The 72,089-nt window shown below is 31.0% G+C and overlaps 1 protein-coding gene across 2 annotated transcripts; it reads right to left on the bottom strand.

The window, feature by feature from the left end:
• Positions 1-31,715: 31,715 nt before the first annotated feature.
• On the bottom strand, positions 31,716-68,745 carry LOC119615924 (tyrosine-protein kinase Dnt). Of its 2 annotated transcripts, none has more exons than XM_037971964.1 (9): positions 68,623-68,745; positions 67,701-67,938; positions 67,327-67,495; positions 66,724-66,884; positions 66,431-66,573; positions 37,499-37,887; positions 37,238-37,378; positions 35,944-36,243; positions 31,716-35,678 (listed from the first exon to the last, which is right to left on the bottom strand). In XM_037971964.1, exons 1-9 carry the CDS (start codon positions 68,695-68,697, stop codon positions 35,567-35,569), a joined length of 1,728 nt encoding a protein of 575 aa, XP_037827892.1. In that variant the 5' UTR covers positions 68,698-68,745; the 3' UTR covers positions 31,716-35,566. The 2 variants fall into 2 exon arrangements, with proteins under 2 accessions (XP_037827892.1, XP_037827893.1); XM_037971965.1 differs by having other exon boundaries at positions 67,327-67,483.
• Positions 68,746-72,089: the final 3,344 nt, after the last annotated feature.

Below are 72,089 nucleotides of genomic sequence, written 5' to 3'. Positions count from 1 at the left end.
TAAAATTTAGCATTTAAATTATTTGGGTTTTTGTGGTTTTAAAGCTGAAAAATTTGCACTTTTTAGAAACACTATTTTCCAGCAAGAAAACTTTGAAAAGGTCATATAGAGGGCAACTGAAACACGATAATATGTTTATTGAACTGTAAAAGCTCTGCCATCTTCGTAATACTAGTCGCTTTTTCAGAGGGTCTTCTTAAATCCCTGATAATCATGTTAATAACAGAATTTGGTCTATAGCTTAATTTTCAATCACTGCTGTGCCAATATGAAAAGAAGTGTTTTAAAAACTTCTTAACTTAACAGAAAAAGTTAATCTATTAATCTATTACCTCGTCTATTTAAAAAAACCTTCACCCTTTGTGAAGGTTTTGAAGGCCCGCAAGTCATTGTTACGGACTTTGTCTTGTGCCGTTTGAGATGTTCGTGGTTGTTGTGGTTGAAACCAACATCGCAGGATGAGAATGTCGGTTTAAAGATTGCTGCACAGTAAGAATGATATTTTGGGATAAGTTTGGTACTGGGTGTCTCGGTAGGCTCGTTGGTAGTGGACCAGCCTGTCAGTCTGGGGGTTATATGTTCGATTCTCACTAGAGTCTCTGGTCTGCTACACTACAACGGACATATGGTCGTCGTCACCTTGCTCGGTAAATTAGGTTGGAATATAATTTGTAATTTTATTGTAATGGAGAAATAAATAAAGTTTGGTACTGTTGGCGAGATATCACTCCTCTATGGGATAGACTTCGGCTGAGTTGTTATAACGGGTAAAATATGCACAAAGAATCAGGGGTATGCGGATCATGTGTCATTGTTAAACACCCCTTTTTGTCAGGTTATGTTCAGGGTTTACACACTTCATACCAAACTTACCGAAGTGTGTTCCCTGTGAGTAAGGAACGAAGTCTTGACATATTGAAGGATATCATACCTCTCTAAGTTTTGTTGCCGAATGAATTCTTCAGATACTATCTAAAACTTGGAGGACATTAAGAAACGGGACTGCAGAGATTAAATACATATGTATGTACATATGTTTAACTTATAGAAATCCAGTACTTATAGAAAACCAGATTTCGTGTACTTGGATCGGCGTCAGTCATGTACAAAATTAGGTCGTCTCAAGCTCACCCTGTAAATGAATAAGTAGCATTATCAGCTACACACCAGGTACTTCCTTAAAGCACTTGGACTTCTGTGCGCTTTTTAGTAATATATATCTCGAGCGTTGTACATTACCTTATGCAAAAAGTTGGGACTAACTTGCCAACGGAAAGCGCACTGAGCCATGATTGTGAAATTATCATGTTTGGTATTTACAGTATGTTGGATAAATTCTCGCAGATCATGACACCATGGATATCTGAGGACTGTATATGGTTATTATTTGGAATAGTCTTTGCAAATGATATGCTTTAAGTGAACACCTGCCGTGTTGGCCTATTTCACGGCGGTCAAGGCAAGTAATGCGGGCAACTGGTCACAAGCAGTACCAGATTATGTGGTTCTCTGGTTAGACCCCATGTCAGATTATTCCAAGGACTAGCCGAAGAATGAAATGGCATCACCAGTTTACAGTCCCGGCAGACTAGAGGCACTGGTAGCACGTCTTTACCCCGGGATTGTAATACACCAAGATGAGGGTCTTTCATCAAGAAAACGTGAGCGGGCATAGAAGCTATCGGGCATAGAGATGTCGTTTGGAAACGTAACGCAGTTCAACACCAAGAAACAACCTAGTTATAAGACATCACCAAAATCTCCTATCTCCAAAATAATAAACACAAATGACGTCAAACTATAAATAAAGTATTGTTGGAACTATAAGCAACAGCCAGAGTCTGTTGGAAGGTATCAGTGATACACGATGAATATGAGATCACCTACAGTATTTATATTCAAGATCGTGAGAAATCGCAAAGAATCACCTAGGTTGAGCTTTGCTCTTAATCTTAATCTTAAATGCATCGTATTCGTCTTTCCCAATATCCAAGAAGGAAATGTACAGCAAGTAATGATTATGATGCTGTCAGTACAAACACTGATAAGTTTAGCTAGTAAACATGTCTGAGGGCAAATATAAGATTAATAAATCATCGGTATTATCTTAAATAGCTCTATTCAAATTGGGGATACAATCAAGAGTAATTTATTATCCTCAGTAAAGAACTTAATAGATGAACTGATTCATTAAATCTTAAAGAAATAGTAGCTTTAGTAGCATCTGATCTATCAGATTAGAATAATATAAGACCGATTGAGACAGACAAGATATTATCGTCCTAATCTCTTCTACGGAATACATTTAATTTTCTTTCAACCAACAAAATAATGAATTTTATCGTGTACGAGATGTATATATTCCCCTTTAAATAATTAATAAGTGTGAGAAAAATTACAGAATTTTAAAGTTAATCGAAATAATGGTATTTGTCTATCAAATAATACGTTATGTTCTAGTTATGCTTTGAACAGCAGGTAAACTTCCCACGACGACTTTACCATTCAACCGTAACTTCTATTGTTTGAACTACTCCAAGAAAACAAAGACATAAAAAATGCTTGTTGTCTCTATATATCCCTAAGAAAGTCTCGTCAATAAATCATTTTTATACAACATCATTTATTAAGGCCATTTTTATGTTTTTCTAAATAAAACTACAAGAACGAACGAAAATAAAAAATGGAGAACTAAAATTGACGTCATTCCAAAACAAAGTACCTACATAATACGTATTGTGATTCTGACGGCAGAATCAACAAACCAATCGTCGGCTGACACAAGCGCAAAACCACTTGCTCGTTGGACAGCCAACATTGGACTAACTAAACTAAATGTTTAACGAACGTACTGTACTTTTATCGAACAGAGAGCGAACAAAATAAAAATCGAAAATAACGTACAAAACATGTTTGAAAAACAAGAACGACAAACACTCATTCACTCACTCACTTGTAGGCAGAGGCAGACACGTTCACTCACTCATACACACTCTCGGCGGTATAGTGTACGAAAGAAAACAACCCGTCAAGGTGGTGAAAAAGTTGTTTTCAGAAATTATACTCATTCCCTAATTGTGATTGGTTCTTTTGTTCGTTGCTTTAACGAAGTGAAACGAAGAGACACGATTGTTGTTTATTATGACCAATTAAAAACGATTGATTGTTAGTGCAAACGATTAAACGGTAAAAAGAAAACGAAAAAGGGGAAGGTTTTTGTTTGTCGTTATGATTTTTTTTGTATCTTATTGTTGTTCACATTCACTATTTTGGCTGGCAACAAGACGTATAATAAATTGGAAGAAGTTGTAAAAACTAGAGGAATATTGTGTGAAGTAGAGAGAAGAGAAGTTTTATGACTTTAATATTTGGTACAGAGTTAAAAATTTTATGAGTTTTGAAAGTTTTTAAATTAAGATGTTTTTAGATTTTATAGTTGAAAGGAAAGTTTTAGAACAATAATATTTTTTTATGTAGAAAATAAAACGGTTTTGTTTTTATAGGAATTGAAAAAGTAGAAGAATAGTAGTGTGACCTCAACCTGTTTATAAACGTTTCTTTGGGGTTGCATTAAATCACGGGTCTAATGTAACAATGCTAAAAGATGTTCAGGCCAATATCAAACGCTAAATTTGAAGTTCAGATGATTTAGTCCCGGGTATTCGCTCGTGTCAGCTCTTCCTGGCAGAAATTTGAACGATATTGTATTCCATAATAATATTGCGTCGTACTGTGATTGGCATCCGTCGGATTAGGAATCAAACGCGTAACCGTATTATATTTTTGTTAGCGATGGGTGAATTACTCCGCTCAAGCATCGACTTTTATTGTTTGACACACTGTAAACATGGAACATTCAAATGATTTCCTCCATACGGAGCTATGTATATCTGAAGTTAAATATACTCTGGCAATGCTTTTGGAGAAGTCAACAACTTTACCTACCTTTGCCGCAAAATAACACTTAACGGCGCCAATAACGACGATATCGACGTCAAAATCATCAAAGCGAAATTAGCATTTGCAAAGCTAAGTGAAGTAGGGCGGTGTCAACCGATATCAAATGCAAAAAATAAGAATTTTCAATTCCAGTCTTAGGTTAGGTTACGTGGGTTGCTCGCTAGCATGCTAGTTCACTCGGAGGCCTTGTGGCCCATTGTGATACTCTTAGAATTGTCATTCCCTAATATTGAGAGAATGGTTTCCCTCCCTAATTTCGTCGTTAACTACTTGGTTAGTTCGGTCTCCGTAAAAACCATCCGGTGCTTCTCATAAAACCGATCATGTTTACTAGTGACGCATCTCTGAGACAGTTCAGATCATGGAAAAGAGCTCTACCAAGATAAAGTAGTCTGTGCTCTTGTAAGGCTGGGTAGTCACATAGAAGGTGTTGTACCGATTCCACTTCTTCTTCGCCCAAGCAGTTTCTACAGTAGCTATAACGTGGGTAACCCATACGTACCGACATATGTCCAATCATACAATGCCCAGTAATTATACCAGTTAGAAGCCTAATCGAGTTCTTATTAAGAGACAAGAGAGTCCTAGTCCTATCTGTTGTCAGAGTGGGACAAAGCAGTCTCGATATTCTACAAGGGTGATATTTGACCAACTGAGTTCCGTCTCAATCAAACCCCTTCAATTTTGATAGGACTACATAGAAGGTGCAAAGAAATACCAATTGTGAGAGAGATTGCTTGCTACAAGTGGGAGTGTATTGGATACACGCTGCGGATACCTTCAAATAATATCGGCAGACAAATTCTACATTAGAACTGACAAGGATGGTGGTGAAGAGTAAGAGGCAGAGGATTGGTGTTGAAGTAATAAATAAGGTTTGTGAACTTTTGTCTCAGCTGTTCACAGATTAAAGCAATATCTAAAGATCGTAAAAAATTAATTGAATTTTGAACGGTATTATTTTAAATAATTTTATACCATAGTTCAGAGTTCTATCACAGAAAGTTTAAAAAATGCCATCATCCACAATATCGCCTTGTCAAAGTGACAGTTCCAGCTCATATATAATGTCACATTACCACTTAGTAGTAAGTTGATTTTTCTCTAGAATTGGCATATTTCTACTTACGAAAATAGTTGATACCGTTTAACGTTATTTGCCTTTACCGTGGTCAAACTAGTATTTTGCTGGAAGTAGTGGTGCATGCAGCATAGTGTTTCAAGAAACTAATCAAGAAAACCTTAACGCTTTGAAACAGTTTTGCTGTCCTTTATATCATGTTATTGTCCAAATATCCCTATTATTTTGTTAGGCTATTAAAGTCTTAGAGCTATCTAATTAATTTTCTCAAATTTTTCTATTACATATTTATTTTCTTTGTCATTAAAGAAAAAAATAACAGTAAGCACTCGAAGTGTGCGCAAGTCTTTGAATATTTTAGATTCTCTTTTCTTTCCCTTCTGCTTTTCAAACATTCTTCGTATAATAATGTTTTAAAGAATTCTCTACCAAAAATAGTCTAAGGCATATCATAAAATATTTGGAAATGTTTGAGGTAACATTCTAAATTATAAAATTTATGTAAATGTATTCTTCATCATCAAACCAGTAAAAATGGTCTGGGAAATGTTGAGATTTCACCATATGTTTGGTTCTAGGGTGTGAATGTTATGATTTCGAAAACTTGAAATTTGTATAATTTTCGGAAAATTTCCATACAGGCTCTGCGACAGTCACAAGCTCTTGGGTTATCGTAATAAAATTAATCTCAAGTAAAGTTAGATCATATCGCTGCAGCTCTGGTCCTAATATCTTGGTTAACTTGAATTAAATAGATTACTAGCGTATGGAGTTTTTACTCCGCGAGAAACGGAGTATAGAGGGAACTTCTACATAAGTCATGATATAAAATATTGAGTATTCTGGCGCAAAGCCTGAAGGGGTAATGATATGTGACCATTGATATATGTTCCCTAAATGTGTTCGCGGAATGTTAATAAAGGCTGATGATATAAGTGTGTCCCACACGTTTCAGTTCATTCTCAAGGTTAGCTATTGGGAGTGTTCGTAGAGTATACCATAAATCTGTCGCTTGCAACAACGAAGTAGTTAACCAACTACGTTTTCCGCGGCAATTGGTGAGGCGCCAGTTTTTGCCAGTAAAACCCCAATGATACCCAAACATTGGGTACATCGAAGGGAAGTAAATTTCGATGTAAATAAATATGAGAAAGGAATTGTAAGAAGTTTTACTCGAGGGACTAAAAAAGTAGTTTAAATTCGTTATAACCAAGTTCGTTAGAGATGATTTTTGTATAAAAATATGTAGTTACCTATCGGGACTTGAAAAATAGTTCGTAATAACAGAGAATTCGTTATAACCGAGATCGATAAAACTTGTTTTTAAATGTCGGGATTTGAAAAATAGTTCGTAATAACAGAGAATTCGAGTTGGGTAGAAACGTTTTTGACTGTATTATACATTTTTGATTTTAAGTGTGGAACTAAGGGGACAGATTTCGGCAAAATATAGGTTGAAGAAAAAACTTTTAACATAATTTTATATTCAGAAGCGTAAAGTTTATTTCTGGTTAAGTTAAAAAGCAAGAATTTTCTATTCGGCCGATCTAAATACGAATTTAGCCTAAATTCTGTAATTTTAACATTTTATAAGAGAGATCATATGAAAGCGTTTTCTTTTATTTGTCAACATATTGTGGAATTCCCTATTGCTACGGATATTATTTTGTAAATCTAAGTACGTACTATTGTTATAATACCAAACCACTATTAAAAATAAAAACCATAAATAATTATAACTATAATGTGATAAATGTGTTTAATATTTATTAGTTTTCAAACTTTTAGCATTTTTTTTATATAACCAGTCCTTTTTTCTGTCACTTCAAAAGAAAACCCTTTCAACTTATTACGCTGTTTCTATAATCAAAATCTCAACAAATTCATTAATCATAATTTTATACTCATACTCTCTCGAATACTTAGCTATTATGCAGCCACTTTAATGTTTAAGTCTAAGGAAAATCCCCCTGATATCCCTTCTATTGAAAGTCTCCCTTCATCATTTCACACTTTTAATTAGCGTTAAATTGTGTGTATCTGTTGTTGAATAATAATAAGACCGGTGGTACAAGCACTCGTCACATCGTTCGTTGTACTCGTACCTATTAATAGTACATTTTTCAAATTTCTCCCTGCTTTGTTTGTACATTCAGTTTTTAGTAGTATATAAGGGAACTTATTGGTATATATGTAACTGTAATATTATATACGAGAGCATATTATGATAGACTCACATGTTAAGCAGCACAATACCACTACTAATGCTGTTTGTCAAGGGTGTTTTTTTTTTTCTTCTGCCAAACAAAAATGAAAGTATATAGAATAGACATGTGTAGAGTAGAAAGGTATTTAAGGTCTTTTTTGCGTATTGTGGGATATTGTACTGTATATGCTTTAGTACCAATAGTATTTAATTTTAAAATCTGATTTTTTATTGAAAATTTAAATTTGTTTTTATTGCTAAATCTAAATTTAAGCGGGAACAATGGATTTTTAGTAAAAATTTAAAATTTAGAAAATATTTGTGGTGAAAAGTCATGTTTTGAAAAATGTTAAAATGTCTATTTTTGGTGAATAATAGGTTCTGTTTTTTATATAATTTGCTTTGGTTTGTTGAAAAATTTCTCTAGAATTGTTTCAAAAGTGAGTCTAAAAGTTTTACCAAATAAAAAATTAAAATTTTACTTGTAATTTTATTCCTGGTACTTTTCCCAGAAATAAAACCCAAGAAAACGGCCAAATATTTGTGTTAGCATTAGTACTTGCCTAAAATTGTAGTTCAAATTTGTTTACCAGGTTCCAGTCTTTACTACAATAACAAAATGGTTTGTGTTTTTGTTATGAATACAAAGAAATCTGCGGATATGGCAACTCTTGTACAAGATGTAGTGTCATTAAAGTCACAAACCGGATACTGTAGTATTTCCAGCTGGCATCACCTTCTATAACGGTATTTAATAACGAAGTGGTATTTCCGCTTTTTAAAGTTTAAGAAAATTTTTCATATTCAAAAACTAAACGGCAGACTTTGAAATATTAAAAATGAACTTTTTAAAGTTTAGAAAAGAATCGTTTTATAATATGAATTATGTTTCATTGTTCTTTGTTGATTTGCAAATGCATAAAATAGTTTTTTTTTATTTGCATTGCATCGTTGGAACATCAAAATGGGTTAACTTTTAGCAATGTACTAAAAGAATGAGAATAGAGGTCTTGGAACCTTCTACGATTCATCACGTAAATTATCAAGAGAAAAAGCTTAAAACATTTAATTGTTATGCAAAATAATAATTTATTTTATAAAATAAGGTGTAAAAACAAAGTCAGTAATCTCCATTTTTTCAACATCTTACCTAAAAATTTCGGATCGATTTTGCCTTGTGAATATGGTTTAAACTTGGTTGACATCTTATTAAACAAATTTTCATATACAATTTCCACCATAAATCTTTGATAAATATCGTTATTTATTAAAAACATTACAAAAATGTAGATTACTGCCTTTGCTTCTAATCCCCTTAATATTGTTCCCATGTTTTTGCATTTTACATAGAACAATTGATTCCCTTACTAAATCGGTTCACCTAAACTTATTTTAAATTGATAACATTTTAAGTATTAAACATTTTGTATAAAACTCCGGTGCTATTTATTTGTAACCAGCTATCCAGCATACAACTCACCATAATAAAATAATTCTTGTGCTTTTAGGAATCGATCATTTATTTATCTTTTCTGTTGGTGAAATATTTCAGTATCGTGACATAAATTTCTATTAAGTTTTTTCTTCCTTTTGTTTGAGAGGTTTTACCACAACATCTTTCAAAAGGAATATTTTCAGGTTAAATTTAAAATTTGTCGTTTTTTTGCTCTATTTACATTTTATCTGTTGTTGGTTGGTTTCAATTTTACTTTCGTATGTTTTGCGTTTTGTTTTCCTTTTATTATTGTTTTTTTTTTTTATATACCGGTAAGTGCCCTGTTTCCAATGTGTTGCCAAAGTATTAAATTTTATTAAACACACCAGCATATTGTTGAGTGCCAATGGCACTGGTTGGTTGGATGACTGGCTGGCTATTGATGTTCCATACCTTCTTGCCTGGCTTTAAGCCACATTTGCAACTACTGTTGCTACAATAACTGATATTTATACATACATATGTAAGTGGCACAAATACTACAATAACAGCAACAGACTTTAAGGTAAAAGAAGTATAAATTACATACCAGCAAATCAAATCTATACACATAAACACACACATACACTTATACGCACTTAAAAACATATATTTTAGCACAGAAACATGGTAGAAATATTAGCATGGTATGAATTTGAATGAAGCCAAAATGAAAGTTACATTAACTTTATCGTTTTGACTTTAGGTTGGATTAATGATTAAAATGGTGGTTTTTACTAGAGGTCTCCAAGACTTCAAATCGAACTGTCGAAGAGCTCTGATAGTGTAAATAGGCTGTTTTTAAAATTGTGTCTAAATATCAATTAATTCTGTTTTCTACGGCTTTTGATCTCTTTAGAGGTCCATAGGGTCCATCCTATTATGCTTGTGTTTTGAATGTTATTGTTGCGATAGTTGTCGTTGGTTTAAAATTTATACATATTTACTTTTGTTGGCGATGATATTGCTGCTGCTGTTGTTTTTTTAATACATACACACACACACACTAGCAATATGTGATGTAGCCAAGCAATATAGATTCTGTTGTTGTTGCTGTGGCCTACGTAACAATATGACCACTGGCTATTGCTGGAGAATTTTTAATAGGGAAATGGAGACCTACATACACATACACACAAGTATGTTTACATGTGTATTGATAAATATGTGTTCTGTTGTTAAACATGCCTGTAGTTCTGGATGACTGTGTTGAAATGAAGATTTAAAATGCCCGGGTTTGAAAGATCAGACCCGGAAAGAAGAAACAGATCAGAAGAAAAAACTCTAAATTTATAAAAAAATCCATATTAACTTCTCTTCACATTACTTAGGGGCGGTAAAGTGTCAATTAACTCTATGCTTGATTACCTGAGAAGGGTATTTACTTAAAAATTCAATATAAGTATAAATCAATTAAAGCAAAATTAATACCAAGTGAATGACATACCTATGTAAAACTGCTGGGTTGTCGTATAAATAAATGTATGTAATTTTATATTTTGCTTTTGGTCGGTTGAACGGTTGGTTGTTTGGTCGGCTGACTGTCGGCTGGCTAGTTATAATGTTTGGCTTGATTGAGAGTCTGGTGGTATGAGGATCCATGTGTTTGTGTGTTTATATCTTTGGCATATGTTTGATGTCAGGGTTATATTGGTGACATTTGTAGGTGATATTCTTACATTGAATTCATTTTCATGACGTTGTATTCTGTTCGTAACGAACTGAAGAGAGTCTTGTTAAAAAAATCGGAGAAACAAACAAATAAATATAAATATTGTGTGTCTTATATAATAAAAATAGGGGTATTCCTGAGCTTTTTTTCAGTACTTTTTGTTTTCGAAGTGACCGTAAAGCCACGTCATAGAATAGTCAATAGATTAGTTCACAAATTAGTAAATAGACTGATTCATAGAGTAACCAATATAGTCAATATAACAGTCCATGGAATTACTAATACATTTGTCCTTTAACTAGTCAATAGATTGGTCAAGCAAATAATCAATATAATATTCCATAGAGTACTTTATAGATGCCAGTCAAGGATGATCCGAAGGATACTACAAATTTTTTAAGTAATTGGACCCACAATTAATCGTAGTCTAATACAAGTCACGTGAGTAAGTCTCAAACTCACATACATATCTATATAATTGATCATACGTAGTTTCATATATGTAGTTCATGAATACCCTTGTTATTCAACATATGTTGAATTTTTTTACCAACTTTGTATGCTTGAAAGCCTACAAAAATTCAAACATTCATAAATACATTTAACCAACTAGGGAATTTTTGCGCTGTGTGCATCTGCAACGTGTATTAAATTGTAATTGAGGTTGTCAGCGTTTCTACTATAGTAGTGTTGTTATATCTGCTGTTGTTGTTCTTGCTGTTAAAACAAACAACACAATCATCATCATCATAGTCGTCATCGTGTTTTTGCCATAATATTGTATAAAATGTTAATAATTATTTTATGAAATTTTCTCGTTTTTTTTCTTTTGGTAATAGTAGTTGTTGCTATTTACCAATGTTTGTGTAACAGTAATAAAGACACACGTTTAAATGTGTCCCAGTTAAGAACTCAGTCAGTTTTACATACATGTGTAAGTATATGTTTGGTTAAAAAGTAACCAACTGTATGTGAATTTATTTATTAGCTGGGATTCAGAGTAATCATTATGGATTTGGTCATTCATGTTATGTGTCAATTGTTTGACTGACTGTTTTTTGACTTAATATATTATAATAAAGTTCTTATGAAAGTAAAACCTTGAGAGTTTGTTGCACTTTTTTATATGAGCTTTAGTCATATTTAGCTTTTTAAATTAAATAAAAACCTCGAAAACAAACTTTTTCTTAATTTAGCTGACTTTTAACACAAAAGTTTCTGATTATAATTGAATATTTTGTGCAAAATTGTGCAAAACGCAGGGACATATGTAGTTAGATCCTGTCATTTGGCAAGGCCATCAAAATAATACAACTAAAATATTTACATGTGTCACAACGGAATGAAATACTTTTTAATATATGGCAAAAAACAAAACAAATATATTCTAACTATACGTATAATTGATATTTATTACGGTAAATCAATTAATAATACGTATACGCCCAGTATGCATTGTTATTTAATTTCATAGTTGTTTTTGTTCCAGTTAGTGTTGTTATTTTTCTATTAATATTTCATCTCCTATTAATGTTTGTTAAGGACTTTATTATTTACTCTAAATGTTGTTGTTTGTTTAACAACTTTTTAACATTTTGAAGACCTATACAAATATTTGTTTATGATTTCTTTCTTTATATGCATCGTTTTTCTTCTTCATTATTTCATCTCTATGTCAATTTCTGTTTCTATTCCTTTTTCTATTTTTTGTTTTTATTTATTTTTCGTTTTTTGCAAAAATATGTTTGTTCTTCATCGTCATCGATGACAAATGTCTTCTCATCATCACCAGCATCATTTCAAGCATCAGCAGCAGCATCATCATCATCACCATCATGTGTTTGTCAATTTCTTGTTGTTTGTTAGTTGTAGTTGTTGGTTTTCTTCGATATAAAATACAAACATTGCTGTTGTAATTTACGAGTTAATTGAATAGGGAAAGTGAAATAAAATTAATTTTTGACTAGACTATAGACTTGACTATAGACTAGACTATAGACTAGACTATAGACTAGACTATAGACTAGACTATAGACTAGACTATAGACTAGACTATAGACTAGACTATAGACTAGACTATAGACTAGACTATAGACTAGACTATAGACTAGACTAGACTAGACTAGACTATAGACTAGACTAGACTAGACTAGACTATAGACTAGACTATAGACTAGACTATAGACTAGACTATAGACTAGACTATAGACTAGACTATAGACTAGACTATAGACTAGACTATAGACTAGACTATAGACTAGACTATAGACTAGACTATAGACTAGACTATAGACTAGACTATAGACTAGACTATAGACTAGACTATAGACTAGACTATAGACTAGACTATAGACTAGACTATAGACTAGACTATAGACTAGACTATAGACTAGACTATAGACTAGACTATAGACTAGACTATAGACTAGACTATAGACTAGACTATAGACTAGACTATAGACTAGACTATAGACTAGACTATAGACTAGACTATCTAGACTAATATAGACTGGACTATGGACTAGAATATATACTAGACTATAGACTAGATTATAGACTAGAAGGTTTCTAATTGTCTAATCTGACCTTAAAAACGTTTTCCTTATTCAATTCTTTTGGACTCGACCATAAAATGAGTTGGTACATTGATTCGCATGAAGAGGGACTGTTTTATAAATTGTTTGTTTATTCTATTAAAGCTTAAAAGTAGAAAAACTTAAACAACTTACAAGCAGGAAACCCCATTATAAATTAACAAAAAAAAAAAAATTAAAAGAAAATTCATCAATAATGTTGTGCCAAATTGGTTTTGGACAAGTTAACACACCGACAGGCAGGGGTGAAGAACAACGACGGTCACAGTGCTGCAATATGTTCCATTACGTAAAAGACTTCTTTAATAGTTAAGGCAGGGAAAAACAGAATATATAAAAATGGTAATGAGATAAAGATACAATTTGTTAAAAGGCTTCAGGGTCAACAGCATGGTCATGCCAACAACAACAACATCATTCATTCATTTATTCATCCATCCATTTATCCACTCAGTCATTCCTACAAACAAACAAATAAACAGACGGAATTGACGTACGTAAGATAAATAAACAGAAAAAACACACATATATCTATAGAAACATATGTATGTGTGTCTTTATATTTGACCGAAACAATTTGTTTCCATTTGAAAAATCAATTTAAGCCTGAGGAAAGGATATTAAAATTTTCTATATTAATAACAAAATTTATTATTGCCAAAAATATGTATGTATACGTAACTTTTATTAAGAAACCATTTTCATTTTATTTTTGGAGTTCGAAGTTAGAAGATTTTTTGTTGCTAACTTTAACTACATTTCCCTTTCTCTGTCTATGTATCTATGTGTGTGAGTGTTGATTTGTATTTAAAAATGTATCTCGTTACTAGTAGACTTTAATTTTCAAATTCAAAATTTTGTATTTAAATTCAAATTTGTTAATACCACCTTAGGGGAAGTTGACTTTCTTATTTATTCCTCTTAAACACAAAATAAGAAGATTTTATGCAAATTTTATTAAAGCAATTTCCGTTGGAGCCCCATTCATAACACAACACAACACAGCACAACAAATGTAAAGGGTGCAGGTTGTGCAAAATATTATTATACTCTGCTTTACTACAACAGTTTTTTTTTATTTTGTTCTTTGCTTAATTTTTATTTGGGTTCTAAAATTCCCTTAAAAGTAAATGGGTCGTATGACAGAAATTAGCCAAATTACAAATTGGGTTGTTTTCCTATACCCAATAAGTGTTATGTACAACTATAAGTACAAATAACTGTTACCACACTTTAAATGCATTTGTATGTTTGCAGCAGGGGGAGGGTGGTTGGCGTAGTTTACTGTTGGGAATTTTTTAAATCAAATAAAGCTGAGGAATGTGCATGCATGTTAAGTACTTGATAAGGTATTAAACTCACATTCGATATATGAAAATTTAGCAATTTTCAAATTTAAAAAGTAATAAGCAACTCGACAAATGATGTCGATGACGATGGTGATGTCGACACAGGAGTGTGCCAAATGTTAGATGGCACATTTTAACCTCTCTTCTCCCCCTTACAAATGTTACCAAAAGAAAAAACTCGTATACTGGTAGACACGATTGTACGATTTGGTTTTTACTAAGCAACATTTTCCAACCCCCAATTATTGCAAAAATATAGAAAAAGAAAAAAAAAAACCTAAGTGAATAGAAATAAAACCCCCAATAAAAACAACAACGAGTCCAATGTGTGTTTTTTTTTGCTTGTTTGCAATAATAGTGAAACAAACTACATACAGGCATTTTGCTTCGAAGTCCATGAAATGTTCATATGTCAAATACGGAATGTGCACTTTTTGACAGTTTTCTTTTAAACACCACTCCAAACGAACTACTTACTCACTCCCACATTTAAACATATCATTACATGTACAGTGGGTTTGGCAGCATTTAGATTTAAAAGATTGCTAGTTCTTTCTTCTTTTTAGGATACTATTTTAAGAATAAAAGTTTTGGAATGTCTTTGATTAATCTAACCACTATTGACTAGTCTAAGGCTAGTCTATGGATTAGTCTATCGATTAGTTAAAAAACTAGTCTATCCATTAATCAAAAAACTAATCCACAGACTACTCAATAGACTACTTCATATGCTAGTCCATAGACTAGTCAATAGACTAATTCATAGACCAGTTCATAGACTAGTTCATATACTAGTCCATACAGTAGTGTATGGACAAGTCTATTGACTAGACTTTGGACTAGTATATGGTTTAGTCTACGAACCAGTCTTTTGACTAGTCGATGGACTATTCTGTTGATTAGTCCATTTACTAGTCTATTAACTAGTTAGATTACTAGTCTATGGACTAGTCGATTGACTAGACAACAGACTATTGATTAGTCTGTTGACCAGACTATGGAATAGTCTATTGACTTGACTATGGACTAGTATAATAATTAGTTTATTGACAAGCCTATTGACTAGACTATGGACCAATCTATTGAATAGTCATTTGACTATTCTATTGACTAGTCTGTGGACTAGTCTATAGACTACTTTACGAACTAGACTGTTGACTACTCTATTTACTAGTTTATGGACTAGTCTATTGACTATACTATATACTAATCTATTGACTAGTTTGTTTGCTAGTCAATGAGCTAATCTGTTGACTAGTCTATGGATTAGTCTATTGACTAGACTATTGAGTAGTCAATTGAATGGTCTATGGGCTAGTCTATTGACTAGTCTATTTACTAGTTGATGGAATAAACTATTGATTACTCTCTTTACTAGACTATGGACTAGTCTATTGACTAAACTATAGACTAATATATTGACTAGTTTGTTGACTAGTCTATTGACTAGACTATTCAGTAGTCTAATGACAGTAGTCTATGGACTATTCTATTTACTAGTCAACAAACTAGCCTGTTTACTATGGACTAGACTATTGACTAATCTATTTACTAGATTACGGACTAGTCTATTGTATAGTCTAGTAACTAGACTAATCTATTGAGTAGTCTAAGGTATAACCTAAGTCTATTGAATAGCCTATTGACTAGCCTGTAAATATTGCACCACTGTAATTTGCTGTTTAAGTCTTCATTTCTCAACCCCCCCTTTGCTTAAATTTTACTAACTTTTTTTGCTAGATTGCTGTTGTTGTAAGTGTTATCAGTATTCCTTATAGACATGATGCACGTTTTTTCAATAAAATAAAAAATAAATAAAATTTTCGAAAAACGAAAACCAACTTTTAGGCTGGTTAAAGCCAAAAAAATAAAAATGGAAATTGAAATTCAAAAATTTGTATGTTACAAACAAAACTAGAAAAATAATTTTCTTTTTCTATTATTATTTCATTTTGCTACAACACTTTTTGCATGTGTTTTCTACTTTGTTTTTGTATCTTTAATTTGCCACCCGCCAGCAGCTGTTGATGACTGCTGTTGCTGCCGGTTGCTAGACTGAATGACTGACTGGCCATCTAGTTTGGGTGGCAAACTAGAAAAAGTAAAAAAAAAGAAAAAAAAGAAATAGATTATAAAAAGGTCTGGGTTCCAATTGTCGTGATTGACGGGTAGCACAGCGTTGGTATGTTAAAATGAAATCAAATGACAAGATGAAATGGATATTAAAAGTTTCAACTTCTATGTTCTTTTTTTTACTTTATTATTATTTTTTTCTGTGTGGAGTTGTTTGCTAGTCTATACTGAACACTGCATTGCTCAGTTATTTCCATTTCTTTGTTGTTTTTTTGTGTTTTTTGGAAGTTCATTGTCAGGGATTTTAGTTTTTGATGGCAAACAGTTTTTTTTGTTATTCTTCATTTTGTTGGTATGAAAGTGACATTAGATAATGACAAGTTTTTCCGTTCTAATTTCAACCATAAAACAATTTGCTTTAAAAAAAGGCAAAAAGAAGGAAATCTATTATTTGTGTTTTATTAAAATTTTATAAAACTAGAGCATGAAATGTGTATAAAATTCAAAATTTCATTTCATTTTAACTGCCAAATTAAAAGAGAATAATATGCATTTGCAAATAAAAAGGGTTTTATGTTGGTAATACATGTGATAAAGGAAATATCTAGATATTTAATAAAAAATGTATGTAAAATGTTTTGTATAATTATGTAAATCAAACTAGGGTAAAAACCTAGAAGATTCGGAAGTGGTATATGCTATGTACGATCCATGAGAGTTCGATCGTCATATTATATCCCTATTATAATACGTTTTTACCTATATTTATGTGCACCTGAGTGTATGTGATAAATCTGATTTACCTCAATCTCTGCCTCGGTTGTGTGATATCAATTTAATATTTTGTAAATTTGCCCAATTATTTAAAATGCTCAATTAATTTTTTACTTTAATCTGCACAAAGCATCAATTATTTGTACGTTATTTTTTACTTGTTAAAACTTTACACAATCAAATAAAAACCTTAAATGTAGTTTTTTTTAATGTTAAAAGTCAATAAGTCGTTGTTAATATTTTTAGTTTAAAACATTTTTTCCCTCATTTCCTAATGTTTTTATTTTTCCAACAGATACCAACTATTTTATATAATAAAATTAAATTACTTTATATAAAATTTTTTTTCGTATATAAACTCACATGTAATGGCGATAAAAATCATCACACATGTTTGTAATTTTATCGATAAGAGCCGAATATAAAAAAAAAGAAAAACACAAAAGAAAAACTTGTTAAATTTAAACATTTTATCGTAAAACTTTAATCAATTTTACACAGATGCACATATACGCAGGCACGTACATGTGTATGTGCCTGCACACTTATGTACACATTGTTACAAAATTTTTAATTGTTGCAATATACACAGATACATATACTTATGTATGTAGATAATCAATATATTTTCAATAAATACCAAGTAGTTGTCTAAGGCATCAATGTATCCTTTTTAGCCAGTATTTAGAATTACTTGATATTGACTAGGACTAGAACTAGATATTTTTGGATCATTTGACATGTTTGTACTCTATAGTATGTAATAGAAGGACAATGTTCCAGTTAGTATCCCCAATAAGTCACTTTAGTTTTGAAGTTAATGAGTCAATCGTACTTATTGCAGTCAATAGACATGGAAAACAGTACTTTTTGAAATCGGAAATATTGCAGTATTTTAAAGTACTTTTTTCTATAAATAGTTTGCAGACTAGTCAATACACTAGCCAATAGACTAGTTAACCGACTAATCAATAGACTAGCTAACAGTCTAGACAGTAGACAAGCGAATAGACTAATCAACCTATTAGTTAATCGATTAGTCAATAGGCTAGTCCGTATTCTAGTCAATAGAATTGTCAACAGCTTAGTCAATAAACTAGTCAATTGATTAGTCAATATACTAGTTAATTGACTAGTCAATAGACTAGTCCATCGACTTGTCATTAGATTAGTCCATCGGCTTTGACTAGTCAATTGACTTGTTGTTGTTTCAGTAGACTAGTTCGTAATATAGTCAATACCTGGACTGGTCATAAGATTAGTCAATGGACTAGTCAATAAACTAGTAAATAAATTAGTCTATAGACTAGTCTATAAATTGGCCAATAAACCAGTTGACCGACTAGGAAAGAAGCTAGTCACTAGTCAATGGGCTAATCCGTATCCTAGTCAATAAATTAGTAAATTATCTAGTCTAGTCTAGGAGCGCAGAACAGGACCGATAGCGGTCTAGGTGTATTTTTTCGGATTTGATGTAGTATACATCCTCCTATCAACCTAACCTAACCATCTAGTCAAAAGTCTTGTAAAGAGTTAATACAATATACTGGTCAATGAACTAGTTAATAGTCATGTTAAAAGGCTGGTCAATATGCAGTCAGTAGACTAGTCAATCCTCTAGACTAATAAATAATAGTCCGTAGTCTAGTGAATACTAGTCCTTAGACTAAGCAATAAACTATTCTGTAAATCAGTCAATATAATAAAATCTGAAAAATCATTAAATACTTAAGTTTAACTTTAAACAGGTTATGACTATTTACGAAGTAGTTATTTAATGCATCAAAAGTAATCTATTGTAGAGTTAATTGTTCAATAGTGATTGAAATGAGGGCCCTAGGTCTGTTAAGGCTCTATTGTGAATCTCCTAAAAGTCTTATACAATTCTGTTAAGGATTATTGAAATCACTAGATCGAGACAAATACCCCGAACTACAGGAATCTTTTCAATAAATATTCAATTGTATGTGAGAATTTATATGATGATGAATGAAGAGCAAAAGAAAGAAATAGAAAAAAAAACGCGTTTACTACTCTGATAATATTCACAATAGCATAAACTTTTAATTACTCAAACCAACCCCCTTCACCCCCAACCCCAGCAATGAAAATTCTCTATGATAAATAAATGTTAAAACAAGAAAAAGAAAATACAACTTGTTTGAATGGTGGCGGTGTAGAACGGCTGACAATAGCAGTTGGAGATTGCAGTTTAAGTAAAAAGAAATTAAAGAAAAAAATACAACATGAACTGTGGCCCTCATGCTGCGGAAAAAGCAATTGACCCATAGTTCGTTCATATTTTTTTCAATTTCACTTTTTTTTCTTCTTCTTATTTTGATGTTTTTCTTTGTTGGACGAATTTTAATTGTTTGGGACACCCTCTCCTATGCGCCTTTTGATGTTTGCGTTTAATCAAATGGAAAATTTGTACAATCCAAAAAAAATATTGTAAACTGTTATTTCAATTTCAATACATTCATCCATTCATTCATTTGTTCATTCGTTCATTGATTCATTCATTTATAGTGTGCGTATATTGTAACAAAAAACTGCAATGTTGGAGGAAAAGAAAAAACAACAACAAGAGAAAGAATATTAAAAAATTTTTATATAAAATTGAAACAGAAATATTTATGCTTCAATATAAAAGTCCACTTTTTTTGTAAAGGCAGTTGTTTAAATTAATTAAATCATTTTCCAATTATGAGCTATAAAGCAAATGGAAGGAAGCATTCTTCTTGACTTGAAAATATCGTTCAGAACACCCCTTTTAGGACTATTTAACAGTATATTCCAGTGCTTTAGTTATCGTTATAAAATTTAGAACAAATAGGTTGAAAGTATCCCGAAATCATATTGTATAAATCGGACAAATATTTTCCTTTACATAATGTTTTTTACAAAAAAGTTTCTATTGTATAGCTATGCGTGCTGTTAATGTATCTTTGTATGTATTTATACAATTTAAAAAAATACCAACCAAAAAAACAAACTGTCAGCACTGGGGGGCCAGGGCTGAAGCAGCGTGAAAACAGAAGATGGACGATTAAAACTGATGACGAAGCATTTAAAGGAATTAAAAAAAAAACATTACAAAGTTTTTCTGTAACAATTTGATATAAATATTAAACAAAACAAAGAAAAACCCACACACACACATAAACAACAATGAATTTGTTTTTGTTTTTTATATTACATACACACACACATATTTGGAAAATTATCAGAATTCACAAATACGAATAAACAAAACAATTACAATTATTTGTACAGTAATGGAATTTTATTTAAATTATTTTTAGTTTTACATGAATTTCCTGTTTTGTTTTCTATATTTAAGTGAAAATTAAAATTGATTATTTTTGATTGTTTCAAGTCTGACTATTATTTTCAATTTTGTGAAACTATATGGGTTTTTTTTGTTTGTTTTTAATGTAAAAACTTTTTATGTGAGTGGTTATGTGTGTGTGTGTGAGAAAATGTATTTAAATTAGAGTTTTGACCAAAAATTAATATTTGTCTGAAATCAAAACTTAAATACAAAAATATAAAATTCAATAATAAAATCTATACGCAGAAATATATACACGTACATGCATAAGTAAACACACACATACATTCATACATACAGTCGTCATTCAATGACATAACGGCAGACCACATATTGTTGATATTTACTTACACACACATACATACGTACACTTATTTTCACATATTCATGAATATGTATTTGACAATATTTTGTTGATTTAATATCAGTGATGAAATAGTTGCTACAATAGTACTTTTAGAAGCTTCTTTTGGGTCACCATGTTACCTTGGTGAAATCTCCATCTTGGTGTTATTGCAATATCCCGGGGAAAAGAGGTGTTGCCAATACCTCTGATAGCATGATAATCAAATGTATCCTCGGCCTTTCCTTGGAATGATTTGACATGGGGTCTAATAATCTGGCACTACGGGTTGCCAGTTGCCCGCAGGACTTGTTTCGGCTGGTCAGTTGATTGAGGTTCCTTCGGGATCCACGCAGTGGCTGTGGTTTAAACCCAAATTCGCGGGTATAGAATGTTGTCTGGATTCTCTCTCCGGTGCTGTTGCCATCTCAACAGATGTCACTGGGTGATATGACTGATCGTTCTTTATGATCTGAGAATGGAACTGATGTAAGTTGGTGAACGATCGTGAAAGACTCCTCTGCCCGACAGGAGACTAGTAATGATTTAGTAAGCTTTTTACTTCAGGGAAGTTCTCGGTACTGTTGCCATCTCAACAGGATTCATATTGTTTCATGCTACGCGACTTATGGTTGAGTTCCGTTCCCTCAACTTGTTGGGGCAATTATTGGGTTTGAATTGACTTTGTGAATTCCTACATCCTTTGTCACATCATCTGACATACAGAGGGATCCACATTTATTGGCTGCAATAGGGCCATCTCAGTAGTGTGGTTGCCCGGGCTTTATAAAGTTAAGGAATGCACTAGAATGGGTCATTAATTGATGGGGATTGCATTTTAAATAATGCGATCTATCATGACATCATAAGGGTGGTCACCTTCCAGTATACCAGAAGATTGATTTCACCTGACTTTATACCAGTGAATGCTTTTTCCTTGTCGGGGTTTGCATTGAGATTGATCCCATGATGCCTGTCATTCCGTAACGGAGCTAGAGATTAGTTAGCTCGAGTACTTCATCAAAGTGCTTGTACTTGGACAGACACAGCTATGTAGAAAAATTGCAAGCTGAGTTCTTCATAGAATGATTCAGGGGCGCGTGGTAGACCGTCCCAAGTCTACCCAGTGGGTGAAAAAGACCACCGTGAAAGAAGGACTCCAAGGCAGGTGTTCACGTTAAGCACTTAGACATCTTGCCTTCATATTCAAGAAATATGAGAAAATAACAAAAATCTTTAAAAAGATAATTTTTATCCTTATTGACAATGATTTCCAAATATTGAGGCAAAAACAAAAATATAAAGATCTCTACTAAGTGATTGAATAAAACTTTCATATTAATTAGTTGGGATCATCAGGTTTTGAGGTTAGTTGTTATTAATATTACTCATACGTTAACAAATATTTAAAGCAAAGAGAATGTCAATTAATTTTCATGCCCTACAGCTATGTTAGGTTCTTATTGATTAAAACAATTCAAATTGTACTACTTTTAAACTTTTTGTAAATATATATTGGTACTTTTTTTAAACCAGATATGAATTATTCCTAGATGCAAAAAGAAGAGTCAGAGAAGAAATATGAAAATTTTTATTGAAAATGTTCATACAATAAATGACAATCAAAATTCTACTAAATTGTTTTATGCACACAACTACTAGCTCATATATGTATAAACCCAAACACACACACGTATACATCTATTTCCATACATACCTAAGTATGTATTGAGGTAATATCAATTTGTGTATATTAAGTCTTATGAGTATGTGTATGTATGCATGTGAATTGGTGTATAGTTAAATATTATTGATGTTATACATGTGTTGTTGTCCACTTAATGTCCATCTATCTCTATGCCACACACTAACACACGCACACAACAACATATACAAATGTGTATGTAAATACATCTATTTAGGTATACATGGGTGCTAGTATCTGTGGTACATAGTTGGTGTCATTTTGTTTTTACAGTACAAGTATTGTTAACATTTTAACCAGAAATAAATGCAAAAACAAAATTGTTCAGATTCATAAAATGTTTAAATACTCGTACTACTATGGAGATACATACTTGCATACATATGCATAGGAAATGTATCCCTACGATACAATATTATTTTACTGTTGCTGTTTTTTTTTCTATTGATGAATGCGAAATATTATTTGGCCCTTACAATAATCTGTTAAGGCCTAGACATTTTTTAAAGCCTGATATTTGCACTCTCATATTAATATTCATATAAAACAATCAAATAAAAAGTTTATGTGTACGTACAACGGTTATACAAATATACATAAATACTAGGGTTTGTGAGTTTTAGACATTATCACTTCCCTAGAAACGGCAATAAAGAAAGCGTTTCCCGGAAATAATAATTTTTTAAACTACCATATAAAAACCTGTAACTAACTTTCAATTGTAACCACTTACCTATTAACATACTCTACAGGGACTACTACTTATCGTTCTGATTACATAGAAGCAGTATAATAAGGTCTTATTAATAAGGAAGAAGCTGTATAAGTTTTATTCATACGCTTTACATTAACAAATTTTTGTAATTACTTGTAAGCGATTATTTCAGAAACACAAATTTTTCTCATTTTCATGAATAATGACGTTTTATTGAAAATGGCCATAAGCTTCTCCACAATGGCCTTGGAAATTTTACTTTTCCAAAACCCTTATAAATACATAACTTTTTCAATTTTGTTCTTACCTTATTTCGGCCATTTTAGTTCCACTGCACATCAAGTGACCGTTCGAACCAGCCAACGAACCAACAACAATTACTGCTTTCTGCTGTTGTTGTCTGTCAGTAAAATTTCTACTACGATGACCAAGTTGCAAAAATTTCTGTTGTTGAACTGTTACTCTTAACAACCACTCACTACCCCATTTTAGTTATTGGGATTGTTAGTGTCATTCTTGCTGAAAATGTTGTTGCAATTGTGTGTCTATAGTTTGAGTATGTGCAGCAACAGCAACAATAACATAACGACACGTAATTAAAAGGCAACAATTCATGTGGTATTCAGGCTGTCACGACCAGTTAATATTGTTGAATTTTGAGCAAATAACATTGTATACACAGAAAGAACATAATATTGTTTAACACAATGCGACACACGCACTCAAACATACTATGTATACGTATTTAAATTAAACACACACACACACACACATACATATGTATCTACATATGTCCATATAAAATTATATAAACAAAATTGTACATAAATAGTTAGCAATATTATTAAATTTTATGTTCAACTTATAGATATGAATCAAATAAAGTTTTTCTTTTATATGGGCATTTGCATTTGATGCTTTTTTATAGGTTTTTATGTACATAATCGTACAGAGGCCCTGGGTGTAGTAATCGCTAATTATAAAGTTTCAAATACTTTAATTATTAAGCGGATTATTTGGGGGAATATTTCATTATTTCATTTGAGATTGAAATGAATTTTCTGAATTTTACTTCAATGATCAATATGGAAAGTGTGTTAATGTACAGAAGTAAGGAAATACTCCATGATTTTAAGCTTTGAAATGAAATATTTGTAAAAATAACGGTAATTGATTATTTTTTATGATAGGATTTTTTATGATTATAAATTTTTATTATTTTATTAATTTAAGGAAGCCGATTTTATGGAGTTTCATATAAAAATCAATTATAGGTGTGAAATTAAGTTGAAATTTGTCATTACAGTTATTTTACAGAAATTGGGGATGTTATATATCAAAAAACCTATAGCATCTTTTGATAATACCTGGATATTTGAGACAAATTTTATGTAAAAAGATCGAAAACGTCCTTAAACCTTTTTTGTTTAGTCAATCTAATTTTTTGTTTGATTGTCGATATCTATGTATAGAATAAAGAAATTGTTCTCCTAGGTAACATATAAGTCCTATGTATCGTTTGGCAAATAAATTTGCCAAGATCAGTTGACAGATTCTCTCTATATGTCACTTGAACAGATATATGTACTAAAAATTTTCTGGCAAGTATGTTTGCCTATGGTCGTCAAAGGGTTAAGTATCTTTTAAAGATGGAACTGTTAATGTGTAAAATATTCTTTAAACGAGTTCTACGAAATATTACATACATAATAGAATAAGCTTTCGTATTGAGAACATCCAAATAAATATCGAAATTTAGCTTAGAATTCTTGTTCAAAATCAAAAGCCATTATCTGAAAAAGGAAAATTACGATAAATTTTAAACGATCATGTAAAGTGTCATTTTACTCTCCTGTTTTTTTTCTGGTTTTAATTTTGTATCGTTATTACAAGCTTAAAGTTCTGAAATTGAGCTTAATCGGATTTATGGACTCTACCACATTATTGTCATATTTTAGTGATATTTTCGGTTTAATACCCACTTACCCTCATACTTACATACATACATACATACATACATACATACATACATACATACATACTTATTTATTTACACACAAGTGCAAATATTAAATAAAATACCCTGCAGTTAATTCATTGTCTGCAAAAATAGAAATTCTGTACTAAAAATAAAAGCAATGAATTCAAAGGAATATTTCTATATAAAAAAGAGTATCACAATGTTGCTAGTCCCAAATGAGGTGTTTGATTGAATACATGGATCTAATAAAAGTTTAATCGGCTTCAATCGTGGCTGTTAATTTTTTATATAAAAAACCATTTTGGCATTAATTAATAGAAAAACAAGCTCTGCGAAATAAAAATCTCAATTTTTTTCTCCAAAATTTTGACTGCCATGAAGGAAATTAAACAATTAAGAGGCGGAGCTGTTTATATTGAACCTTGATTTAACTCTCATACAAATCTTCCCAAAATACAAGTTGTAAGTAAGTCATAGAAAGCTGCTCCCATATAAGGACCCTTTCAGACAATGAATTTGCTGTTTATAAATAGCTTCAGTATAGCGTATAGCGAAAAAATCGATACAAACAAGTCTTATGAGAATCAAAATCTCTATAAAAATTTCAAGAAAATCAGAAACTCAGTTTTCTGTACGTAATTATTAAGAATTTTACTTATTTTGAGGAGACTTCTCGTCAGGATCACCTCATAGGATCTTTGTAGTTCTACCCACCGTTTCATTATTCCAAAAGGCCTTATAATTTACTTCGACCTTCCTTTCCTTTGAAGCTAGTACACAGAGGGAAAAAGAAATATACACGCCTAGTACCAAATTGACACCAAAGAGTATATAATTTTTCAATAACAGCCGTTGTCAAAGTATATACATACGTACGACAACACTATATAATGTTGACAACACAATGTTGTCAACATTGCAACAATTCGTTGTCGAAATCCAAATTTTATACACATCCGTTGTCTAAATGTTAACAAACGTGGTAAGTTCTCTATTGGCAACGGATTGTTTGTCAATAGTGAGCTTGCCACGTTTGTTAACATTTAGACAACGGATGTGTATAAAATTTAGATTTCGACAACGAATTGTTGCAATGTTGTCAACATTACATAGTGTTGCCGTACGTATGTATACACTTTGACAACGGATGGCATTGAAAAATTATAAACAGTTTGGTATCAATTTGGTACCAAGCGTGTATATTTCTTTTTCCCTCTGTGTACACTCGCCTTTTCGTTGCCGACTACTCCCGAGTGGCCTAAACTAAGACTTGCTTATTTTGAGGAGGCTTCTCTTCAGGATAACCCCATATAATCTTTGTGGTTTTACCCATCGTTTCATTATTCCAAGAGGCCTTATGGGGTTCTCTCACGCATATTTTTAATTCAGTCCTCGTTACGTCGAATAGTTACGCATTCGTTAGGTTAACATCCTCGTCCTTCCTACCCTTTAAAGCTAGTACATTTGCCATTTCGTTGCCGACTACTCCCGAGTGGCCTGATGTAAACCATACCTGTAGGGGAGTATTCGGTTCAAGCCTTATTACTATCCAATACAAGCTTAGATTTAACTTTATCAGTACATAACAATCTATTGATACCTGCATAACTATTGAATTAAGCTTTTAAGGAGAACGGTAGCTGGCTATTTTTGGCTAACAGTCTGATTGTCACTTAGTATTCTATGTAGAGTTTCTAAGAGGACGTAAATATTTGCGTCAAACTATTGGAGAACTAATCACATGAAATACAGGGCATACACGCGTGTAAATAATCATCAATCTGTTAGTGATGCGAAAAAATTTTATAATTTTTTTTCCTTTTGTATTCCTGCTGTTTCCAATATTATATAAAGTTGGACATTTTTGTGTTTTTTTATGTGTCAATAAACACACATTTTTATAAACTCATAAATGTACATTTGTGCCCCGTTACACAAGTGATTGTAATTTGTTTATCATTAAATTGAAAAATTTGTTAAATATTGTTTATTGTTGTCATTGTTTTCCACTATATAACCATAAATATTTACTAACAACTACAACAATAACATACATATTATATAATATAATGGTAGCGGTGGAAGTAGTAGTTGGTGAAACAAAATTAAAAAATATTATTAAATACCTGAAATAAAAACTACATTATAGATGTTTGTTTGTGTAGGTTTATAAAAACAATAAACATACTCTCATGTGTATTATATAATTACCCTGCAGTAGGTGGGACTAGTATTAGGTAGGAAAATGTGTAACTGAACTTTTATCTAAAACTTTGAATTGTCATTTATTTACTCACAGAAAAAACTAAAAATATGTTTCAATTATCAAAATAATTGTATCAAGCAAGTTTTGCACCTATCACCAAAATGATGATATCAGTTATCAAATTTGTAAAAAAAATAAAAAATACTTTTTTTTCCAAATAACGAATTAATCAGAACAATTAATATCAATAATTGAGACAAAATTTAAAATTGATTAATTCATTAATTGTATAAATTAAATATTTAATAAAAATAAAATCTAATTTTTATTAATTTATTAATCAAATGAATTAGTTTGTTTGGTAGAAAATGTATTAAAAACCAATTAAGTTGATGATTAAAACAATCAAATTATTAACTGATTACTCACAATGTAAAAGGAATGCTTGACCTTTAACAATGCTTTGAGCATTTACAAAAAATATCACTTTATTATCAAATTTGAACATATTAAGTGTTTTATAAAATGTCAGGAAACTTGAATATTATATGCCTAAAATCGTATTGACTATTTAAGAATTATAAACATTGTTAGCATAAGAAATCAAAATAAAATATTTAAAAAAAGTTAAAATAGAAAAGTTGGCCAGAAAATTTTTTCAATCAAATAAAAAACTAATTGAATCAATTAAAAATTTAATCAAATTTGTAAACTTAGGTTTTAAACAACGAGATAATTAAGACAAATAAAAAATTGCTTAAATTAAAACTAAAGAAAGAGAAAAACGTGTTAATTGAAAATAAACTACTGATAATTTTTTCTGTGCTATTTAAATCACAGTTCATTTTCTTTTATTTATTTATTTAAACGTTTAATTTTTTTTATTCTAAACTAGCAATTTTATAAGCGAAAGTTAATGCAGAGAAGAGTTAAAGTTTTAAAATTGCAGGGACCTTGATGTATTTGTCATATACATACATGTATACTTACAAACTCATACATATATACAAACCTTTTTTTTACTTTTTTCTTGTTGTTTTAACTAATTAAAACACACATATACCCATAGAAGAACATATATGCATACTGAGTAAATTTGTTTTCATTTAATGACGTTGTGATTTTTTAATTTTTATTATTTTTTATTTATTCATTTATTTTTTTTTTGTTTTTATTTATTTTTTTTATTAATTAAATACATTTTAATTAAATTTTCATTATTTTATAATTTTTATTTTATTAAATTTTGATCAAATTTGTGTTTTTTTTTTGTATTTTGTTTATTTTTTCGACAGCATGGAAAGAAAAGGATATTTGATCAATAATTTTTCATATTAATTATTATTTTTTTCTTTTTTGTTGTTGTTGGTATTTCACAAATACATACAATACATTTAGATAATGACAATAATGAGATGAGTTGAAATAAGTTGAGTTTTGTATTGAAATGGCTGGATGTGTGAGTAAAAGGACATTAAAAGTGCTAGATTTTTAAGGAAATTGTGTTTTTATTTATTTGCTTTTGGTTTTTTTTAGTTTGCTTAAGTTTAGTTTAGTGAAATGGAGGGGTCGGGAGAGACTTAATATATAATAGGATTTTGTGGTTTTTTGTTTAGTTTAGCTAATTTGAAATATAGTTTAGTGGTTTTATGTAGATGACAAACTACAAATATTGCATGTGTTAGTTTAAGGAAATAAAAATAAACTTAAATTGTGTTAATTGTAAAAATATTTCAAAAAATATATTTTTTGTGTGTGTGTTTTTTTTAAATAAATTTAGTTTGATTTGAGAGATTTAGAGCATTTTATTGGATAACTTTTTTTTGAATTTTAATCAACCACTGAGGTAATACTGGAAAAGATAAAGTTTTTAGTTATCCCGCGTATTGCACGAGTTAGTCATACTTTTTGACAATCGTTATCCAAATGTCCCCAGGTGAGAACGCCCGACCCCCCGAGGCATGTTACCTTGATGAATAACCCCATCTTGGTTGGTTTGCAAGCCCGGGGAAAAGAGGTGCTACCAGTATCTCTAGTCTGCCGGGTCTATAAACTAGTCGTGATCAAATGTATCCTCAACCTTTTCATTAGAATAATTTGACATGGGGTCGAACCAGAGAACTACATAATCTGGTGCCAGGGGAACCGGTAGCTTTCAGGTCAGAGTTTGGCACTTTGTCTCGTCGTCGTTATTGGAGAGGTCTATTCGGGGTGCACTTGGTGGCTGTGGTTTAAACCCAAATTCGCGGGAAGAGAATGTCGGTTAAAAGACTGATGCACGGTGAATTCGTGATAAGTGCGTTGCTGTTTTCGAAGTCAACAGAAGAGTGAATGTGAGACTAATCGTTGGAAATGAGTTGGTGTTAATGCATTGATACAGTGAGTGTGTCGAATGTTGTTCTCTATAAGTGTGTCCAATGAATGAGATGTGTGCTCGGTTGAATATTGATAAATGAGAGGTGTCTTAACAAACGTCCTGGGCTTATTTGATGGAATCGTGTTTTGGTCTGTCGAATAATTCTCCAGGTGCTGTTTCTTCTAGGTGTTATAAACGGTGCGTGTTATAAACGGAAGTGATGTTTTTCCATCTCGGAAGTTAAGCAATGTCATAGCAATAATCAGAAATTAAATAGCTCGAGTAGTTGAACAAAGTGCCTGGACATTGACCGGCAGAACCATGTACAAAAACCGGTCAGCGGCATGTAATAAACACAAAGGGGCGGTGCGGAGTCGTCTAGTCAGCTCACCCAGTGGTTGGAGAAATACCACCCTGAAATAAGGCCAACACGACGGCAGACAAAGTGCTTTATTACGCTATCAAGGAGAAAATCCCAAAATTTGCTATCGCTTAACAAAAGAGATCTCAGAATACTAACGGAAGTACTCACGGGACACTGTGGTCTCAAATATCATCAATTCATCCTAGGAAACACCAAATCGAAGCTAAGCAGATTTTGTGGCTGCCAGGAGGTAACCGCTGAACATATATTGTCCTACACTAAGGACTCGCCGAGAAAGAAACTTAGGTGCTGCATAACTAGCCCCGAAGGATATATTCAACCTCTCACCAATCAAACCCGTTATTTTCATACGTGATTTAAACCTGTTATGGTGAACCTACGGGCCGCACAAAAGATCCAAAACAGGGTCGCAGTGCTAAGGGTCCTCTCAAATCTAATCTAAGGCCAACACAACAGGTGTTCACGTAAAGCACTTCGATATCTTGTCACTATACAGTCGCCAAGGAAACTTTAGAGTAGATATTTGAAACTTGTCTTTAGGTTGTAGTATTTCTACAAGACAAATGAACGACGTTACGTCTTTTCGCTATCTTGGTAGCATCATTACCAATCAAGCTTTTGATATTTGATAAACGCAATATGGAGATCAACCATAATTTTTCTGAACACAAGAATAAAATTATTTAACACCTGTGTCGAATCCATACTCTTGAGACTTGGAACACATTTCCAGGAGATCTACATGCAGTGCAGGTCTTTGTAAACCGATACTTGCGACGGATTTTACGCATATTCTGGCCTGCGGTAATATCAAATGAGAAGCTAAGGCGCAGGACAAATCAAATCTCAATGCGGTCTTAGCTGGAGGGAGATAAAACAAAAAGCATTCAATAGATCTGAATGGAAACAATTTGTGGTTTCGTTTGTTTCTCATAAGAACCATAGGACATAATAATAATAATTTCTACAACAAATTTTCCGACCCAATAAAGAACCCCAAATATCTTCAGGATCCATTTATTGATATTAAACATGCCAGCCCTTAAGCGTTTTAGTTAGAAATTATTTTGTTAGCTCGCTTTAAATTCATTTATATCAATCCAAAAATTTTGCAAAGAATACATTTAAAAGAGCTTTATTATTATGATTCATTAGAAAACATTATATAAAATAAATTAAATTTTTCTTAGAAATCTCATCAAAAGTCAACCCCAATACTCTAAATGCTCTTGTTTTTGTAGTTTGTCGTCTATTAAATAAATTGTAAAATATCTCTTGAATATATACATAGTTTTTGTTGTTGTTGTTTCAAATAGCAGTTTTTATATGTAATTTGTGTTGTTTCTTTGTAAGTATTTATTTCTTTTTAAATTTAATAATATCTGAGATTTTTGTTGTTTGTTTGTTTATTATTTCTTCTTAAATAATTTGATTTAATAAATAATTACATTAAATTTGTTTTAAAATAAATTAAAAAAAAAAATTAAAAAAACAATACCATCACATTTAACAGTTTTTTTATATTAAAATTTTATTTATCTCTTTTTCTATTTGTTGTTGCAGGTTAAATTTTATGGAAACCCAAAGTGAGTAAAAATATATTTTTACCAGTTTTTTCTTTTGTTCTTCATTGAAAATGCATTTATTTGCTTGTAAATTTACTTGAATTTAAATTTTCTTAAGGACAACATTAACATTTATACGTTTTTTTTTTACACTTACATACATACAAACAGTTTTAGATACACGCATACAGAAAAAGGAATAATATAGATATTTTTGATATTTACATTTACATATATAAAATTTAGTTAAGGAATACTATAGTGAGAGAGTGAGACTAAAAGATTTTAGAGAGAAAGGGAGGAGGGCGGTTTTAGTTTACATGAAAACAAAACATACACACATACATACATATGTATGTATATGCATTTGTTTTCTTATTTTTTTGTTTTATTTTAATTTGTTTTTCACATTTTTACACATTTTCATAGAATTTTTTTTTTACTGAAAAAAAGTTTTCTATTTGTTTTTCTAGTTTTTGTTAGTAGTAATTGTAACTATTATTAGTATTAGTAGGAGTGTTAGTTGTTGTTTTTTATTATGTAGTAGTTATAAGTTTTACATCTGTATTTTTTAGTTTTTATTTTTAAGTTTTAATCAATGGTTTAACAATCACAATTTGTTTATGCAGCAGTAGTGTTGTTTTTTTTTTGTTTGTTTCTATCTTCTTCTTTTATTTCCTATTCACACTACTACTAACATATTAAATAATTTATATACACAATTATACACAAATAAACTTACTTTACTTTTACACAGATTTATAGAGAAAAACATTACACATACAATAATACATAGAAATACCAAATTGCTGAAAACAACATTTTAAACAAAAGACATTTACGAGACCGATTTTTATTTGAGAGTCAACTAAGAGACATTGAAATGGAAATAAAATCTAAAAAAAAGAAAAAGAACATACAAGACCAAGACAACCAACAACCATTGACTGACTGACACTGATTAAGAGTTTTAACATTTTAGATTACTTTACTACATAGTAGTGTATTTGAGTTTTAGGTTTTCTTATTAAAATAGCACAGTGGGACGAAGATTATTTTGCGGTTGATGTTGATCTTTATACTTAAGACCTTCACCGACAGTGAGGAATGTAGAAAAAAAGGAAAATAATCGTCTATATCTAAACAGTAAGTCTGATATTATTGATCTTTCTTTTAAAAACTCAACATATTTAAACAGTTTTATCGAAGAGCTTTTAATTGCAGTACAGAAATGAAAGCAGTGAAATATGTTTCTGTGGTTTGTTTTACCGAATTTACGACCTCTTTGTTATGCTATAAGCTTCTCTTAAAGTTTACTCCTCTTATTAGGCCCCCTCAAACGGTTTGTTATTATTAAATCTCTGAAATAAGTGTGTATAAAAATTAAATCCGGTATAAATGATTTCTTGTCAAAAATTTGGTATAGGTCTATCCATAAAGCTTTCCTCCAATATCACTCTAGCGCACAGTGAGTGAATCTTTAATTTCTAGAAAGTTTTGAGTTTAAGTTCTGAATCTGTAATTTCTAGAAAGTTTTGAGTTTAAATTCTGAATTTGGACCACATTAATCCACCGAAGGCAGGTCCTGAAGTTCTCAAGTCGGGAAACCTGAGATATGTTAAAATTGATTGCAATTTTTAATTTCTGATCCTTATTATAAAGCTTATTTGGACAAAATTTCGAAGAAATTTTAATTCTAGTTGAAATTAGACCCATAAAAACCTTTCTTATTAACTTGCGTTTTTGGTTAATTTCACCGGATGTACGCTGAAAAATGTATTAAAATTAATAAAACAAAATGGTTCCTGAGCTTTCAAGTATGGAAACTGAAACATAAATAAAAAAACGTTCTTCTTACTTTTTAAAACATTTTGAACATTGGCGAGAAAGTGTCGCTTAGACCAACCTATTACTTTCCCACTAAAAAGCTTTTTCCACATTTTTGTTTCTAATCTCTTTTCGAAGGGTTACTATATCTGAGCAAGATTTTTGAGGAGCTTTTAATCCCTGTAGAAAATATTACGGAATTTGAACCAGCGGAACTTTTTTTTTAATTTTCGCTTAGGTTTATTTTACAGGATTCATGCCATTTTGGTAAGCTTTAAGCTCTTTTTATAATTGACCAAAATTGCAGCAAAACAAAAAGTGTTCTGAAATAACTAAATCACAGCTTTTAGCATGGAAACTTCATTAGCAGGGCAAACAGTTCAACAGTTGGTGCTATCTAAAGTTCTTCTTATTTTTAAAACATTCAAGTAATTATTGAGAAAGTCTCGGCTAGACACAACTAATACATTTAAAATAAAAACTTTTTCAATATTTACCAAGAAGAGCTTTCCAAAATACTCAGTAAGAGAGACCTATTACTACAACACTAAAAAGCTTTTTCACATTAACCAAAAAAAGCTTTTACATTTTTTATAAAGGCGAAACATCGAAATATTACTTTTTTTATAAGAAAAGCTTTTTTATAAAACAATTTCGTTAAGAAAAGCTTTTAAATTTATTCTAAGCATTCTACTTTTCATTTTTACAGTCCAAAAAAGCTTTCAAGTTTAATTTTTCGAATATGTTTCATAAAAACGAAACTTGTTTTGTTTAAAAAAGCTTTTTTAAAAACACGAACTTTAGAAAAGCTTTCTAATATTCATTTTACAACTTACGGCCCACCGTGCTTTCTTAATTTTTTTAAATGTATTTTTAAAACCTTATTGATAATTGTGTGTTTTTGTTGGTTTTTTTGTAAGTGTTTTTCTTAAGAAAGAGCAAAAAGTGTCTTGAATTATTTATTTGTGTTTTATTTTTTCTTTTTTTTTTTTTTTGACTAGTATTTAAATACTTAAGTAATAAGTATGTTACGAGTATGAGTACAAGTACAAGTAGTAAATGGATTTTCTATTTATATAACATTTAAAATCATTTCAAATTGTTTTCAATTTTCAATTGTTTAACTAACCTAAATTGTATATAGATATTTAGTTGTTGTTGTTGCTGTTTTAAAATCAATAATTTTCTTTGTTAATTTTTTGTTTTTAAATTTAGTTTATTTTTGTAATAATTAGTCTTAATTCTTGCAAGTGTTTTTCTTTAGTTATTAAATAATTTATTTCTTTTTTTTTAATTTCATTATTTTTATGATGAAATAAATTAATTCTGAAAATTTGTCTTTTCATTTGACTATAATTAAAAATGTTTTATAATTTATATTTTATTTCATACAATAACAATCATAATATCATTTTCATTTTTCTTAATTTTTAATAAATATTTATTTACATATTCTAACTATTAAAATTAATGTTCATACCGTAGATTACCTCAAAAAATGCTACCATTTGAAAAATTAGGGTCGATTTTTTCCAAAATATTTCGTTTTAAAGTGACCGTTTCTCTGTCTTAAATTAAAGGTTTTGCACCATTTCAGAGCTTGAGTCCAACTTATTTGAGTGTAACTTCAAAATATATCAACCTTAATTTTGAATGAGAAAATTTGTATTCCCTACTATCTGAGGCTCTCTATCTTCTATATATTTTTATTATAATTATTTTATTTTAATTTTTTAATGTTCACTTTCTTTTTGTTTTGTTTAAGTTCTATAAAATAAGGACTTTTAAATATTCAGGTCCTTTTTTTTGATAAAAGAAAACAACAATAAATTTAATATTCCCCCCATCATTTGTTCATTTCAAACTTTCAAAGTTTGTAGTGATTTTTTTCTGTCTTTATTGATGTAAATTTGTTGAGTTTTTTTGTCTATGATTGAAATAAAAACTAAACTAAAAGTAAAATGATTTATATGTACATACTTAAATCTTCATAAAAATCCTGTAAATATGCAATTAGTTGTGGAAAGGACGGTCGTTGCTTGGGATCCACCAGCCAACAGCAGGACATGACGGTAAAACTAGTATATAGAGAAAAATATAGAAAAAAATTTTGAAATATTATTAACTCATGGGTGAGCATTAATAAATTGGCATATTTTAATAGTTTTTTAAAAAAATTGGTTACAAAAAATTAAGAAATTTTAAAAAGTTTAATAAAAGTTCAATTAACAAAAGAAACATTCTAATTAACTTTGCAATTCATTGTAAATTGTTAAATATTTAAATGTGAGAATAAAAAATTATTGGAAAAATTTAATTTCTTTTTAAAACATCTGAACTTACAATTCATCCGGACAATTGATGGGTTGTGATAAACGAAAACCATCCGAGAGATATGGAGTCAATTCAAATATGTCCACCTCCTCAAAAGGCGTCATAGCCAGTGTAGCCAATTCCCAAAATAAAACACCCAAACTCCAAATATCCGAATATTGATTGTAGAAATTTTTCTGCTGCAGTGACTCTAAAGCCATCCATTTTAAAGGCCGATTTTCGTTGTCACACAAACAGTGATAGTCGTCTGGGAAGAGGTCACGTGACAGGGCATTATCACATATTTTAACATAGGAATCAGAATCCAAACTAGAGAGGAAGGGAAAGAAGATTGATTGAAATATTTTTAAAGCTTTTTTCAACAAATATCTTTCGGAAAATTGTTGTTTAATAATAATAATTTGACATTTGTTTTGTGAAAAGCTTTTTTGTGCTAATAAAGTTTTTGCACAAATACAATTCATTTCTTCAAAAAAGGCTTTTTTAAAAAACCTGTTTTGCAAAGAAAAGCTTTCTGTGAGAAGTTTTTCATAAACAAATATTGATTTCTTTAAAAACGGTTTTCTCACAAAATGGATTTTGCAGAAAAAGTTTTCTCATAAAAAGCTTTTTATAAAAAGGAAAGTTGGTACAAATTTTTTAGAGAAAAATTAATTTGAAATTAAAAAATTAACTTTTGAAATTGAAAAATTAAATTTTTGTTAGAAAAAACTTTTGGTATAAAAATTACTTTTTGTTTTCTTTTAAAATACTTTTTCGTGAAAATGTTTCTTAAGAAAGTTTCTCAGTAAAGAGCTTTCTAAAAAATCTCTTTTTGGAAACACTTTTTGTTAAAAAAAACTTTTTGATAGAAATTACTGTTTTAAAACACTTTTTTGTGGAAACGTTTCTTAAGAAAGCTTTCTTTGCAAAGAGCTTTCTGGAAAAAGCTCTTTTTGAAAACTATTTGGTGAAAAGATCAATTTTAAACGAAAAAAATAACTTTCTGTAAAGATTTTTGACTTTTCGATGAAAAATCAAATTTTTTGTAGAAATAAAATTTTTTTATAAAAATAATTTTTTTTTACAATAAAATTTTTTATAAAAATAAAATTTTTTATAAAAATATTTTATAAATCTAACATTTATTGTAAAAATAATTTTTTTTAAAAAATGTTAAATTTTTGGGAAAAATCTATTTTTTTTAATGAAAATTTTTTTTTTTGAAAGACGTAAAAAAGCTTTTGATGATATTTTGGTTATGTTTAGAGCTTTTTTTGTTAATTTTCTGAAGTGGATAAATGGTGTAAAATTTAATACTTACTAGCAATTCCTGGTGGCCACATCTTTGTGAATTATACCCACTGAGTGTAAATGAGCTAGACCTTTGGTAACATGCAGGCCAAACTCCACTAGTTGTCGGGTGCTTAAAGAAGCATTCATTTCACGGGACTTTTGTAAGAAACTGAAATCAATAATACAAAATCTAATTAAAAACTGAACGAAAAATTTATAATTTTGTCTAAAATTTCTTTAAAAATTTTCCATATTAAATAAATAGTTTTCAAGTTCAACAATAACTTACATTTTTAAATTCCCTTTCGAGGGATAAGGATATGCGATTTCCGGTGGTCCCGGCAACTCTGTATTGGCCAGCATAGGTGCCATAACATTCTGATGGCCAATGCCAATTAGCATTGAAGCATCTTGCAGTAAACAGGCCACTTGTGTTAGCGAAGCTCCATCCACTACGGTTTTTATGAGAACATCACATGAATCACCCAATTTACCAGCATATATACGACCATAAGTGCCTTCTTTTATCAGTTGTTCACATTCCAAAGTACCTGGTTGGACATTGGGTATACGACGCATTTTTTCCTTGGGATCTCCACTACTGCCACCCGCTGTACTGGCTCCTCCAAAGATACTGCCATTACCTCGACTGGACTTGGGTGTAGACATGCTATAGACCTAAAAATACACACAAACACACACATAATTTAAACACAAAATATTAACATCATGATAAAATGAAGTGATATTGGCCACAATAATCTAAATACCATTTTTATTTACCCTTGACATTTAATTTGAAATGAAGAGTTAATCTCTGGAATAAATCTATGTGGTGGCATAAAATATAATAAAAAAATTTAGACACAAAAGCTTGAGTAACTGCTTCAGGGTGGGTTGGGGATGTTAGTGTGTGACAGTAGTCCATAAAATAAAGATCTACTCTCTCATGGTTATAGAGTTAAAATAACCACTTCAATATATTAACTCATAAATCTTGTTTTGGTCATTGTTGTTTTTGGTATTAACCACAAATACGGTATGGGAGTAGGGAATACTCTGATACAACTGGACACACAAACACTTACTCACTCTCTCCTTTCCAGTTCAAATACATTGACAAAAATAGTTGGTAGGTTGCTGGCTTCGGTTCGTTTGGTTGTTCTATGTGCCACAAAATGTTAAACGGAAGCAATAAAAACTACCCAAAAAAAAAGAAGGATACACAACCAACAATTATAATAAAGAATGATGGCGATGACGTACAAAATGATAATGAAGTTGATGCTAAAGCTGACAATAATGATGTTGACCAACTTAAGTTGACGAGTGGTAAGAAATATCATTTATGTCTGATATCGTCGTCATCAACATCATTATCATCATCTATATCATCACTAACAGCAACAACCGAAAATCGGCAACATGACTATAATCATTATTTTCAACACCATTCAGTTTAAGTCATCGCTTTTTATTGTAATCGACCTCATTCCCCTTTTTCATTCTCTTCAGCGCCAGCACCAACAGCAACATTACCGTTGTTGTTATTGTTATCCTTGCCTTCGTTTTCTTAACAATGTGCAATAGTAGTTGTTGCTATAGTTGTTGCTGTTGTTTTTTTCATTTGCGATTAAAAAGTACACGACCACAATATGGACAATTTATTTGTGTTGTGCCACAAATTACTCAACATTCCCACCCGCCTGTTATGTTGACTTTAGTTGTTACAAAAATAATAACAATTGCTTGAAGCCAGCCAGCGAATCAGGCAACAACAACAACTACTAGTCCCTCAAACTTTATCCAACAAATGAGACAGACAGAAAGTAAACGTAGTAGCCGCCATACAGCCAAACTGCCAGTTAAAGCAACATCAGCAGCAGCTCAACATCCTCATCACAACAGTAAGAGGACAATGACAATGAAATAAAAATCATTTATTGTTGGTTCGTACTACATACAAAAGCATCAAAAACAGGACCCAAAACGAACGTAGACTAAATAATAATATAAATACCAAAAAACAAAAGCAACAACATTACCGGCAGCAAAGAAAACAGAAAACCGATTAGAGCAGAGTTGAGTTGAAAATAAAAGAAACAAAGCTACAATAAAAGCAACAAAAAAAAAACATATTGAATGGAAGGAACCTACAAACTTAACCAACTATACAGTTGTGAATTGAGACAGACAAATGAAAATCTGTAACCCACACGCACTCCATTCATTCACTCACTTACCCAGTCGCTTGCAAATTATAGTAATTCGAATAAAAAATAATAAAAATAACGTTTACGGCCACTGCTGCCGTTACAAATAAAAAGGGGCCTGTAAGCAATAACTTTATCAAAGATAACTATCTACTATATACGAGGGTTTAGTGATAAGTTTCCTAGAGTTTAATTGAATAAAGTGGGATGTAATTGAATTAATATCATTATTTTGAAAAGGTTACAAGTCAATTATTTAAAAATGTTAATTCTAACCTATACATGTTACTTTTGGAAGAACTATTATTGAAGATCTAATATGAAGATTAGTTCCTATAATAAGCCGATATTCTTAGAGTGAATTATTATTAGTTTTCTCTTTAGGAAATCAAGACAGTTATAAACGGAACTCTACAATAGTAGGGTACTCTTTATGTTATCAAGTATAACTAATTACATAGAGGGAAAAAGAAATATGCCAAATTGACATCAAAGAGTTTATAATTTTTCAATAACATCCGTTGTCAAAGTATATACATATGTACGACAACACTATGTAGTGTTCACAACGCAACGTTGTCAACAAACGTGGTAAGCTCACTATTGCTCACTAACGGATTGTTTGTCAATAGTGAGCTTACCACGTTTGTTAACATTTAGACAACGGATGTTATAAAATTTAGATTTCGACAACGAATTGTTGCAATGTTATCAACATTACATAGTGTTGTCGTACGTATGTATATACTTTGACAACGGATATTATTGAAAAATGATAAACAGTTTGGTATCAATTTGGTACCAGGCGTGTATATTTGTTTTTTCCTCTGTGTAGTTAAAACTTTTCTGCACTTTTTGCTGGAATGTTTTTAATTCTCAAATCAATTTCAAATCGAGCTCAAATCAAGCTCATTTTTGAATTAATACAATATGTTGCGTTCTTAAATCAATCTTATTATACCATACACTGATGCTGATGTATGTAATGCATAGATACATATATTGGCCATAGTGTACCAATCGGCTCAGAATCATTTTCTGGATCAATTTAGCGATGTCCGTCTGTCTTACCGTCAATGTAAACCTTGTAATCAAACTACAGGTGACAATTTTCCTGCTAATTTAATGAAATTTGGCACAAACATTCCAAGGACGAAGCCTTTTGAAAATAGTAAATACTATTTCACCTAGGCCCCATATAACCATAACCCACAAATAGGGCTTTTGAAATCGTAATTGTGTTAAACATTTTAGCATCTCCTCAAAAATCGGCAAAATTTTATTTTATATAATTCTAATTGATACTGCTGATTTTCGTAACGATCGGGCCTTAGCCCCCATACAAAGTACCCTTCAGAAAATTACTTGAAAGTCAAAAAGTTCATATATAAACAAATAAATGTATTCGTAAATCCCTCTATCAAAATCAGTAATGATAGGCCCTTGCCATATAACCTCTCTTTATTTTGACCAAATATAATTAGGTTAGTTTGTAGACCAGTCAACAGAATAATCGAAAGATTAGAACATACATAGATCAATAGACCACACCATATACTAGTCAAAAGAATAGACCTATTTAGTTTATATACAAATCCATAGTTTATAATAATCCATATATTTACTAGACAATAGACTAGTCAGTATTTTAGACGATAGACTGGACAATAGACTAGTCTATATCCTAGTCAAAAAACTAAACCATGCACTAGTCAAGAGACTAGTCCAAAGACACTATGATATGGGCTAGTCTGTTGTCCAGTCTATCGTCTAAAATACGGACAAGTCTAAGAATTAGTCTATTAACTTTGTTTCGAAAAGTACATACCATTTCCAATGCCCTTACGCAAGTATGACTATTGTGTGTTCTTAGTTTGGTCTGTTGTTGATATTTTACTCCTAGAAGATGTGGCAATATTGTGGTATGCTACGGATTGTTACATATTGCTTTTATAATATTGTTTTGTTATTGTTGTAGTTTGCTGTTTGTGATAGTTATTGTTGCAAATTTTAACAATACCCAAACTATTTCTACATGAATTTGTTTGCATCTGTGCTTGAGTATGGGCGCACTACAAACAAAAGGCTTTGCTGGAATTATACATATCAGACATTATTATACCTCCGCACTTTTCAGCCATCTTCTCGTCATCATCATCAACCAATACTTCTCTACAGATCCCACTCATTTAACCATCTTACAATCTACGAGTCTATGATGAGTGCTCTTGTTGTTGTTGCTGTAGCTTTTGCTATTGCTATTGTTGTTGTTGGTTTTTATCTTTATCACAATTTATAGTTGGTGAAATGAAGAAAATTTCAATTAAAATGAAACAATACACAACAACCAACGGCATCTTTTGTTCATTTTAATACAAAAGGGGGCGCTAACGCCGCAGCATACACTCACTTACACTCTACACTCTACACTCCAGCAATAGCAACGCACTCACCAGAGAATAGTATAGCAACAGTCAAAAAACGGAAAAAAGTAAAAAAATAGGAATCGTAGCAATTGGTGATAAATCTTTGTCACCAAATAAATGCCAAACAAGCAGAGCAGCAGAGTGTGCGAGGACCCAACAACAACAACACAATATAGAAAATAAACGCGTTGTTTTTATTGTAGCTGCTGGTGCTTTTGTTGCTGACTTTTATGGTAAAATAATAGATAGAAAATTCCAAAGAGCAAAAACAAAGCAACAAAATAAATAAATTGAAATTGGAAGCCTTTCCCTAGTGGTGTTTTCATTTAGCACACGGTCGGGAGTGTAATTAAAACTTTTGACTAACGATGATGATGCTGATGATGATAACCCGAATAACACTAACAAATAATAAAAACAACGACAAACAGCAACAATAATAAAAAGATAAAAAAATGATAAAAACTGATAGAGAAACCACTATAACATTGTCTAACAACTGGATATTTTAATTTTGCTGTTGTTGTTGTTTCTTTTTCTCTGTATTGCACACTGCAGTTGCTTGCTTCCTGTTGCCACATGGCTATGACTTGTGGCATTGGTGATGACTTGTGGCATGTAGTTGTGATAAACAACATACACAGATACTAGACACAAACACACAAATATCTCCCAGCACAGACGACCAACAAGCACTCACATATACACACACACATACACTCCGTATAAATAGTTAATTATAAAATTGTTGTACGAGTATTTTGGCTTGTAAAAGCTTAAATTTTATTTAAAGGATTTACAGGTAAACGAGGTGTTTTGTAGTATTAAATATATTTTTATGCTGCTTAAATCAACTACTACACCAGTTCCAATAGCAAATCATTGAAAAATTGGAAACAAATTGTAAACTAAGGAAACTAACATTAGTTCTAAATGTTTTGTGTTTTAGAATTATATATTCTAAGGGTCTATTTTAAAGAAAGATTCCTCCCAATTTTTCAACAATTCTTAAAAGTCGACTTTAGTTTCGGTAAAGCCATGAAGATCAGTGATCACTTATATTTGAAAAATTTAAAATTTTTACTCGGAAACTTGATTTGCGATAATTTTTACGAAAATCTAAATGTCCATTTTAGTCTTGCTAAAACCATGAAGCTCAGTGATCACTTATATTTATTTTATTTTTTCTTTGGTTGAAAAATTTAAAATCAATATTTCTCGGGAATTCGATTTGCGATCAGGTACCTGGCACCAAATTGACACCAAACTATTTATAATTTTTCAATAACATTCGTTGTCAAAGTATATACTATTGACAAACAATCCGTTGCCAATAGAGAGCTTACCACGTTTGTTAACATTTAGACAACAGATGTGTATAAAATTTAGATTTTGACAACGAATGGACAAACGTTGAGTGTCAATTGATTTTCGATCAGTTTAATTTCTCACAAAATTTCGATTTATTAGAAGAATAAAATTTTGATAATTTTTATAGTATTATTAACCTGTTTGTGGAAATATAATATTCCATGTTGTTTAAAAACCAGACATGATATTGCGTCAAAATTAGATTTTTGAATGAATCGCTAAAATTTAATTTTTATCTGAAACAATCTAAAGTCAAATGTATGTAAATCACTTTTATTTTTCTACGAAATTTGAGTCAAAGGAATGAATAACATTTAAAAGTTTCTTGGAAATTCTTAGGAATCAATATCAGATCACTTCTATATGATACATATATGATCACAGAATAAAAATTTGCGATCACTTTTAGAGTCAACCAAGATTTAAAGTTATCTTTGGAAATGGTTCTAATAAAATAGAAACCAACACTTGGTAGTAAATTTTAATGATGTCTTCTAATTTTACCACTTCTAAGACAAAGTGTAAAAGTATGCTAATGATTTGTTGCTGCTATTGTTGTTGTTGTTAGTAGTGTATTACTACAAACAACACAAACACAACTAATATTGGAAAAATGTTTAAAAACAGTGTATAGTTTATTACAGAATCAAGGCAGTAAAATAAAACAAAAACATGAATGTGTATCTGGATTAGGATTTCCTTATAGTAGTATCTATGTAAACGTGAGTGTATGCGACTGTGTGCTCACTAATTATAATTGTGATTAAAGATGCTGAGATATCATTTAATGATAAATAGCATGCATATTTTCTAAACACAAGAACATAATTTCAAAATGTTTTTGGTTAGATTTACCGATAATTAAGTTTGTGTAATAACAATGACAACAACACGATACATTGACAGACACACACACACACACACAGCAAGCAAGCAAGGAAGGAAGGAGGGATGTTAATGTCACTGTAGTTGGAAGATTCGATTGTTGCCTTTAAATTAAATAAGCAGGGGAGGGGTTAATGGTAATGATGCTTCTACTGATGCTGCTGGTGTTGTGGGTAGTGTTGGTAGAGGTGTGGTATTTCTAAGTTTCGACAAGAGTTTCAAATTTATTTGTCATTATGCACCACGTGACAGTTATTTCGCTACTTCACTCATCCGTTTCTTCATTTATTCGGCTTCGGCTGTTGGTTCATTCATTTAACATGCTTCTGATATCTATATCTATAATCATTTATTCGTGTTTGGTTATCAATGTGTATTTTGCGTATCTATTGTTAGTAACAACATGGTGCTACAACAACAACTGCTGCTATGGCTGCTGAGATGTTATGTTTTTTTTTTGTTTTTGTATGTCACATCAAGTATGACACATCATATCAAATCACAATGTCACAACGTCATCATCATCATCATTTTCATCATCATATTTGCTGTTAACCACCTCTAACCTTGGTGTAGTTTGTAAGAGTGTGTGTGTTTATGTCTTTAGTATTGTTTTCATGTCCTTAGTCCCATAAGGCGTTCATATAACAAAAACATCACCCACCAACAGGAAAAAAGGACATTTGAGAGCATTTAGACATACTGAAATACATTCATAGCAATATATGTATGTGTATGTGTGCATATTTATGTTTTTAGTTTCCATTGTTTATCATATTGGTTGCCTCTTTGGTCTTGGCTCCATTTGGTTGCATAGGTAACGCTTTAGTATTTTGTCCTGTGGGTGGTAATTGTATGTAGTAGTTGTTATTGTAGCTGTCTTATCCTAATGTGTTTGTCAGTTTGTCAGATTGTCTTGTTAGCTTTTTTATTTATGACTGCAAGTGACACACGCTTATCAGAAAAAATCAAGTTCTGCTCTGTCTGATTTCATTTAAGTTTTCCATTGAATTTAATGCTTCAGAAAATTTATGTTGCATTTCTTGCTTTTGCATGACAGGTTATTTAAGAAAGATTTAAAGCAATTTCATTTCGAACTGAATTGAAGAAGCTTTAGGTGTTACTTCTGAAGGTTGGTTGTATTATAGAAAATAGTTTTGAAGTTGGAAGAGTTAAAAATTTGTGATACATTGATATATAATGATTCAGTAGTCATAATGTTTTATCCTGTAAACGTTATTAAGAAGAACAAATAATTTAAAGGAAACATTTTTTAAATTGTCCCCTATTGCTTCGGGTCACTAACAGCCTATTGATCGGGTTCACTAAATAAAAATATAACCCAAATCCCTAGATCACTAGTCTTAAGTTAAGGGAACATTCTTGTCTATTATTATAGTATAGACTATGGGACTACAGTCTAGTCTATAGTCTAGTCTACTCTATAGTCTAGTCTATAGTCTAGTCTATAATCTAGTCTATAGTCTAATCTATAGTCTAGTCTAGTCTAGTCTATAGTCTAGTCTATAGTTAGTCTATAGTCTAGTCTATAGTCTAGTCTATAGTCTAGTCTATAGTCTAGTCTATAGTCTAGTCTATAGTCTAGTCTATAGTCTAGTCTATAGTCTAGTCTATAGTCTAGTCTATAGTCTAGTCTATAGTCTAGTCTATAGTCTAGTCTATAGTCTAGTCTATAGTCTAGTCTATAGTCTAGTCTATAGTCTAGTCTATAGTCTAGTCTATAGTCTAGTCTATAGTCTAGTCTATAGTCTAGTCTATAGTCTAGTCTATAGTCTAGTCTATAGTCTAGTCTATAGTCTAGTCTATAGTCTAGTCTATAGTCTAGTCTATAGTCTAGTCTATAGTCTAGTCTATAGTCTAGTCTATAGTCTAGTCTATAGTCTAGTCTATAGTCTAGTCTATAGTCTAGTCTAGTCTATAGTCTAGTCTATAGTCTAGTCTATAGTCTAGTCTAGTCTAGTCTATAGTCCAGTCTATAGTCTAATCTATAGTCTAATCTATAGTCTAGTCTATAGTCTAGTCTATAGTCTAGTCTATAGTCTAGTCTATAGTCTAGTCTATAGTCTAGTCGATAGTCTAGTCTATAGTTTAGGCAAGGAAACATAAAAGCCTTGTAAAACAACAGGGTGTAGATTTCCCACCGTGCACTGTGTTATTTAATTTGTTATTTTTCATTTTTAAAATACCTTATTTGTTTTGAAAACTGAAAGATGCGAACACAAAGTTTTAATTATGATTTAAAATTGTCATAGAAAAAGATTAAGAAAGCGTTATGTACAACAAACGCCCTTTTCTTAAATGAATTTTATTAAATTTATTCAAATTTCAAATTGTTTTTTTTGTACCGAAAAAAATAAAAAAAAACTCCTTAAAAACCCAGAAACGTTAACGAGGTGTTAAATATATTGCTTAAAACATACACGTACCAAAAAAAAAAAGGAGGCATCAGACGAGTCGAGACGCGACATAATTATAAAGATTTTATAAAAATTATGTCGCTTAGCAACGTTTCCTTTAATAGAGAAAAATGTTATGAAACTACAAGGAAGCAGCAGGACATAAACACACACACCAATACAATAAAGCAAATGTACTTAAATGTATTGTAGTCAAATGGAAAATAAGCATAAAACAACAGCTACAACAACAAGAAAAATTACAAAGGAACTCGAGTACAAGTTTCCTTTTGTTTTGAGTTTTTCGTAAACCGAAAAGTTTCTAAAGTGTGAATACGGATAAAATTCTCCAAACTCCTAGTTTACAATCAAATAAAATGGTGTACTAGAACTACAGCTACAGGATACTTGTTAAGCGAAGCAACATAGGCCAGAGAAACTTCTTTAATAATACTATAGTTTTTTAATTCAAAACCCATGTTGACTAACATTCAATTGCAAAAAAATTTATTTGGTGACCCTAGTTTCTTTACCATCAATCTATTGAATAGTTGGGCAAAATATTTCGTGTACACTCTTTGATAATGGCAAAATTTATAGTTTCAAAGAAAATTGTTCAAAGTAAAGCATAAAAATGTAACACATTTCGTGCATACATTAAAAAAAGACAAGGTGTCGTTTAAACAATTTTTACTTTATGACGACATTTACACGCACTTGTATTTTAACAAATAAACCATAACAACGATCCATAATCATCATTATCCTCATCTCCTGCCAAAGGTGTATAAATTTGTATCTCTCTCCCTGTGTGTGTTTGATGTAACAAAGTACTTTCTTATTTACGCACCCTGATGAACAATTATCTTTCAATTTGTACAACAAGACTAAATTGAAATTGTCTTGTCATCTTTTCAACTCACATTTTCTTTTGCAATTTAACAGAGCTACGAAAGGGTTCTGCACCATAGACTTGAGAATATTTTAGATTGAATGAAAGAGAAACCTTTTTGTAATTTCAACAAATTTATGTAAATTTTTAACTTCTTTTTCCTGGTATTTTGTGGGATAAAAAAATAAAGGGAAGATAATGGTGGATTGCTGTTATTTAGTCTGTTTATAATTTATGTTAATTTGGTTTTAACTTGGAATAAAATTACATACACGCACAAATATTTTCACATTTACAATAGAAACAACACACAAGCAATCACTCGTATTTGTGAACATATAAATTTGATGAATAATTTTAAATGAATTTTCCATGTAAAATTAAGGTTTATAGTATATGTGTAAGACACACATACTGATATTTTTATATTTACAGTTAAATTTCATCATTTTTGATCATTTATATGGATGACGAAAAATGTTTCCCAATTTAAAAATAAATTGAGAATTTGTTGTCTAAATTATTTCACCTTCAGCCTTAAGGATGTGTTTAAAATCCCATCTAAAAAATGATACATATAATTTTTTAAGCTACAACTCATTTAGTATGTATTGTAGTTTCTCGTCTTCATTTGACAGTCTGTAGTCTAGTCTATAATCTCGTCTATAGTCTAGTCTATAGTCTAGTCTATAGTCTAGTCTATAGTCTAGTCTATAGTCTAGTCTATAGTCTAGTCTATAGTCTAGTCTATAGTCTAGTCTATAGTCTAGTCTATAGTCTAGTCTATAGTCTAGTTTATAGTCTAGTCTATAGTCTAGTCTATCTTCAGCAATTACAATCACTTAATATCTCTTGACATTGAAAGCTTTATAATTATTTATATTTATGTTCATATTTCAAGCTAAAAATATTTATTGCTTAATTTTATTGCAAAAGTTATAAAAATAATTTTTTATTATTATTTTCACATTAAACGTTTGTAATGATTGTGTATATGTATGAGTTTTCCCAAGTATGTGTTCTAATAAAAATGTATGTAAGTATGTGTTACAAGAAATTATTTTGTTCCCACATAAAAATAATTTTTTATTCATCTATTTTAATATTCCTGTCTATGATTATCTATTTATTTATGTAGATTACTATTAATTCAACGTAAATTGATTTTAATTGTAACAAATATATAAAACGAAACCATAAAACACAATATATACTAACACATCCATCCATAGCTATTAATTTATCCATAAAGATATTTAACCCTGTAGACAACCATATAAAGTCAGATACAAATACCCCAACATTTACCACACATATTAATACGTACATAAATTTTAATAAGTATGTATGTATGCACATATGTATATAGGGAAGTATTCGTGGTTGAATAAGCTGAATTTTAAATAACTATAATAAATACAATCACTCATAGATACACACAAACACAGTCACAAGAAATCAAACATTTAAAATTCTGTTTAAAAATTTAACCATAATTACATGTCTTTCGGTTCTATAATCATTCCCCACAGTTCGGTGCCGACTTTTATCTTCAATTTGTGTTTGTATGTATGTGTGTTTGGGGTAAAACATTTAAATATTTATGTCAGTCATATTATTAGGTAAATACTCTGTTAACGATTCGTAATTGTTGTACGTGTATAGAAATGTATTTAGTTGACGCTGTTGTCTTGTATCGTTTGATTCAAAACGTCCTTTAAGTGACACCTTTTAATTATGTCTTTTTCTTTTGATTGAAGTTCCCACCATTTCTAATTTATGATTCCTTTTTATCTTGTTTTTCGCTTTTCTTCCAAATACATCAAAGCAATGTTGTTAATTATGTTTTATTTCCTTTTTGTTTTCTACCATCACGTTTCCGGAATGTAGAGTGATACATGTTTATTTAGTTTAAAATCAAATTCGTCAGTTGATGAAAGTTCTTGCTGAGTTAAAGGTTATTTATATTTAAATTGTTGACAGCAGTAGAAAAATTTTAGATATTTGTGGTAGTTTCTGTTATAACATTATTACTTACTTTCAAATCATGTTAATTTTCAAGTCATATCATACATTTTTGCTGAAATCATATACTATCTGTTTGCGTCAGTCACTTTAATGATGAAGTTAACATAACATGGTTGCATCAACTAGCTATATGATTACAGTGACCATGATATTCTTGAAATCATTTTAGAATATTATACGCCCAGAGAAGAATTACCTTTTTTGTTCTGGTGTAAGAATATTTTAAATTATATAAATATTTTAAGCTTTAAGTTTTTCTCAAAATGTCTGTATATAAACTTAATTTAAAGCTTAATTTACATATTGACAAAGAAGGGTAAAAAAACAAATAAATAAATAAATAAATAAATAAATAAAAAAATCCTTATGCCGCACATTTTAACTTTTTAATAAAAATTTACATTAGAATAAATAAGAAAGGGTTGTTGTTATTTAACTTCTAAGAAACTTCTTAGTTTTCCTTAAGTATTTCATTTGCCTTTGCATACATACATGCTAGAATAATAGTCCTTAGCATCTTCTGGAGTACTACTAACTTTAGAATCCAATTGACATAGTTTGAAAGGAGTACAACAATTAACATACTTTTGTCGTATTGGCTGGCTGACTGGCTGCAGCTCTGCAAAAGTTTTGACCTCTAAAGGAAACGACAAAATAAAAGTATATGAAAAAACCATCTTGTAATTGCTGCCACAATTGTACATTCATTTTCGTTCCTTTTTCTATTAGTACGGTTGTTGATTGTTGTAACTATTGGCCCTGCAATGTTAAAAGTGAGCAATTGGTATCGTTGGCAATTGGTATTCTTTTAATTATTAAATTTTCAGTACCTTTCGTTTCAAGACAATAATGATATTTGAGAAAATTTGATACTATAAGTCCAAAACTATGATGGTCACCTGCGGTTAGTTCCAAATCTTGCCGGTATGTGGTAGCAGTTTGTTGCTTTTGCATGTTCAGTTGTACTATTAAGTATTGTGTTCCAAGATGTTCAATTCACTTTTACTGTTGGTCTGTTGTAAAGTTTTTTGTTTTTTCTTTTATTAACAAAAAGTGTTTCCTCATCATCTGCATGAAAATTGTATAAAAATATGTGGCCACATTTACAACTGCATACACATACTAATACAACGTCAACATACAAATACTAATATATTCATAAATGCATGTATATGTACCCAACAGTTCCCGGGATCACTTCCAAACCGTTTGTTTAACCTATCAATTAGCGTCACCGGCTAGTGAACAATTGAATTGCATTTGCTACAATACTTAAAACTCACTCTGTAACCTAGGATACAGTAAAGTAGTGATTGTCATCGCTCTTGACTACCAAGAGTGGTTCGACATTTGAGTGGCTAGTTTGAAGAACTGATGGGTACAAAATGTATATTTATTTAAAGATATACAAAAAATGTTCAAAACACATTCGCCACTTCTATTGCATTGCAAGTACGTTTTATGTATGTATTTGTAAATGTCTTATGCAAATTATAGTTCTTCCTAGTTTTTAGAAATAAACATATTTAGGAATTTTAACCAAAATATTTCATATGCAAGTCACTACAGTAATATAGAAAACATTATCTTTTTTTCGATATGCCTTAAAACCAACAATGACGGTTCCAGGAAAAACATATTACCATAAGAAATTCATGTCAACTTAGGAAGGCACCTGAGAAAATATAGCCTAATGGGATTGCAATAACTTGTATCCCTTCTCTTTAAAAAAGAAGGGACTATAGACTAGACTATAGACTAGACTATAGACTAGACTATAGACTAGACTATAGACTAGACTATAGACTAGACTATAGACTAGACTATAGACTAGACTATAGACTAGACTATAGACTAGACTATAGACTAGACTATAGACTAGACTATAGACTAGACTATAGACTAGACTATAGACTAGACTATAGACTAGACTATAGACTAGACTATAGACTAGACTATAGACTAGACTATAGACTCGACTACTATAGACTCGACTATAGACTAGACTATAGACTAGACTATAGACTAGACTATAGACTAGACTATAGACTAGACTATAGACTAGACTATAGACTAGACTATAGACTAGACTATAGACTAGACTATAGACTAGACTATAGACTAGACTATAGACTAGACTATAGACTAGACTATAGACTAGACTATAGACTAGACTATAGACTAGACTATAGACTAGACTATAGACTAGACTATAGACTAGACTATAGACTAGACTATAGACTAGACTATAGACTAGACTGTAGACTAGACTACAGACTAGACTATAGACTAGACTATAGACTAGACTATAGACTAGACTATAGACTAGACTATAGACTAGACTATAGACTAGACTATAGACTAGACTATAGACTAGACTATAGACTAGACTATAGACTAGACTATAGACTAGACTATAGACTAGACTATAGACTAGACTATAGACTAGACTATAGACTAGACTATAGACTAGACTATAGACTAGACTATAGACTAGACTATAGACTAGACTGTAGACTAGACTATAGACTAGACTATAGACTAGACTATAGACTAGACTATAGACTAGACTATAGACTAGACTATAGACTAGACTATAGACTAGACTATAGACTAGACTATAGACTAGACTATAGACTAGACTATAGACTAGACTATAGACTAGACTATAGACTAGACTGTAGACTAGACTATAGACTAGACTATAGACTAGACTATAGACTAGACTATAGACTAGACTATAGACTAGACTATAGACTAGACTATAGACTAGACTATACTAGACTAGACTATACTAGACTATAGACTAGACTATAGACTAGACTATAGACTAGACTATAGACTAGACTATAGACTAGACTATAGACTAGACTATAGACTAGACTATAGACTAGACTATAGACTAGACTATAGACTAGACTATAGACTAGACTATAGACTAGACTATAGACTAGACTATAGACTAGACTATAGACTAGACTAGACTATAGACTAGACTATAGACTAGACTATAGACTAGACTATAGACTAGACTATAGACTAGACTATAGACTAGACTATAGACTAGACTATAGACTAGACTTATAGACTAGACTATAGACTAGACTATAGACTAGACTATAGACTAGACTATAGACTAGACTATAGACTAGACTATAGACTAGACTATAGACTAGACTATAGACTAGACTATAGACTAGACTATAGACTAGACTATAGACTAGACTATAGACTAGACTATAGACTAGACTATAGACTAGACTATAGACTAGACTATAGACTAGACTATAGACTAGACTATAGACTAGACTATAGACTAGACTATAGACTAGACTATAGACTAGACTATAGACTAGACTATAGACTAGACTATAGACTAGACTATAGACTAGACTATAGACTAGACTATAGACTAGACTATAGACTAGACTATAGACTAGACTATAGACTAGACTATAGACTAGACTATAGACTAGACTATAGACTATAGACTAACTATAGACTAGACTATAGACTAGACTATAGACTAGACTATAGACTAGACTATAGACTAGACTATAGACTAGACTAGACTACTAGACTAGACTATAGACTAGACTAGACTAGACTATAGACTAGACTATAGACTAGACTATAGACTAGACTATAGACTAGACTATAGACTAGACTATAGACTAGACTATAGACTAGACTATAGACTAGACTATAGACTAGACTATAGACTAGACTATAGACTAGACTATAGACTAGACTATAGACTAGACTATAGACTAGACTATAGACTAGACTATAGACTAGACTATAGATTCGACTTTGGGCAAGACTATAGACTCGACTATGAACTAGAATACATTATCAATTCAAGGTAATAAATGCTAACAAGATCATTCTATTATGACTATAAAGTAGCACAGTGGTATCCATATATTAGACAACTAAGCATTTGAGTAGTTTTTCATTACAATCATAATTTTTATCCTACAGTGTATGTTTAAAATTTTAGTGTTCGTTTTTATTTTGGTTGCTGCAGTTGTCGACTTTTATGGTGTATGGCTGCGTGTGTGTATAAGAGAAAGTGTGTACTCTTTTTTTAGTTTCCGAAAAAAAGTGTTAAAACCATTTTAAGTTGTGTTTTTGCTGTGTTGTTGCTGGTATTGTTGACGTTGATGTTACTGTCATTGTTGTTTAGTTGTTGTTGTTGTAGTAGTTTTTATGCATTATTTATAAAGTTGTTACATTTGGGGGTTTTTCGGTCTTTTGTTTTCATGTTTAATAATGTTTGTTGTTGCTATTGCTGTTAGTAGTGATGTTGTTAATATTCTTGTTGTTTTCGTAGTTGTTGTAGTGTGTTAAAACAATTCAAAAACAATGTACCATTAGTATTTTTGCGTTCTGAACAGAGGCACCAGCAACTACAACATGTTGTTGAATAAAAAAAAAAAAAAAAACAAAAAAAAAAAATGTAAAAACTAGACTAAAAAGACACACTTGCAATGATGGTTATAGCTGTAGTTGTTATTACTTTAGGTATTTTTGTTCATAATAAAAATATTATTTTTCTTTAAACAGAAATGCAAATGTAGTTACATAGAAACCTCCTGTATTCATGTTTATATGCTTTTCGTTATTAAAGTGTGTGTGTGTTTCTGTGTGTTTATTTTGATGTAAATTTTTGGTTTTCCATGTTTGTAGTAGGTTTCATTTGGTTTGTTTTTTTCTTCAAAATTCTAAAAAAAAAATTGCCACAAAAATCAATGAGATGTTAAAGTAGGTCACAACTTCCATTCGCATTTTATTTATACATATTTTTGTTTATTTCTCTTTTGTTTTCTTGCATAATAGTCGAATTTTAAATTATTGTCATTATTTGTATGTTTTTTTTTTTTGTGTTGAAACATATGCACAATCATATGTATGTATATAAATTCATATCCTTGTGTTACTTTTGTATGTGTGAGCATCTTAATTTCCAATTAAAAAGCTTTCAAGAAAATGTCCAAATTTAAATTTATCAAAATATGGTTTTACTTTTTTTTTCCTTAAAAGCAAACAAATAAATAAATTTAACCATGTACGTATATGTTCAACTTGATGGCTTTAAGGTTTTGGTTTTCATAATGGAAAAAGCTATTTTCTTTAAATTTAATACAAAATATACTTTAAATATTTATGCATATAAATATGTTCATCATCCTGTACTATGACCAATTAATAGTTTCTAAATTTATGGACGCTAGCTGAAATAATGTATCTTTATACCCACCATCAAAAAAGATGGGGGGTATATTGATTTTGTCATTCCGTTTGTAACACATCGAAATATTGGTCATATATCCACAAAAGTATATATATTCTGGGTCCTCATTAAATTCTAAGACGATCTAGCCATGTCTGTCCGTCCGTCTGTCTGTCTGTCTGTTGAAAGCACAATAGAGTCCGAATGGAAAGAGCTAGAGGGTTGAAATTTCACATAAATATTTCTTATAGGTAAGGTTTGTTTGATATTGAAAATGGGCAATATCGGTCCACGTTTTCGGATAGCCCTCATACAAGTGGCCCCTCGAAAAGCTTTAACAGCCATAACTTGTTTAAAAATACGAATGTAGCAATGAAATTCGACATAAGTAAGTTTCTTGTGATCCAAAATCACTATGCTATGAGGATCGGTCCATAATTGACCCTACCCCCCATATAAGGTCCCCTTCAGAAAATGACTTTAACGCCCATTACTGGCTTAAAAATACTAGTATATAGATGAAATTCGAGATAAGTAAGTTTCATACGAGTCAAAATCTATCTAAAAAATTTTATGTTGATCGGTCCATGATTGACCCTACCCCCCTATATAAGGTCCCCTTCAGAAAATTAGTTTAACATAACAGGCCTAAAAATACGAGTATAAATTCGACATAAGTAAGTTTCATTCGAGTCAAACGAGGTTTGATGGTGGGTATATAAGATTCGGCATAGCCGAATATAACACTCTTACTTGTTTTTAATTGAATACTTAACAGTTAGTCTATAGATTTGAGCATAGATTGGTGAACATATGTATGTGGTAGTCCAGTATATACATATGTATACTTTGCAAAAGACTACATTACTGAACAGTCAACAGATTAGTCCATAGAATAGCCAAAATACTAGACAGTAGACTAATTAACAGACTAGTCCATAGGGAAGTCGAACTGATTAGTACATAGACCAGTCTAGTTATCAAGCAATAGAAACATAAAGAAGTCTACTAGAAGGTTACTAGACTGCTCAAAGATCTCTTAATCTTAAACATTACAACATAGTGTGCCTCCATCCGATAGGTTAGTATTCTAGTCTGTCAGCGGGTTAGATTCTCACCAGAGACACTGGTAAAGAAGCGCAAAACAGGCCTGTAAGAGGACTAGGTGTATTTCTTTGTATTTAACATATATCCTCTTTTCAAGTAACTAACTAACAACTTTTATTTATTTTACTCTACTACTCATAAAAAGACAATTCCCGTTTATAAAAATAATTTTGAAATTAAAAAATTTTCCTCTCTAGCTGTTTAGTACATACATATAACTCATAAGAAGATTAAAAAATAATAACTACAACGACGGAAAAATAAGAACTTAAACAATATAGGTTAAATCCTTTTTTTATACTTAAACACCATAAAAATAGTTTAGCAAATACACTTAAAAGGACTTAAATTTAATTTAATTCAATTAATTATTTGTATAATTTTCATCCCTGGTTCGGTGGGGTTGTTTTCTTTAGCCATCGAATTAATTATGATGGCCACTTAGCAGAAAGACAAAAAACAGACATTCTTGTTTATCTTTTCAAAATAAAAACACTAATAATCCTTTATTTGTGTTTGTTTTTGTTGTTGCTGTTGTTTGAGTTAAGCAAAGAAATCTTAATACTTAAATTAGTATTTCTTGCTTTTAATCTTTAATTTTGTTTAATCCTATTACTCGCATACAAATACAAAACAAGCTGAAACACAAGACAACGTATAAAAGAGTAGAAACAATTTATTTACCACCGCATTATTAAACACTTGAATTCCTGGCACGCGGTCTTAAAGGATTTTTCTGTGCTTTAAAGGAATTTCATGGAGAGAGAGAGGGATAGTAGAGTGTAAAAAAAGGAAAAGCTATAAGGATTTTAACACTGAACTTGAACCTACAAAATATGCTGCATACATAAATTAGTTGCACTTAAGCAAACAAGAGCAATTTTCTTTTTTCTACTCATTTCATTCAAAGTTACAGAAACAACAATATAAGGTTTTGATTTCCAAAGGGAAACACACAAAAGCAGTAAGAGAGTGGGGAAAAAGCAAGCAAGTGAAATGAAAAAAACACGAAACATTTATTACTTTTTTATTTCAATTGTCTAAAAGAGGAATTTTATGAGCACATTCTCAGCCATTAAAACAAGTACAGAAACAACAACTGCAGCAATAAGTGAATAAGTTGTAGGGAAAAGCCCTTTTTTATGTTTGTTTCTCCTTATTCTGGTCTCTCGGAAAAAGTATTATTGTTGTTTTTGTCAAAATACTAGAAACATATTTAGTAATAATAGCAACAACAAGAACATAAACAACAAAAGCCCATTAAATGGATTTAATGGGGCGACAACATTTTTAATTAGCACCTGTTGTTGTTGCTGCTGCTGTTGTTGTTGTTTTAATTATTGTTGCTGTTGTTAAATAAGTGTAGTCGAAAGTCGTTATAGCAATAAAGTATAGACAAGCACACAAACAAACAGAAAGACAGACAGACAGTCAATTCAGTCACCATACTAAACGGTCTTTTGTTTGTTTTTGTAATTGCGCTTATCGTTGTTGTTGTTTTTGTTGCTATTTTTCCAATTGTTTTCCTTTTTAATAAACTAAAAGGTGGGTGGTTTGTTTGGTTGTCTAATTGTCCCAACGGCTAAATAACAATCCAAAATGTAGTAGGAGAAAATAAGATTTTCAATTAAAACTAGAAACGTAAAAAAATAACTTAAGTAAAGTATAAATAGTTGTACATATAGAAAAAAAGTAAGAAAAAGTATTAAAGCACAAGTAAGGAATAAAAGTAAACAAAGAATGTGAGATTAATTTCTTAACGATGTTTATAGTACTTTTTTAGGGTTTCTTAAGTAGAAAACAGTGTGGTCTCATGGACATAGGAATGCAGATATAAAATTTACAGTACAGTTTACTAAAGATATTCAGTTCATAAATTGCTGTTCGAATCTGAAGCTATTGTTAAAGTTTTATAAAAACCTTATAAAACCTAATGATCTCTCTGATAATGATTATTATGGCTAATAATGCTTTCCTCTGGTATTTTAAGCCCTTCCGAGTGTTTAAGTCTAGAGATTTTGGAATGCGCTCCAAAACTTAAGTTCTATTAGCCGTCAACCAAGTTTAGACCAATATTGAAGAATTTGTTAGGCAATTATCATATTGAAAACCCCATGGATATGACGTATCCTTTGGCAGTTGGCTAAAATGCATGTTTGCACTCTTAAGTTTCAAACTCCTTGATTTATTTGTACGAAAAGATTAATTAAGGTTTTCTCGCGAATATTCCGGGAATTTTGGAAGATTTTTTTTAATTTTCAAAAATAGTGGCATACTTTAGGGCAGTTATTAAAATAAAACCCTAATATACCAATAACTCGCCACTTCATTTATGAGTTTTCTCGCGAATATTCCTGGAATTTTGGAATTTTTTTTTAAATTTCAAAAATAGTAACATACTTTCGGGCAGTTATTAAAATTAATCCCTAATATATCAATAATTCGCCACGTCCTAATAAAATACATTAAATTTAATTTTACAACTAAAAGCAGACAACTAAATCTGGTAAATCTTTAGAAATAATAATAAAAAAAACTTGGTGTTTTATGCACAAATAAACAATACTGAGTCTGTCTCTTCAATGTTTATGACTAAAACTCTGTACACAATATAGATTCAATGTCGCCACTTGGTAAAGTCTGCAAACAATTTTCTATTTAAGTTGTTTTTTTTTTTTTCTATTGTTTTTTCTAACATTTTTAATTTTCTTTGTATCTGCAATTGTGTTGCTGATGTTATGTGAGTTTGCCTGTCATAGGAGTTTGAGTACTAAATAAAATGTGGCATAAAGTCATGTTGCAACAGATGTGTAGATTGTTTATTTTGTGATAAAAAAAAACATCGTTTCCCTACCACTTGCTTTAAATTTAAACAGAAATAAAAAGGAGTTAAGATGTTACTTAACTACATGCATGTATGCGTGTTAATTTTATTATAGACTTTGTAATTTTTATATTTTTTCTGTGTTTTTTTTTGTTGTTGTGTCACATTCGTTGTCGGTGCTAAATTCTTAAACGTTTATAGACTGATTTAATGTTCAGTAAACGTTGTAAATGAGTCCTAAAGTTAATGGGGGGAAAATAAGTTGGTCCTTATATACACTTACATCGACATACTATTTGGCCCCACTAACATACAGACAGACATATTATAAATAAAAAGCTTACAATAAAAATTATAAAACATTGTTTTCATTATACTTTGTATATGTATTTATAAGCATAAGTGTGAGTGTTTGTATACATATACATACTAATACAATTAAAAACAACTACTCCAACTCTATAGCAATTTTTTTCTATATATTTTTTTTTTTTTTTTTTGACACAGCCAGCAACATAAATACATGCACTACAATTACAATTTACTCTAATTTCATAAACACAACTTGACTAAATGGGTGTTGGGGAGAAAAACAAATGTTTAATAAGAAAAAACAATATCCCTTATATCCCCTTTAAGCCCCCTCCCATACTCTGTTTGTTAAACTCTAATGTTAATTTGCTCCCCTTTCTGCTAGTCTTTGTTCTACCATTTAAGTCATTACTTTTTGTGTTTGTGTTTTTGTTTAAGTCTGGAAATTCATTAAATTCTCTTCCGACTGGTTGAATACATGCATGTTTATAATATACTCATACAAACTCTAACTTATATACAAATATTAGGGATATAACCTTACTTAAGAACCTTTGGAAAATGATTCTAATATTAATTAATACATTGCACAAATATATCGGTATTGAGATGAACGTTGCCCTATGGTCGAATAGCGAAAATTTTTGTATAATATCATTCCAGTAGCTCCTCCGGTGTCATTGGAGAAAAGTACTTACATACTACGCTCGCTTACGCATAAGCACTTTGATAAGTACTTACAAATAGGGAGGTAAAAATATGTTTTTTTAACTTCTTCTTCCTCTTTGGAAAAATGTTCATATCTACGGGGCCACTGACATTTATTAAAAAAATTTAATATTAAAAAAATTACACCCCCTAATGTATACAACAACACATGGCTGCACTCACATCTCATACATAGACAGACAGGCAGGATTTTATGTACATATGTATGTGTGTAGAGTAAATGTAAATAAACATTCATACATCTTTAAAAGTTCAAAATACAAGAACTTTAAAGAGCAACACAACAGCCGTTAAAACAACAGCAGCATGTGAAGGAATGTTCTTGTTAATTTGTTGTTGTTGTTGTTTTTTCTCTTTCTTGTGGGTGTACTATTTTGCATGGCATAGAGTGCATAAAAAAGTCAAAGCAATATCTGGCTGTAGAAAACAATATCCCTTTTAGTTTACTATGGGATTAAGGACTATAAAAACAGAATGATTTTTTTTGGTTTAGAAATACTTATAAGATCTGCTTTTATAAAAAGTTCTTTGCTTGTTATTAAAATATTGATTATTTATAAGAGTCAACGTTCTAAATTCGTAGTTTAACGAGACTTGAATGTGAGGTTATATTAAGTTACTGGAAGCAGGTAGTATAACGCTTTAAAGTCCAAGAACTCTTCGATTAATTAACAAATATAATCATACCCATTGTGCTCTGCCACGAAAAGAAAAACAAAAAGAAACTAGACAGGCCAGAGAGCCTGGATAGTTTTGGCTCTACAATATATATCGACAAGTAGTCAATGCATCCATAACATACAGTAGTTTCCACTAAAATTTAACTTTCTGGTATAATAAGGTCTAATAGATTTGGCTTATCACTTGTATTGACTTGTAACAAAATTTGTTGAATAGGAGCCCAATTCCCCTTTTAGAGCAAGGGCACAATATTATCAGAAAAAAAGCCGACTTGCATGTCTGTCCAGGACCCAGTGTCCAGTTATTACAGCCAAAAACATCGATATGTTCCGCCTATTACCGGCTATAAGTAGTCTAGTACGTCACTTGCTGAAGGATGTCCACAATAACTTAACGCCTCCATATTTGTTCAGATTTTTCGGCTTTTTGAAAAAACAACTGGTGCAAACTTGGAAATATCCAAAGCAGATTTTCGTAAGACAATGTCAAGCGCTGCCAAAATTATTCGAGCACCTGATCCATTAAGGAAATCTCAAAACTAGACCCTTCAAAAAAATATGGAAGTACATGATCCGTTTAAAAGTTCCGGACTGCTACCCCGTACAGTAGGGGATATACTTTCTAAGTGACAGTCGAAAACTTTAGAGTAACTTCTCTCTACATTACATAGATACACTAAAGTGGCATTTGAGTAAATACATTGTCTCCATGTGAATTACAGAGTCAGTGTATGCATGGAGTTTGAGAACACAAATATCTATGAGTTTTGTTGTTGTATAAGTGGGTCGGTTTGTTGTTGGTATTTATTCTTAAAGTCCTTTTAATTTTCTGGATTTATATTAAAAAAAAGAAGCTGGAATGAATCTTTACATTTACTTGATATTAACGAATGTGTAGGCTTAGGAGAGGGGTTGTAATTGTTGAATGAGTTTATGTATCAGAATGTATGTATATTGTCTGTCATATGCACTATGACGGTATTTGTATTTTAGCTTTCTGTTGCTGTTGGTTCTGCTAATGTTGTCAATGTTTTGCTTTTGCTTTCTAGTTGTTGTTGTTTTTTGTAATGAGGGTGAAATTGAAATCTAGGCAAATATAAACAATTTAAACAAACAAGCATTTTTGAAATTAGTATCCAATCTTTGAGAATTGTCACACATGAATATGATGATAAAAATCCATATACATACACAAATTAACATTTACATATATATTTAGGATGTGTATATACGGCTGTAGCTGTAAATGTTTAAAAGTGTATGTATTTCAAAAAGTAAGTACATTTTAAAAAGTTTATGAAAAAAAAAGGATTTTTAAACTGTACTCTAGAGAATGTATAAGGGAAAAAAGCATAAAACTTACACTAATACTAATACAAGTTGGTTCATTTAAGTTCACCGAGATAGTGAGTTTTCAATGGTTGGTTGTTGGGTTTTGCAATAGAAGCTAAGTACTGGAAAGTTGTGATGATAACCTAGAATATAAATTTATATATTCATATTTCTCAGTGTATATCGTCATAGCAAATGCACAACTTCACTTTCTATAGTTTTCAAGGAAGAAACTAAAATATTTATGAAATAAAAATTGCATACATTCATACATTAGTTTACGATACAACCGACGATATGTATGTGTATTTTATATAAATGTTCATGTAAATGTATAAATATGAATTTACATTAAAACTGAATTTTTTTTTTGTATGCAAAAAATCATTGCAACTGACAAAGAGGAAGTATTCCTAGTAATAAAAAAGATAGTTTTAAATATTTTAATTCATGCTGTTTTTGAAAGGCATTACAACATTGAAAACTAGACTTTGTAAACTATTTCATGGAAATTTAATTGCATTTTTTTACTATTTATATATTTATCTATTATTACGGAATATTTTTATCAGTTCTTTGGTGGGTAAATAAATTGTTTTAATTCTGATTTTACGGAAAAATAAATTTCAAATATTAATGCTGTACACATATATGTAAATACACATACATACATACATACATACATACATACATACATACATACATACATATGTATCTATTTTGATTTCAGCTTTTAATACAGTGCAGAATTATTCAAATTTCTGTAGGATTAAGTAAACAAATTTTGATTTATGTTTTTGTGGCACATTGACGTATGATTTATAATTATTTATTGACATTTGTATAATAATATTACTCATACGCAATATTTTAGTAAAAATTTATTCAATACTCATACGCAACTGTGAAACAGTTTAAAAATTAATTGGTAATAAGTAGGGATGCCAAATTAAAAACTGGATTTCCAAAATTTTCACATCTTTATGGATTTACAAATGCTGAATCCTAAGATTATACAAATCTACCCTGATAGACATTCCTTGTAATACGTTTAACTTCCAAAATACTGGTACATACACACATACATAGTGCATATATTTTTTTTGAAACCTGGTATGTTTACAATATACATTCTTTCTCTACACATTGTGGCATACTTCCCCCATAAATAAAAAAAAAATATTTCATACTCGCAGCTGTAACGTCTATGCAACATTTTCTTATCTCAATTGTTTGAATCTCTCTAAACTTTGGTTTGCTAATTTCAGAGGTTAGATATTTATCTGAACAGCAACAAATTGTATGGATTGTACACTTAAAGTTAACACCAACAACACTAACAGCAGTACCACCATCACCACTGAAAGCAACATAAACAACAACAACAGAAGGCACATGCAACATGATCTTTAAATAAAAATCAAAAACTAAATGTGTTGGTTGTTGGTATCAAGTATAGAAAAACTCAAGGCAAACTTTTAAAGTAGATAAATAAATATTTGCTGGCACGAGTTTAAATAGTAAAATTCATATTAAACTTATAAAATTTGTACATTTATTTTATTAACTATAAAAAAGTATTTCTTGTTCCTTGTATGTTTAAACGTGTTCGTGTACCTTTTTTTTGGAGAAAAAAGGAATACAATTTCAACCCCTTTCACTTTCGTTTGATATCGTAAACGTGCAGCATAAAACTTAACTAGCGATATATGAGCGGCATTTGAAACGGAAAAAGAATACAAAGAACACAGAACATGAACTAAAAATAAAAATGAAGAAAAAAATGCGGAATAAATGAACGAATTATAACTGCTCATTGTAACCCAATCTATGGTTAAAGTGAAAAGAAAGTTCAAGTGTGACATACATTCTCGGTGATTATGTTAAGGGCGAGTAAAAGTCAGTTGTCAAGAGAGACTATAGTCGTTTTAGCTGGAGATTTCAACAAACGTATGCAGATTTTTGGCGTTTTTATAAGAAATATTGAATGTTTCGCATATAAAATGTGGTAATTACAAATGAATAGTCTATAGTCTAGTCTATAGTCTAGTCTATAGTATAGTCTATAGTCTAGTCTTTAGTCTAGTCTATAGTCTAGTCTATAGCCTAGTCTATAGTCTAGTCTATAGTCTAGTCTATAGTCTAGTCTATAGTCTAGTCTATAGTCTAGTCTATCGTCTAGTCTATAGTCTAGTCTATAGTCTAGTCTATAGTCTAGTCTATAGTCTAGTCTATAGTCTAGTCTATAGTCTAGTCTATAGTCTAGTCTATAGTCTAGTCTATAGTCTAGTCTATAGTCTAGTCTTTAGTCTAGTCTATAGTCTAGTCTATAGTCTAGTCTATAGTCTAGTCCATAGTCTAGTCTATAGTCTAGTCTATCGTCTAGTCTACCGTCTAGTCTATAGTCTAGTCTATAGTCTAGTCTATAGTCTAGTCTATAGTCTAGTCTATAGTCTAGTCTATAGTCTAGTCTATAGTCTAGTCTATAGTCTAGTCTATAGTCTAGTCTATAGTCTAGTCTATAGTCTAGTCTATAGTCTAGTCTATAGTCTAGTCTATAGTCTAGTCTATAGTCTAGTCTATAGTCTAGTCTATAGTCTAGTCTATAGTCTAGTCTATAGTCTAGTCTATAGTCTAGTCTATAGTCTAGTCTATAGTCTAGTCTATAGTCTAGTCTATAGTCTAGTCTATAGTCTAGTCTATAGTCTAGTCTATAGTCTAGTCTATAGTCTAGTCTATAGTCTAGTCTATAGTCTAGTCTATAGTCTAGTCTATAGTCTAGTCTATAGTCTAGTCTATAGTCTAGTCTATAGTCTAATCTATAGTCTAGTCTATAGTCTAGTCTATAGTCTAGTCTATAGTCTAGTCTATAGTCTAGTCTATAGTCTAGTCTATAGTCTAGTCTATAGTCTAGTCTATAGTCTAGTCTATAGTCTAGTCTATAGTCTAGTCTATAGTCTAGTCTATAGTCTAGTCTATAGTCTAGTCTATAGTCTAGTCTATAGTCTAGTCTATAGTCTAGTCTATAGTCTAGTCTATAGTCTAGTCTATAGTCTAGTCTATAGTCTAGTCTATAGTCTAGTCTATAGTCTAGTCTATAGTCTAGTCTATAGTCTAGTCTATAGTCTAGTCTATAGTCTAGTCTATAGTCTAGTCTATAGTCTAGTCTATAGTCTAGTCTAGTCTACAGTCTAGTCTATAGTCTAGTCTATAGTCTAGTCTATAGTCTAGTCTATAGTCTAGTCTATAGTCTAGTCTATAGTCTAGTCTATAGTCTAGTCTATAGTCTAGTCTAGTCTAGTCTATAGTCTAGTCTATAGTCTAGTATATAGTCTAGTCTATAGTCTAGTCTATAGTCTAGTCTATAGTCTAGTCTATAGTCTAGTCTATAGTCTATTCTATAGTCTAGTCTATAGTCTTGTCTATAGTCTTGTCTATAGTCTAGTCTATAGTCTAGTCTATAGTCTAGTCTATAGTCTAGTCTATAGTATGGCCTATAGTCTAGTCTATAGTCTAGTTAAAACCTAGTCTAATCTACAGCCTAGTCTATAGTCACGCCTATAGTCTAGTCTGTAGTCTAGTCTATAGTCTAATCTGAAGTTGATCAGCTATATACTAGTGTCTCGTCAGTTGATTATTGAAACTATGTCAGTTGACTTTAAAGATAATAGCAATTACGTAAAATTTTACTTTTTGGGTTTGGGTTCAATTAAATGTTCCCCAATTGGCCCCTATTCAAATGTTCTGCAGTGTAAACAAGTGCTAAAAAAAACAATTTTAATACTCTAGAGTTTCAAGAATATGGCACAGGAGGAGTTTGAGTATAAATAAAGTGGAAATGTGTTTTCTCAGTGTTTAAGTAAGTGTATACGCGTATGTGTTTGAGTTTGTGTTTTCCGGTATAATATGAAATGAAAAGGATGCTTGATATTCATTCCCGTTGAAGTTGAGCGTCACAAAATTTAAGAAAAAAAAAGAGTGTTGTGGAATTGTATATAGAGTTAAAAAGTATAAATATTTGTTGGTCCATTGAGCACTTGTAAAAAGTAATCGCCTTTAGCACGTTTTCAACTTTAAACAATCTCAAGTAAGAACTACCAAAAAAACAACAACAACTACGGCAAGAAATAGCTGCCTGCAACAATAACAGCAAAATCATTTAAACACCGGCACGTGTTGAAAATTTAAATTTTTGTTTAAAAGCTTAACAACATCAGAAAAAAGTAAAGAAATAACACAAACATGAGAAGTACAAACCCCAACGCATTTCAACTCAAAGAGCCATTAACAGCAAACATTTCAGCAAAATATTAAAAAAATAGCTGCTGCAGCAGTCTAAAAGAACAAACAAAATGAAATGTAATGAAAAATGGGAAAAAAATCATTTCAACGAACCCACTAACCCAAAGACCTTAAAATAGCAGAAAATAGAAATTGAACAACGGCTTAAAAAAATATGAAGTAGTTTTGATAACAAACAAATAAAATTAAATTAAAGTATTAAATTCGTTTTTATTAAGTACTCAACTCAGCACAAATCAACCCTTATGTTTAAACCAAATGAAACGGTAAATCACAAACTCCCCCCTGAAACAACTTCCCCCAAGAGTTTTTGGCTCCCATAGAAATTTATCATAAAATTTGTATCAAATTTAGAAATTATAATTGCTTTTTGAGGTTTATGGTTATTTTTTTTTATGTTTTCATGCTCACAATCGTGTTGTCTCAATTACGAATAAAAACACATTGCAATGTATATGTAGACATACCTGTGTTAGTTGTGACGATGCATAATATGAAATTCTCGAGGGACACACTGATTCGGGTTTCGAATAAATTGTCTCTGCTATCTGATCACCCATGGGCAGTAAAGCTGTTGCATATGGTGAGGGTGTGGGTGAACTACGAAATTCTGTAACATGAAACAAAAAGCACAATTAACTATTAGACACACTTGGTATTTTTCAAGATACAAAATACTTTTGCTATTTATCTAAAAATATTTTAAGGTTAAGTTAGTGTTGTAAAGTTTTAACAACAAAATAATCTTTAACAAACTTACTTTCAAATATGTTGCATGACTTCTTCGATTCACAAGGATATTTATTGAGACTTGCTATGGTGGCATATGAACCACTATTTGCACTGGGTGGACGGCCTAAAGGATCTAAACGTATAAAGACATTTTGATGACTGCCATAAGCAGCGGTTGTAAAACTGGTGCTAAAGATAAGAAAGAGATTAAATAGTAAAATAAATTATGTATGTATGTGTGTATGTAAATGTGTAGTTAAGTATAAGTGCTATTATTTATTTGGTGGTATGGGATTTTAAAGTTGCAACAAATGTGTGATTAAGCCAATCTTGTATGTAGTCAGCATTTATTAATGAACGCAAAAGTACTACATTTGCGTTTTTAGAAATATTAAAAGATTTTAACAATTTAAGGCTTAACACAATTATGGAAAATTTTAAGGTTTGAAATAATATTAAACATTTTATTAAAAAAAGGTTATTTTCCGATTTTACTTTATTACTCTGGATAATAGATGTACAATCGACTAAAATTTGGACGGATACAAAACATTCGGAGAGCTATTTTGCTAGACTCTACCGATACCTGCTTCATAAACACAATCAAGTTTTTTATTATAATTTTACTTACTGTAATGAATCCTGACGTATTTGTTTGCGGGCCCTTAAATACATGGTGCTGGCTATAAGACCCACAACTAAAACCAGACCCAAAGCACAGGCGGCAGCACCCAACAAGGCTGGTCCCTGTGAGGGAGCATGTGCCGGAGCTGGCGATTGATTGGGAGCTGGAAAAAGACCTTGAAATGTAGAAAGTTTGGAAAAATTACTTAACAAAATGGAAATGGATAAATGAGAAATGATAACAATTCGTTTTTATCTCTAGCAACACCAGCAGTGGCGGCTCGAAAATTGTGTCAACCTCATTGTCATCATCATGTGAAAAAAGCTTTAATGTAAAATGAGTAAAATAAAAAAGAATCAACTGGACAAATGTTCTCTTACCTTTAATACAAATTTTATTACGTTTGAAATGTAATTTGGTGTCATTATGTCGTGGCGGTCCCCTCACCAGCATATTTACACTGAGGGGGACTTGTTCGGTAACGTTGCCACTACAAGGCAAATGCACTAGGAATGTTTCCACCTGCTGTGGCACATAACCTTTTTCAGGTATACTAAGGGTGGGTAAGGATAAAGCCTCCTGATCATGGTCATAATCGATGGTAATTGCATATGGCAGCTACGCATTAAAAAAATAAAACAATTTTCAAGAATTTTTGTTAGAACATTTCGGGGGGTAAAGTTAAAGTGGAGTAAAAGATAAAAATGAAATTAAATAGCAAAAACAACAACAACAGCAAGAGAAAATAGCAACAGAAACAAGTAGGTGGTTAATGGAGTGCAAATTGGTTTTTGAGTGGTTGCAGCAACAACAACGGTCGCAGCAGCACTTAGACAAGCCACCATGCCATGCCTTACAGTAGAAAATACAAATACTGGTAGATTGGTTAGTTGGATGGATGTGTTTATATATGTGTTTGTGTGACTTACCGTGGGTGGCTGGGTGTCTGTATGTGTTTGTTTACGTTTTAAGGATAAACTTTAGTGTAACCAAAATACAAAACAGCTGAATGTTATACAGGCACAAAAACAAACGAACCACACTAAACGTGTAAACAGAATCATACAACTACAGACTTGAACAAACAACACATGCACATTTTCCTACACATGCACACCCATTTATTATCTGATAATTTAATGTAATGTGACGTGGGTTCTTCTGTGTGTATGGGTGTGAAGTTTGGGTGGCAATGGTGGGAGTTTAACTGTTTATGCGGTTAAAGTTGGCTGCCATTCTTGCCTGTTGTTGTTGTTGTTATTATTGCTATTGCTGTTTTATGTGTTAAAGTTGGCAACTTACCGGATAAGCTGTGAGACTTTGCCACGAAAATTCGAGGTCATGTACATCTGCCGGCACCGGTACCGTAAAATGCATTGCGTATGTGTTTATTGCTCCCTCGTGTACATAAAATAAATCTGCCTCCAATCCTGTTGTTAGTTTATTGTTGCAGCATCGTTTTTATAGTAGGTGTTTGTTGTTGTTATTATTATGTTGTACAAATCAGTTGAAGTTTTCATTATTGCAGTTGTTGTAGTTTTGGGTTGCAAAAGTTTCAGCCACAAGAGTGAAAAAAATACATGAAAATAGAAAAATAGTTCCATATAGACCATGTTGCATGAATGTTCTTGATAAAAAGCATGAAAGGGGAAAAAGGAAAAGAAAAAACAAAACGAAACATAAATAAATTTACAAACAAACAAAATACAACTCACATAAATTTCTTGTGTCATCTTCTATACTTATTTTTATTGTAATTTGCCTTTTGTATCAATTTACCAAAAAAAAAGGAAACTAAGGTCTGTTGTTACTTTTTCTCCCATTTCATTTAGCCCCCCAACACCCAAATGCTATGACCCTTGCCGCAGTATGTTTTTTATTTCATTATCTAGAATGTCCTGTAATACAATGTCTAAAAGACAGTCTGTCTTATATCCGTCTGTCCGTCCATTTGTCCTTGCCAACTCCTACTCCACTCTACAGCTCATTCATTGTCTTCTTAATAAAGGTGGTGACTCGTAGAATGAATGAACGGATGAAAGAATATATATTAGAGAATGCATGAATTACGTTGTTCTTTGTCAAACAACAGTTTTATTCAATGTCTTAAATCAATTTTGGTGTTGTATTAAACCGGATAAAAAAACTACAGAGGGTGAGAGAGTGAAAGACAGTGTACAAAAAAATAATAAAGAAAACAAGGACTAAACTAAATAGAAATTAACTGTTTACTCTGCTTCATCGTTTGTGTATTTTGTGTTTTTACTTTTTCATTTTTTGTGTATTTCTTTCACTAACTTCTCGCTTTGAGTCTAAATGTTGCAGGGAGAAAATGTTGTTTTATATTGTTGTAGTTTTTTTTTTTGAAACTTTTTTTTTTCTGCTAATACTAGATATGCGGAAGCTTAAAATGAAATTCTTGAGAGATTTAATGTTTCCTTCATAGTACAAAATGATAAAGTAGAGATATTTGTATGTATTTTATGTAGTAATCCTGTAGTTCTGGGTACATATTATGGCTAGAAAGAGGAATACTGGGATTACAAATGGACTATAGATATATGCTATAGTTTATACTTTAAAGTCATTCCTCTCCAGACTACTTAGGGACAAGCAATTCATTCATTTCCCACTAGAATACCTTACATAAGTAACAATTTTCTTTCTCTGTTTATTACAAAGAGTAATATCAACCTATTAATTGTATATTTGTTGAAAATGGTGCTCAAAACGGATACTTTGTTTACTTGTAAAACTGCAGGATATTAATGGGTATATATGAATGTACTTCGCATTGTATAGTTTAGTGTATGTATACACGTTTACACTATTATTCTACTATACTTTTACTATAAATATTTTTAAGAAAGTCATATTAAAAAAAATCTATCAACAAGAGTTTATTTTGTTGGAAAATTAAAGGATGTTTTAATTTTCTTTCTGGAGGAGGGGAATTTTTTTTACTATAGCTGAGCATAGAATTTATAAAAAATTTACATTATTTAAGCTTAACTTTAATTATCTTGCTTTAATTATATCAGAAGAATTTTGGTCAATATTATTGACTGACAGAAGTTGTTATAATGGTGGCAGTATTTGATTAATTTCGCTGATTTTAAATAGTAAAATTTTCGAAATGTGTTACAATAACCAACAGATGTGAAAAGGTACGACTTCCAGCGTAATTTTTAGTCCAGACTATAGTCTATAGTTTAGACTATAGTCTAAAGTCCAGAATGTAATTCTATTGTACAGACTATAGTCTACAGATTAGACTATAGCCTATAGTCCAGACTGTAGTCTATAGTCCAGACTATAGTGTATAGTCCAGACTATAGTGTATAGTCCAGACTATAGCGTACAGTCCAGACTATAGTCTGGACTATGGACTATAGACTATAGTCTGGATTATACACTATAGTCTGGACTATAGACTATAGTCTGGACTATATACTATAGTCTGGACTATATACTATAGTCTGGACTATACACTATAGTCTGGACTATACACTATAGTCTGGACTTTACGCTGCAGTCTGGACTATACACTATAGTCTGGACTATAGACTACAGTCTCGACTATAGGCTATAGTCTAGACTATAGATTATAGTCTAGGCTGTAGACTATAGTCTAAACTATAGTCTAGGCTGTAGATTAGTCTGGATTATAGACTATAGTTAGGACTATATTCTATAGTCCAGTCTATAGACTATAGTCAGGACTATATTCTATAGTCCAGTCTATAGACTATAGTCAGGACTATATTCTATAGTCTGGACTACAGGCTATAGTCTGGACTATAAAATATAGTCTGGACTATAGACTATAGTCTGGAGTATATGCTATAGTCTGGACTACAGACTATAGTCTGTACTATAGAATATAGTCTGGATTATAGACTATAGTCTGGATTATAGACTATAGTCTGGACTATACACTATAGTCTGGACTATACACTATAGTCTGGACTATACACTATAGTCTGGACTATACACTATAGTCTGGACTATACACTATAGTCTGGACTATACACTATAGTCTGGACTATACACTATAGTCTGGACTATACACTATAGTCTGGACTATACACTATAGTCTGGACTATAGTCCAGACTATGGTCTATAGTCTAGACTATAGAATATAGTCCTATAGTCAATAATTCAGACTATAGTCTATAGTCCAAACTATAGTCAATAGTTCATACATATATACCAGAATATAGTCTGCAGACCAGACTATAATCTATAGTCCAGTCCCTATACATAGCTGAGAATATAGTCTATAGTCTGGATTATGTATATGATCCTTAATCCGGACCATAGTCTGTAGTCCCGATAGTCCATATAACAAAATCAAATTATCTCCAAATTTTGATTTCAAAAATATTTTTAAACAGAAATCATTGGTCATTGACCGTAAAGCTCCTGCTTCATGGATATAAGGTCTGATGATACCACGAGCATATAAATCGCACCAAACAGTGAATTTTTCTGGATAATTTGGAGTTTTTGGGGTTTGATATTTGTTGTAGGGTTGTTCAGAGCCATAAATTTCGAAAAGTAATGGCATATGACAGTTCGTTTGACAATTATATCTAACAGGCAATAGTAGAGACATGTTGGAGGCAATCACTTTGAAAAATTTAAAACTATCTATGTTTAGAAGTTAGGGCGATAATATTGACTTTTGTAGCGGAATATAAATAATATTCCAAAAAAACTCTTTTTAAAGCATTTGTAAACATTTCTAAAAAAGCTCATGTTATCA

This window comes from Lucilia sericata, unplaced genomic scaffold (assembly GCF_015586225.1).
Source record: "Lucilia sericata isolate MDLA Ls3-8-SP2 unplaced genomic scaffold, ASM1558622v1 Contig000048F_arrow, whole genome shotgun sequence".
Lineage (NCBI taxonomy): Eukaryota > Metazoa > Arthropoda > Insecta > Diptera > Calliphoridae > Lucilia > Lucilia sericata.
The sequence above is the reverse complement of the archived record's forward strand: the minus strand, read 5'-3'. Positions and strand labels throughout refer to the sequence as shown.

What these genes read in the sequence shown, in the direction of transcription:
- LOC119615924 (XM_037971964.1), bottom strand. Translation starts at nt 68,697, where the DNA reads ATGCATTTTACGGTACCGGTGCCGGCAGATGTACATGACCTCGAATTT. An exon ending in ATACGTCAGGATTCATTACA is followed by an intron (nt 66,885 to 67,326) that starts GTAAGTAAAATT and finishes TCTTATCTTTAG; the next exon opens with CACCAGTTTTACAACCGCTG. An exon ending in ATCAATTGTCCGGATGAATT is followed by an intron (nt 35,679 to 35,943) that starts GTAAGTTCAGAT and finishes TCTATATACTAG; the next exon opens with TTTTACCGTCATGTCCTGCT.